The 55,882-nt window shown below is 35.2% G+C and overlaps 3 protein-coding genes across 3 annotated transcripts; 2 read left to right on the top strand and 1 right to left on the bottom strand.

Annotated features, from left to right (window-relative positions):
* Positions 1 to 6,276: 6,276 nt before the first annotated feature.
* On the top strand, positions 6,277 to 20,345 carry Smp_037230 (fimbrin, putative; the record flags this gene model as incomplete). The annotated part of the gene is made up of 3 exons (XM_018790650.1): positions 6,277 to 6,901; positions 10,265 to 10,534; positions 19,356 to 20,345. The coding sequence occupies exons 1-3, from the start codon at positions 6,620 to 6,622 to the stop codon at positions 20,343 to 20,345; spliced, it is 1,542 nt and encodes a 513-aa protein (XP_018646049.1). The 5' UTR covers positions 6,277 to 6,619.
* Positions 20,346 to 23,712: 3,367 nt separating this feature from the next.
* Smp_195040 (fimbrin, putative) lies at positions 23,713 to 24,090 on the top strand (the record flags this gene model as incomplete). Its single annotated transcript, XM_018790649.1, has 1 exon — positions 23,713 to 24,090. One exon carries the CDS (start codon positions 23,713 to 23,715, stop codon positions 24,088 to 24,090), a length of 378 nt encoding a protein of 125 aa, XP_018646048.1.
* Positions 24,091 to 28,342: 4,252 nt separating this feature from the next.
* On the bottom strand, positions 28,343 to 50,906 carry Smp_142220 (apobec-1 complementation factor, putative; the record flags this gene model as incomplete). Its single annotated transcript, XM_018790648.1, has 6 exons — positions 28,343 to 28,540; positions 29,201 to 29,412; positions 31,624 to 32,323; positions 35,440 to 35,543; positions 46,118 to 46,298; positions 50,193 to 50,906. The coding sequence occupies 6 exons, from the start codon at positions 50,904 to 50,906 to the stop codon at positions 28,343 to 28,345; spliced, it is 2,109 nt and encodes a 702-aa protein (XP_018646047.1).
* Between the last annotated feature and the right edge of the window lie 4,976 nt (positions 50,907 to 55,882).

The following is a 55,882-nucleotide window of genomic DNA, read 5'->3' as shown; positions in this document are numbered from 1 at the left end:
GGCCGTCCAGTGCTTCCAGGTTTTCCATGGTGATCTAGCTTCAATTGACTCATGGTTTCAACTTTGAAATATACTGAAATCTCCACAAATCCCCTTTCAATTATGATTGTTACTAATGATTTTGAGACATAAATAATTAAACTCTTTTAGATAAATATTAAAATTTTCATGGTTGAAATCATGAGTCAATTGGAGCTAAACCACCATGGAAAACCTAGAAGCACTAGATGGCCGTTCCGTTCTGTTGTGAGGCTCCTCAGCAGTTCACGATCCTGCCACACGAGATACCAACCCAGAACCTATCTGTCTCACTCGCGAGCGTTTAACCACTGAGCAAGCCGGCATCCAACGGTGTTAACGTCCAACTTCAACGGATCCTCGAAATTGAGCAACCATTCACCAATTGTTTTCAGTGAGTTGATATCTCTACAACAGGCCTGGTTGAACTCCACTGATCACTGCCTCTCAATAGAACTCCAGGAAGTATCTCTTGAAGTCATTCACTGGTGAGTATATGTTGGATAATATCAGAAATGGGTTTTTATGGATATTATAGTCATTTTAATAGTTGAGATTATGATTCAATTGAATCTAGACTACCATGGAAAACATGTAAGCAATGGATGGCCATTTCGTCCTATTGTGGGACTCCTCAGCATTAAATATTAAAATTATATAAATGATTTTAACATTTGTGTTACTAGTACAAATTTGATGATTTATCGTTCAATTTTGTAGTAACAAACTTTCAACTCATTTTAATTTCTATAAAGACTCATAAGGTATTGAATGATAACATAAGTGCGGGACAATCGAATGTATTTGAATACAGAATTACAGAATCTCTTATAAAAAACCGAGGACCATACAGTATGTACTTCATTTGCAAAATGTCAATCAAATGTCACAGACTTCATTGTTCTTTTGTTTCCGCACTATTCACACTCAGTTCTCATTCAGTTCTCTTATGCCTCAAGGCAATAAATTTTTTATCAATGATAAATACTACTTATATCTATCGTCATCAGTAGCACACACCACACTCATCCCTTCCTTTAAAGCAGTCGTCTTAGTGGTGAACTTGCTCACTGTGCCACTTTCTTTTTTTGTATAGTATGTGCCACGTTATCCGTCAAAATGACGGGTGTGCGGCGCGTTGACCTTCTTAGCTTCGTTGACCTGCGGGCGCCCTCACAATCCAACCCGACACCCATTAACCCCCACATTCAAATCGGATTCCACTGCTAGCCACTATCCACCTTTGCTTGTGAATTAAGGGTATATCGAATCGATACGCACAGTATACACATATGCCAATAAGAGACTGACCAGTTGCAGTCCTAAACGTCAATGGGAAGATTCAAACAAACAATACCAAGTTAATTGATTGATATTTTACAAATTAACTGTTTACTATATGGTTATCAGAATTTAGTGAGATAATTTGTAATTTGTGCTTAAATAATTCGATTGTCCCTAGTCGTGTTCTGTCTATTACACTAGTACTAACCATCAATTGTAAATCATAATCCTTTTTCTTTATACTACTTCATAATTCATATTTATCTCTGGCACGTAGGTGGGCATTCTCAAGGTTACTTCGATGTTGCTGAAAGGTTGTCTATAAATTATGGTCTCATCAACTAACATTTTGTTGAATAGACTGATTTTAAATTCTTTAAGATCATAAACAACCTACATTGAAGATGATTAAAGTAACAGAGTTGTTTTAAAAAAGTGTCGACCTTGACCTTGGATAAATATAATTTTTAGATTACTACTGAAGAAATTTAAAAAGACCAGACTAAATCTTTTAGACACCATTTAAACAAATTTGTAATGATGTGATCAGTATCATCATCATCATCAAAGTAAACAAATTTTTTGGTACATCTAATTTAAGTCAGTAATTGGTAGAATATGAGTTGAATGAACAAATATGAAAATAAAGAACACAGCTAATACACATGAAACTATATTGGTTCCGACATTTTAGTAGATATCTAAAAGAAATCAATATTCAATGATAAACCTTGATGATCAGAAGGAGGTCTTGTGAAGATTTCAGTATTTTTCATAGTTGAAATCATGAGTCAATTGAAGCTAGACCATCATAGAAAACCTGGAAGCACTGGACGGCTGTTTCGTCCTATTCTGGGACTCCTCAGCAGTGCACGTCCACGATCCCGCCTCACGAGATTCGAACCCAGGACCTACCCGTCTCCCTACAAGACATCTTGGTACCTTGAAGTTGATGCTTCTTCGATCCCTTTTCAAATGTCCTTCATAATAGTTTTTTCTTCTTTCAGTAGATCTTGTAAGGTTCGGAACCTGTTGTTGAGTTACCTCGAGTTTGTCAGTATGTCGAAAGAAGGCTCTATTGAACCTTTGTAATGTTGTTTGTCCAGATGTACAATGCTTCTTTAGCTTTAGTTTCATTTTGGCAACCACTAGGTGGTGATCTGAAGCCATATCAGCTTTTCTGCTTGTTCACATGTCTTTCGTCGACTTTTTGAAATTTTTAATGATGCAAATATGATCGATCTGATTCTCCGTAATGTGATCCGGTGAAGCCTGTCTAACTTTTTATATGTATTTGTGTGGGAATACTGTATTGCCTATAACCCTATTGGTGAAAGCAGAAGTCTACTGTAGCGGTAAATAAATCCCTGTAATCAATAGCTCTGTAAGTGTTCGACATTGAATGTTGACCGCATTAGTTTTAGTGGACTCACCTAAAGGAAGGCGCTCGGTCATGCATCCACACCAGATCACTAGCCAGTTTAGATCAGTCACTTCTCGATAAATTGATAACCTATCAAATATATCCTCGAACCTGCTCTCTTCTGACTTTTGATTTCATTGGGTGGGTGCAATTCAATTATAGGTGTTACTGCTAAAGTGTTGTTGAATTACCATGTATAAAGAATTGTTTAAGGGGTTAAGGCTATGGTAGAATGATAGATTTTCATGTGAAAACTAAGGAAAGTAACATCTAGAAAACCTTATAGAAAGAGCATGATTTTTGAAGTTTAGTTAACTTATTCCGTATGAGAAAATCAATCGATATTATTCTGATGTTGGACTTTGTCGTCAACATATACAAAGTCAGATAACGAATAAAGAAAATAAAAGACATTTCAGTACAGAAAAAAGTCTTACTCAAAAACTTCAAAAGTCGGTTTCAGATATCGTATCTCATTTATATACAACGTATATCGGCATGATCCTTGTTAGTACTGTTAGTGGTCTTTAAGTCTGCTGTTTTTTAAGTCGAAGTTTCATTAATATACTCGGAATCATGGTCATTTTTGATAATTAATTATAATTGAAATATTGAGTCAATTGAAGCTAGACCACCATGGAAAACATGGAAACACTGGACGGCCAACTCGTCCTATTATGGGACTCCCCAGTGGCAGTGCGCATTCACGATCCCGCACTCGCGAGATTTCAACTCAAGACCTACCAGTCTCGAGCCAGAGAACTTAACCGATAGACCACTGAGCCGGCATCCGACAGTGTTAATGTCTAACTTCAACCAATCCACGAAGTTTGAGCAACCGTTTACCAATTGTCTTCATTGAGTTGATATCTCTATAACAGACGTGGTTGAACTCCACTGGTCATTGCTTCCCACTAGAACTCAAGGAATCATCCCTTGAAGTCAGTCACTAGTGAGCATATGATTATAGATCAGAAGGGGTTTTGTGGAGATTTCAATATTTTTCATAATTGAAGTTATGAAATTGCGAGACTGGTAGGTCCTGAGTTTGAATCTCACGAAGAGGGACCGTGGATGCGCACTGCTGAGGAGTCCCATGATGGGACGAAACGGCCGTCCAGTGCTTCCAGGTTTTCCATGGTGGTCTAGCTTCAAATGACTCATGATTTCAACTATGCAAATACTGAAATCTCCAGAAAACCGTTTCTGAATTATTTGTAAAGTCTATTTATTGAGTCATTGATAAGTAGTCAATTAACTCTTCATAATTAAGAATGAATTGAATCTATGGTACTACTCGATGAGATTAATAATCTGTAAACTTGTGTACAGAATAAATTCACTAGAGTATTGTTTGTTTGAATCTTCCCATTGATGTTTAGGATTGCAACTGGTCAGTCTCTTATTGGCATATGTGCATTCTGTGCGTATTGCTTCGATATAGCCTTAATTCACAAGTATTATAAGCAAAGATGGATAGTGGTTAGCAGTGGAATCTAGTTTGAGGCGCGTTTCGTCCTATTTAGGACTCATCAGCTGGATGTACCTGCATCTCAGAGTTGATGAAATGAATTATGAAAATTTAAACAACACCGGTGTTGCTCACATTTATTGACAAAGGCAAAAGGATTTACTTAGCCTAAGTATTGAATTTTGATAAATGTTTAACCATATACTTTGATAGGTTTAGGTGTTTTCATTGACTGGGTATAACTTATAGCTTGTTTTGACTTGTTTCAACGTTATACTACATCCAGTAAAGATAAGAGACTTTCCAAATTGCTTATTATAGTTTTATAAACGTGTATATGGTTACAATAGTGTGAAGACTGATGTAAATGAGTCAAACGTTTTCTCTCCATAATCAGCAAGCATTTAAACCAGTACTTAATCAACCAATGTCCAGCTTGCTACTAATAACTAGCCATAGGATAAATTTCTACATTCTTTGCAGTGTATTCATAAACTCTGTAACTGGAAAAGTCAAGAATATGTTAAGAGCCTATTGAAGGTATTGATCACATACATTTACGCATGACTAAAATTTAGTATTTTTAGTACATCCAAATTGAATATGTGGTTGACTGGTACTATGTTTATCGACAAAATCCGAAAGACATTTATTTGATCTTGTATAGCGATGTCTGTATGCATTTTCAACGTGCGTTGAATTACATGTAGAGTTTTCTTCCTAGTACTCTGTCAGTCTGCTGTGTTTGCTTATTCGAAGCAAGTTTATGACGAAAGTATATTCACATCTCTGGAAGATGTGGAATCTTTCACGTGCCTGGCCTTCATCATCATCAATCAACAAGGAGGATATAATTCAGACTTAAAGGCAAGGATTGACAAAGTAAGAAACACATTCATACTGTTGGAGAACAACATATGGAACACCAAACAACTGTCAACCAATATTCGCAAAAAGCGATACAGAAAAATGATAAGGAATCCAATGTAAAGTAAATCAAACGGTGGAATAACTTATTTGTATTCAGTGAAACTGATGAAAAAAGGCTATCAGACAATTCATACATAAATAAAGGAAAACCGAGATCTTTAATTACAACACAGAGAACCTGTGAGAGATGTGGGAACGTTCACGTACTTGGCCTACAGCATTATCGATCAACAAGGAGGATCCAATGCAGACGTAAAGGCGAGGATTGACAAAGTAAGAAACACGTTCTCTCTGTTGGAGAATAACATATGTAACTCAAAACAACTGTCAACAAATATCAAAGTCACAATCTTCAATATGAACTACAAGACAGTTCTACTATATGGAGAAGAACTACTACAATCGTCATCAATAATGTATAAGTATTTACAAACACTTTTCTGCGTAAGATATTGAATGTCAGTTGATGGCATAACATCAGTAACAGTCTACTGTGTAGGATAACAAATGAGGTTGCAACTGAGGAGGACATTATGAAAAGACAGATACTTGAGAAATCATCAAACCGCATCACGTGACAATTGCTAACATGGGATCGTGAAGGTAAATGGATAAGAGAAAGACCAAAAGAGAAACTGCGTTGAGAATTGTAAGCCGACATGGTATTAATGAATAACAACTGGAAATGATTGTTCAGAACAGGGTTGCATGATCAATGCTGGTGGTTTGCCTACGCTCCTCCATGAAGGGTAACAAGTGTAAGTAGCGAAGTAATGGAACCATATTAATATTGAAACCCGATGTGTTAACTCTCATTATATCTGCATATCAAGTCAATATTATTGACACTACTTAAACTTTGTTGATTTAGCTAACTAACTTGTTTAAACAGAATCATTGCCAATCAAGTAAACTGTATTCCTGTAACTATTATATCTTAAGCATAATATAACTGAATACACATACACACACACATAGAGACCATTAGAAATGTAATAACAATATATGATTGTTAGTAATATAGATATGTAAATGTGTTAAGTAAACATTCATTACTATCATACTGATAAACAGACATACTTACTCATTTCATACTCTTATATTTAATTATGATATACCTTAGTAACTAAATAAAGGTTACAAACATAACCTTGATCATTATTATCATACTTATTTATTCACTTACTTACCTACGCCTGTTACCCCTCGTGGAGGAGCGAGCATAGGCCGCCCACTAACATTCTCCATCATATGATCTAATGAGTTTTGGTTCGTTTTTTTGGAATTAAATTTTATGTATATATAAAGTGTAGTTGACAAGTGAAATTCACAAATTATTGAATTACACATACCATACCATTCAATTCATCTCTCTCTATATATATACATTCAACCCTTTTGATTCAACCCTTCGATCCAACACTTTGATCCAACCCTTTTGGTTCAACACTTTTGATCCGACCCTTTTGATCCAACCTTTTGATATTCAAATCATGTCTATCAATCAATTAACTCAAGAACAATGGGATGATTTATTTCATAAATATAAATCATTACGTGAATCAAATAATATTGCATGGGATGATATAAAAACTGCATTAGAAGTTGTTGGTGTCTCTGTTGCTGGTCATGAAATAAGAGATTTAGTTGGACAACAAAGAAATTGGCTTAATCCAGATGAATTTCATGAATTATATAAAAAAGCAAAAGATTTAAAAGATACAACAAAAGCTATTAGCAAAGCTTTATTATTAAAACATGCTGAAGATGTGAAGGTATGTTCTGTCGGTATATTCTACATTGTTATGATCTTATATTTCACTCATGTTATTGATGAGTTACATGAAAGTTCTTTTTTAAAATAACCGTGAACCGAATGTGACAGATAAATGTCGGCTGAAAGTTCAAGGATCGAACCCACATTATCTGTTTTCATTCACTCTTGAAGAACATAGCTAAACAATATAATCTACCGGTTGACTTACTTACATGGTTGTTTTTAATATAGAAATGAGAATATATTCTAACTTAGGTTTAACGAATCCACTTAGTGATTTATATGGTAATCAAGAATTCTGATGAATAGTCGATAGTATAGACGAAGATGGTTAGTGTTTAGCAGTGGAATCTAGGACGCGCGTTTCGTCCTATTTGGGGCTCGTCAGCTGGATATACCAAGTGAATTTATTTTAGTTGACAGTGTTTCAAACAAAAACTTTATAACTAGTAATTTGTGTCAGATTTCATATAACTCGATTCATTATAAATAAACACTATCGTTATGTTGAATGAAAACTAAGTGGTTTATTGTGATAGTCAATCCATATATATCGGTATCTTTTGACATAGTGGGTGACTATGAACAACATTATTATTCTCTGCATAAAGAACTTCAACAAGTTTCAGTTTTCGTACTTCTTGGTCTATCCTGACGATAGATATTGATTGATCATCAGTGAGAAGTTATGCGTCCAGTCACTCACATTCCCAATTAAGTACTTCTTTCCGCTGAATATTGCCAGTAACTACAATGTCACTGGTTGTGTTCTTTTCAAACTTATACAGAAAAAGGTTGGATACTTTTCAGAGACGCACCTGAATAGATTATGCGATTAATAGCCATAACGATGTATTAAAAAAACAAAACAAAATTAGATGACTTGTTGAAATATCTAGATGATAGGAACATGCATTCCAGATGTTCAAGCAGGCTACCAACTCTTTTTGTTTATAACAATATGAAGCGATAAATTTGTACGAATATTCTTCAACATGTGAATGAATAATTTAACAGAAATCTACCTCAGTACAATAGAAGATGGTCGCTCAATTTCGTGGATTGGTTGAAGTTAGAAATTAACATCGGTTAAGTGTTCTGGCGCGAGACTTATAGGTTTTAGCTTGGAATCTCTCAAGGCGGGATAGTGGATGTGCACTGCTGAGGATTCCTACAATAGGACAAAACAGCCGTCCAGTGTTTCCACGTTTTCCATGACAGTTTAGCTTCAATTGACTCATAATTTCAGTGGTTACAATCGCTGATATTATTTCAAATATAAAGGGATATATATTGTTATAATTAGACATAAATCTATGGTTTAGACCAGTAGAATGTACCATAGTAGTAATTCCCTTCAATAAATATGTTAGATTTGTTAGACTACAGTATTACATAATTGAAAGTTTCTTTCAATGTTCTTGTATTTAACCAAAAGCCTAAGTGTTTTATTTTTTTTCATGTTTGTACAAGTTAATTTGTGTTCACTTCAATGAAAAATATCCATTAGAAAGTACTGATGTATATACTTATTGAATACCTTCAGTTATTACTGTAGTGAACAAGAAGACTATTGAGGATAATAGAAAATTACAGACTAGATCAGTAAAATTTGACAATCGTACAGCACACAGTTAGTTTGCCGACCATCAATCAATTGTCTCAATCTTGACCATTCCTTCTGGAAGTATCAGTCCATAGTCTCCGAATAATATTGTTCCGTTCTTTCCTTATCCATCTTCTACTGAAATACATTCAATGCCTGACCATCACCATATATTACTTATATGGATATAAGTAACCTACACCACATTATTACTTGTTAGTAGTTCTAAGTAAACCCATCAATATCAAGATTGATTAATGAACATAACCATTTATTATAATTTTGATTTCATGGTTAGCTTCTTTCATATGATGGTAAGCACAAACATTCATGTAATCTTGGCAACTTCTAAACGGTGATATTAATAATTTATAGACGAACCAATCAGATTTAAGAAAGATTTTGAATTTTGGCAATGAAATTCATTCACTCATTTGGCTTAATACCCTTTTTGGCATTATAGCTGATATCAGTTCATGATGAAAACAATAAATTTAATTTCACTTATTATTACTTGTTTAAATCTTCCCATTAATGTTTAAGACTGCAATTGGTCAGTCTCTTATTGGCATATGTGCATACTGTGCATATTGCCTAGATATAGCCTTAATTCACAAGCATTGTAAGCAAAGATGGATAGTGGCTAGCAGTGGAATCCAGTTTGACTCGCGTTTCGTCCTATTTGGGACTGGTCAGCCGGACATATCTGCATCTCAGTTTTTGTTCACTCTGGGACTAGAACCCAGTTCATCTGTAAATCTTCATCGTAATTCCTCATACTGATATATAACCCACATTCAACCGTAGTAAGTAAATAGACATTTCAAGGTTATTTTAACATTACTCAAAGGTCCATCATAAATTATAGTCTAACCTTCTAAAGTTTGTGTACAAGAGGATTCGATGAACTAGTTGGATAAGTTTATTTGAATTGTCGATACAGTTATACTTCTTCCTAAATTCAATCAATGTCATGAAGTTAACTGACTGATACTGATAACAACAATAAGGTGATAATCATATATTGGCTGAAAGATTATCATTACATTCAATGAAATCTGTATACAATCTTAACTATTTCCAATCTGAGAACCATACAGTATATATATCATTTGTAAAATGTCCATCCATTATCTTGGACTTTGTTGTTTCTTCATTCCTATATAAACACTCTCTGTTCTCATACTCAACTGTTCGATCTTCTTAACTTTTTGCCGCCAGACATCATACTTTTGATAGATGATACATACTACTTATATCTGTTGACGTCCACCATACAAGAACTGAGTCTCTTAAACTAGATAAAGTCGATCTAGCCGGAAAACATCGTTTTCAGTTTCTTTCATCAAACCAAATTAGTTCACATCACTGTACTGAAGTAATGCTTGTCATTGAGATATTAAAATATTTTGAATCATTTCAATCAGTCAGCTGAGATTACTGAATCTTTCAAAAGATCTTAAAGTGAAACTGTCATATGAATCTTGAATACATTAGACCTAGTAAACTTTAAATCTATTATTGGATATGTTAATCCAGGATAATCGACTTTAACAGAACCTTCTCCATCCAGAGTTGGATGAAGAATGCTGGTGAGTGGCCTATGCTCCTCCACGAGGGGTAACAGGCGTAAGTAAGTAAGTAAGAACCTTCAATATTATGTCCTTTATTTAGTGAATAAAGAACACAAAACTGTCTATATTGGGGTACAATCATTATTCATTGAATTCTATCTATTTATTTTTTTTGTTTTAGTCATTTACTGTTGGCAAAAATGATACTGATACTAGACATTCAGTTAGTAAAGCAGAAGAAAGAGGTTTTACACTATGGATCAATAAACGTTTAGGTCATGATGTCGAATTGCAAGATGGTATTCTACCAGTTGATCCATCAGTTGATGGTCAATTGTATCAACGTTGTAAAAATGGGATATTGTTGTGTAAACTTGTCAATGTGGCTAGTCCAAATACTATTGATGAACGAAGTATAAATAGAGGACCTAGTTTGAAGAATGTTTTTAATGTAAGTGATTGTTTTGTTGCTATTGTTGTTTTAATCGTTGTCATTATTCTACCATAATTGTACTAGTATAATTATATTTTATTTGATCATCAATATTTGTCGTATTCAATATATTCATGAGAGAAGAGTGATGCCTCTGTAGTTATCACACTTGCCAAGATCGCCTTTTTTGTATTTCGCTCAGAAGTCCTTCTTTTCAGTCTGTCGGTACTTGTTCTTTATCGTAAATCTTACTGAAGAGAATGTGGAGTATCTTGACAGTTGCTGCTACATCTGCTTTCAGTGCCTCTGTCGGAGTGTTGTCTGGCCCCGCTGCTTTGCCGCTCTTGATTTGTCTGATGGCCAAGCTGATCTCTTCAATTGTTGGTGGGTCAACATCGATTGGGAGGTCCGTGGGTGCTACTTCGATGTTGAGTGGGTTCAGTGAAGCTGGCAAATTCAAGAGTTCTTTGATGTGTTCTACCAACCTGTTTCACTGTTCTTCAATGTGGATAATTAATCTTCCTTCCTTGCTTCTCACTGTTCGTTCTGGTTTACGGTAATTTCCAGCGAGTTTCTTTGTTGTGTCATACAGTTGTCTCATGATTCCTTCTCTCGCAGCCTTTTCCGCTGTCATTGCTTAATCTTCCAAATATTTACGTTTGTCGGTTCTGATACTCCTCTTCACTTGCTTGTTTACTTCTGTGTATTCGAGCTGTACCTTGGTTTTCTCTGTTCTTGTTCGGCTAGTATTGATTCCAGCCTTCTTGTTCTTCCTTTCTTGAATCTTATCCAGTGTATCGACAGTGATCCATTCCTTAAGTTGGTGCTTCTTATGGCCCAGAACCCCTGACATGTTGAAGCGATTGCCTGCTTGATCCCATCTCAAATGTTCTCTATGGTAGTTCCCTCTTCATTGAGTAGATCATGAAAGGCCTGTAACCTATTGCTGAGGGCTATATTGAATTTCTTGAGTCTGTCAGTATCTCGAAGAAAGGCCGTATTAAACTTTTATGATATTGTCCCTCCCGTTATCCAGGGCTTCTAGAGTGATGATCTGATGCTATATCAGCTCCTTTCCTGGTTCTCACGTCCTCCGCCGTTCTTCTGAAGTTAATATTGATACAGATATTGTCGATTTGGTCCTGTGAAGTTTGATCCGGCGACGTCCATGTGGCTTTGTGTATGCGTTTTTGTGGGAATATAGTGCCACCCATTACCAGTTTGTTGAAGACATATAGGTTCGCAATTCTCTCACCGTTTTCGTTCTTTTCTCCCAGTCCATGTAGTCCCATGACGTATTCGTATCCAGTGTTGTTCATTCCAACATTGGCATTTAAATTTTACATCAGAATGGTCAGGTCCTTTGTTAGGCACCTCACTTTGATTAAGTGCAACCTGTCGTAGGATTGAACTTTAACGTCTTCATAGTATTCGCTGGTAGGTGCATAGCATTGGATGACGTCCATTGTAATGCCCTCTTTTTATGTTTTGAATGAGAATTTGATGATCCTGGTTTCATAAGATTCCCATCCTATAAGTGCATTTTGTGCTTGTTTGGATAGCATCCATGCCACTCCTTGTGCATGTGGGGCATTTTCTTCTTCATAGCCGGAGTATAGCTGAAGCTCTCCTGAAGATATTTGTTGTTGTTCAACCTGCATCCAATGTGTTTCACTGATCATAAGCACCCCCAGGTTGTATTTCCTCATTTCTGAGAAGAGGAGACTGTGGAAGACTCTACCGGTCTCCCACATTGTCCGGACGTTCCATGTAGCCATAAAAAGTGTAGCTCTGTTTGTTAGAATGGGTATTGGCCTCGTGGCTACTGAAGGAACTCAGCCTTCATCATGAGGTGTTATAACTCTTCTAAATGAGGGCATTCTAACTTCCACGGCAGAGTTTAAATAGTCCGAATTATTTCTTCTGGTCAGCAATTTTTTTAGAGAGTTAGTTTTCCAAGGGATGGGGTCACTAACTCCATGCCCAACCCACCTCTTTTATCCGGGTTTGGGACCGGCAGTAACCACAGAAGGGCTACAAGGAGAGTTGACGTAGAATAGTGGTATAACTAATTTTGAGGAGGCACTCTAGAAAAGAAATAGCATAGGCTGTAGGCTTTCTGTCCTTACTACATAAATCTGAACTTAAATAAAAGCCAAAAATTGTTACATCAAGTATCTGTACTAGTTATAACATTAAAATTCTAATAGTAATTTTGGAAGTCATTCAACTGTAAAGAAATTTATTATCAATATTAATATCCTAATAAATTTAAAGCAATTAGTCCCTTTGATAAATTTGGATAGTTAGATTTATGAGTCAATCTAAGCTAAATTACCACTGAAAACCTGAAAGCCTTGGACGGCCATAACCAATAGAGTCCATTCGGTGTTGGGTTGAGACAGTTATCAACAAATAATGGATGAAGGGTTGCGTATGATCATGGATTGACTAGAGTTAAACATTAACACCGTTGGATGTCGACCCAGTGGTCTATAGGTTAAACATTTGGACGCGAGAATGGAACTCACAGATTTTCAAAAGGATAAACAGTCTATATTGAATTGAAATGAAATAAACTGGAGAAAGGATTTACTAGCAGTGATAAATTTTTTATCTAAAGTATTCTAAACTACACCCGTTAGAATCGATTTACAGAGATAACTTCCATTGATTCCGTCATCTTCAACTGATGGGATTTTGCCTAATAGTTTAAAATGAAACATATTATTATTTACAATTCACTGTTTAACCAAAACTGATTGTTTGTATCAGTCAAGTACCATGTTGTGACCCTAAATCTTCTCAAATAAAAAGTGGTTGAAATTTGATAAAATTAGGCATTAGGTCAGAACACTCTACTAACATCGTCAGATTGTTTTCGGACTGAAACTTTCTCTATGAGTTCCCAATGAATAAACGTAGCAACCTGGGGGAAAACTGTAACATTTCATTGCAAACTTTGATATATCTGTTACTTCCAAGTAAGTGAGGTATTCTTTGGAACCGACAGTTTAGTGATCTAAGTCGTTTGATGATCACATTCCTACTTTATTGATAAAATTCAGTCAGTACTAAGGATTAAATATTTGACAGACATTCCCAAAAGTTATGAAACAAACGTCAGTGTATGGTCTATGTATTTAAACTTCTACTAAAAAACAGTATGGAAATGGCTCAGTGGTTAAGGGATCCGGTTTTCAATCACTAGCTTTCTTGTTCGAGTCCCACTTTGCTTGTTTCAATTCAGGCAGCTAGATAGAATCATTGACCCTGACACATGTAATGTAATTGAATGCTGAGTACATGAATTGGTACTAATTGAGTTTTATCATCTTTTGAAACTCGATTTGTAACATCAACCTTATGGACAATTCATGATCTACGAACAAGGGGATAAGCCTAATGAGCTGAAAAGTTTATTATATCCGATCCGGTGGTCTATAATCAGAACATATTGACATTCATATTTCATACATTTCATTAAACACTTAGATCTAGTCAAAGTTTTTTTTTTCAAACAAACTACATTCATTAAATCCATTATCATTTACATAATTCAATCAATACTGTCAAGGTCTTTCTATTCTAAATAATGAATGATCTGTTTAGTACCGTTTTGTCAGTCACAAGTATTAGTTTATTAGTGTTTTCAATCAGATATGGATACTATCGTATACATGTGGTTAATATTTATGTGCTGATATATATGCTGTAAACATTCAATGTTACAAAGTAGTCACAATATCAATACTTTACAGGATAGTTTTTGATTGAAAATATAGACTTTTGTTTATTTTAATATTAACAGTAGGGGTTTTGTGGAGATTTTAGTAATTTTATAGAGTTGAGATCATGAGTCAATTGAAGTTAGACCACCATGGGAAACCTGGAAGCACTGAATGGCGGTTTCATCCTATTGTGGAACTCTTCAGCAGTGCGCATTCACAATCCCGCATCTCGAGATTCGAGCCCAGGACCTACTAATCTCACACCAGAGCACTTAACCAATCAACCACTGAGCCGGCATTCAACGGTGATATTGTCTAACTTCAACCAATCCACGGGATCGTGGTTGTGCATTGCTGAGGAGTCCCACAATAGGATGAAAAGGCCATCCCGTGCTTCCAGATTTTCCTTGGTGGTCTAGCTTCAATTGACTCATGATCTCAACTTTATAATATTTTAATGTTAGTTAGAAATAGTCTACTGTGACCATGTTATGTGTTCCATTCATTCTTACTCAATAAGAATTGTTCAGAATCATTAGTAACGTTCATAAAGTATTGAACATACCATCAGTATTGTAGTTTGACAACTCCTTACCAGTAATACCTTCTATAATCGAATTGCGTCCACCCAATTAAAATCAGAAGTCAGAAGAGAGGAGGTTAGAAGATATATTTGATGGGTTATCAATATATCGAGAAGTGACTGATCTAATCTGGAGAATGATCGTAGGAGTTGTTTCCCACGTCGTCCTGTAATCTGATTTGGTACGGATGCATGATCGAGCGCCTTCAGCTAAACGAGTCCACTAAAACTACTTTGGTCAGCATCCAATGTCGAACACTTACACAGCTATTTATTTTGGGGAATTATTTACAGCTACAGTATCTACAGACGATTTAGAGACCAGGTAGATGCAGTAGTCATGTGATTGACTTGATATACGTGGAATGTTTGGAAATGTCAATGATTATTTAATGTCTACCTATTGGTTAATTTGGATAGTGGGGTTTTTGATTAGTTTAAGTTGTCGATGATATAATTCACTGATTGAATTCAATTACGGTATCTACCGGAGCTAGGGTGTACGGTATGAGATTTCTAATAAGTTTGAACTCACGACTTTCTAAGCGATCACGTTCAATTAATATTGTTGAATGATCTCAAAACCATGACCGAAGCCCTCTATAGATATCTTTTGATGACATGTGTAAACTAACAAACAAAAATAATAAAAACTAGGCTTCTTACTGATTGTATTCAGCTAGCAAATATCAATGTAACTAAGTATTGTGTAACGCAAGAGAAGTCTTCAACAGGTCCCGGTAACTACATTTATCTATTAATTAATTAATTAATTTATTTATTTAAACACATAAATATTGGTACAAAGGGGACATCAGATATATATGCGCCACAAAAATCTCATTCGATTTGTGTGAGGGCTATGATACTGCTCAGATGCCCAAACTGAAGCAGGTGGTGTTCTTAGGGGGCCACACCCGAAGCCTTTGACCTAAAAGTCTGATTCACAATGCAGTGGAGCATCGTAAGGAGATGCAGTCCCATAGTAGTCTGTGACCAACGATTGAGTCACACGCCATTTGTTCCCTCACGATACTGGAGCCCATGTGCACCATTGGTTTGGAATCAGGGTTTTCCAACTCCCCCAGGTGGACACGGAGAGTGTCTACCAACCCGGTTAAAGCGCCGGACATTTGGTTTTCGTCCTCTCACTTTCGTAAACAACACCTGTGGTACGAGAAGGCAAAGAGTAGGAATTCCCTGGCAGAGGCTTTATCCGCGTGGCCATGTGAGAGCATTTGGAGAGAGAAAGCGGACTCTCCCCACTCTCGGCCGTACCAGGGCATGTATTAAGAAATGTATTAAGAAATTCATTAATCAATTATTTATATCAGAAGGGGTTTTAGTGATAGTTAAGATCATGAGTCAATTGAAGCTAAACCACCATCGAAAACCTGAAAGAATTAGTTAACCGTTTCGTACCTATTATTATGAGACTCCTCACCAGTGCTCATCATCAATGAGAAATGGTTTTAATGATAGTTGAGATCATGAGTCAATTGAAGCTAGACCATCATCGAAAACTTGTAAACATAGGTCAACCGTTTCGTCCCTATTATTATAAGACTACTCATCAGTGCTCATCTCTCTGACATTCATTCATTTAATTATTCACTTACTATATATCTCATTATGAATTCTCTTCATTTGATTCAGTAATATTTTTTTCAGTGAATTCATATTCTATTTTAGTATCAAGATAACATATAACACACTGTGTTCTCTCTGTGTGTGTGTGTGTAGATATTCTTGTTTTGTATATTGTATATCTGTGACTTGTCACCAATTTATCAATTATGGATATAGTGCAATATAATTATTAATATGATTATTGATTAGTTACTTAAATGGTTACTTATACCCTATTCAATGTGAGAATATTGTTACTATGGTTAGTTCACAAGTGAAAGGAAGCATGTACAACACCAAAAAAAAAATTGCACACCACATAGTAACACTCATGTTTAATCAATAATTATAAGAATGTATATTATTATTGATAATGGAATCTTCTTTTTATAATCAATAATAAAAACGGTACCTAATATTCATAATAAGCATGAATAGTATATACATCTATATATATGTAGATGACTTGTCAACAATACAGTACACATAACTTAATTTCAAATCATGATACCATAATGTGAATTTGATAAGAGAAAATGATTATAAAATTAATATTAATAATAATAATAATAATAATAACAGTTTGTTGCCATAGCAACACATAAGTGAAGATATAAGAGTGTGTGTGTGTATGCATGAGTGTTTCGTTTTTTAAATGCCATTCAAGTAATCTCATTAAAATAAATTCGATATTATATTGGTATTTAAAGTATGTGTATATATTAGTCAGTCAGTGACAATGTAGGACCAGGTACATACGTATGTTTCGGTTCATGTTGCCATACCTTACTCATTAACACAACAAGATGAATACCGAATGCATAGAAGTAGGTAATTTGATGGTGGTAATATATAAAAGAAAGATTGAGTATAAGGATGTAGTATAGGAAGAAAAATATGAAGCACTTTTAATCTCAATGTTTAAGGGAAGATAAAGAGTGTATACACTTACACCATTGTAATCGATTGTGAGCTATGTCACCTCGAGTCTACAAACCATTGGTTACGCGATAGTCATGCGGACCACAACCATGTGTATGCGTATGTATAACTTTCTTTCTAATCCATAATAAGAGGTCAACATTAAAGAGTTTAACCAAAAAATAAATGATGTAATAGAGAAATATAAATGAAATAATCCTAAAATGATTAAAATTTCACATTACATACATAATTAAAAGTGACCATATGCGTGTAGCTAGGATGAATCTTCCGGTAACAAGCAGGTCATCAACAATATCAATATTGATGTACATCAATTAGAGCTATTGAAATAAAGATGATTTTGATTTAGAAGAGAAAGACAAGAAGGACTTGACACGCATGACATTGATCACAACCCAGTGATCAATCAATTGTGATTACATTTCAGTCCTACAGGAGGTCGGTCGCGGCCCGAGTAGCTCAGTGGTAACGTCTCTGACTGTAAAACTGAGTGTCACGGAATCGAATCCATCAGGGAGCACCAGTTCCCTCAAGATTACAGGTACACCTTGCTGATGAGTGCCAAGTAGCACGAAACCCGGGTCCAGGGTTCCCTGTTGACCACCTTCAACCACCATCTTATCTCAGTATGGTGCACACAGTGTCGAGCCACCTAGACTAGTAGCCACATCACAACTTGATCGATAGCATTCGATCAGCACTAAGAAGGACTGTACACACATGACATTGATCACCACCCAGTGATCAAACAATTGTGAAGACAAAATATTGTTATGAATTATAGATAATATTATTATCAAAGATGGATAGTGGTTAGTCTTGAAACAAAGGATGTGCATTTCATTCTATCAGGACTTAGTAGCTACGTGGATGACGCGACGCCGTTTAAAGCGAACGGTATTGGATTCAAGTTCCAGAGTGAACATTAACTATGGGATGCAGATACATCCAGCTGACGAGTCCCAAATAGGACGAAGCGCGCATCCTGCATATCATTATCAACCACCATTCATCTTTGCTTACAATACTTGTGACGTAAGCAAAATTGAGGCAATACGTACGACGTGCGCACATGCCAATAAGAGACTGATCATTCACAGCCCTAAACATCAGTCGTAACGTTCAAATAAACAATACAAAACGAGTCTAAACTTGACCATATTGCACAAGCTAATGGCTATGTAGATATTAAGATGGCGTTTCAAGCGAACGGTGTTGGGTTGGGGTCCTGGAGTGAATATCAACTGTGCGATTCAGGTACATCCAGTCAACGAGTCTCAAATAGGATGAAACGTACGTGAAACTGGATTCCACTGCTACCCACCAACTATCTTTGATGAATTCCAGTTCCAAACACCAATCGGAAGATTGAAGTAAACAATACGAAATGACTTGATATGAAATCATTTACGGTCTGAAAGATATACCTAATGTTTGATTGATTTTAACACTAGTTTATAATGTAGTTACTGTATTCTTCATTCAATCTCCATGATGTTAACTACACTCTCTGATTCACTATGTATATACATAACTTAAGCAGTGGAATCAAGTTTACATATCAGATCATTCTGACTCAATAGCACATTATACGTTATTAGTTATATAATATACCCTTATAGGCCAGGGCAATCTTGCACTGGTTTTCGGTAGAACCGAACACCATCCAGACTTTCACTCGGCAACCCAAACGGTACAGCTCAATCTCGTTTAACAGGAGAGCCAGACACTGCTCAGGCTTAACCCACCGTATAGGAGAACCAGACACTATATAGGCTTCAACGCTACAATCCGAACAGTATAGCCCAATCCTGTGGCTCAACCAATCAGGTACCAAACACCCTGGTGGACCAAGCACATTATACGGCTACATCATAAATCTCCTAAGTAAATAATCCGTATGATCACACTATCATCATTCATTCTTCTTATTTTTGTTTTTAAATATTAGGTTCATGAAAATCTTACATTAGCTGTTAATTCAGCTGCTTCCATTGGATGTTGTGTAGTAAATACTGGTCCAGAAGATATTATGCAAGGTAAACGACATATTGTACTAGGATTAATTTGGCAATTGATACGTCGTGGATTAATCGATACAATTACATTGAATAGACATAAAGAACTAATAGCTTTACTACATGATGGAGAAACTGCCGAAGATTTATCTACATTGAAACCAGAAGAATTATTAATGCGTTGGGTGAATTATCATTTACATCGTGCTGGTTGTGATAGACGTATTACAAATTTCAATTCAGATTTAGCTGATTCCGTTGTCTATGCGCATTTAATGGAACAAATAGTACCAATCGATAAACGTTGTAAATTAATGTCTGCTAGTGAAATTTTAAGTTCAACAAGTCGTCAAGAAAGAGCAATGAATGTATTGAATAATAATGAAACATTGGGTACACCATTTACCTTAGCACCAGAAGATATATATCTAGCTGGTGAAAAGAATAATGATAATCGTGATCGTTTGAATTTAGCATTTCTTGCTACATTATTCAATATGTATCCAGGTTTAGATGCACGTCGTGATGATTTCCTGGTAGAAGGTGAAACATTGGAAGAAAGAACTTATCGTAATTGGATCAATTCATTAGGTGTTAAACCATATGTAACACACTTGTACACTGATCTTAGTAATGGATTAGTTCTATTACAATTATTTGATAAAATTAAACCGGGTGCAGTGGATTGGTCATTAGTGGATCAAGATTTTGATCCTAAACGACGTTTATTTCAAGAAACAGGGAATTGTAATTTAGTTATTGATTCGGCACAATCAATGAATATACGTTTTGTTAATGTTAGTGGTAAAGATATACAAAAAAGGGATCGTAAATTAGTTTTGGGCGTTTGTTTCACATTGATGCAGGCATATATATTTAAATTACTTCATGAAGTAAGTTTTTATAATGAATGTATATGTTGATTTTACTTTTTCATTGTTTAATACTATATTGAGACGGCATTTCTTCAAAACTACTCTTACACCAAGGTAACATTACCGGTATAAGTAGTCTGAGCGAGACTATAATTTATGGACGAGCGTTTGAGCGATTTCAAGGTCACGGCGTCGATTTCAGCACCTGGTGCTCATGTACGATCGGTTCACAGAGAATTATAGAGAAGAATTGACAATTAAGCGGCTAAAACAAATGACACTACTTAGAAGTTCCTGTATTTTTAATTGCGGTTATTAAATGACTTGTAGACCTTGTACAGACTACCGTGATGTTGTCCTTTGATGTAATATATGTTGAAGGAAGACGTTTGCTAGAATAGGAACCTTTATCGCTCGGTCCAAATTGAGACTACGGCATATTATAATAATTGCCACGAGCTGTAAAATAAAAGCATCAGTAACATTGGTTGCAATAATCACAGATGTTACTGAAGCTTCGGCTGTTCAGCGGTATGAGTATTTTAAAGACATATCCATAATAAAAGTGAGAGACTTACATAACCTCAATGATTAAAAAAAACAGATCACTAGTGACTGGCTTCAAGAGATATTTCCTGGAGTTCTAGTGAGAAGCAGTGACCAGTGGAGTTCAACCAGGTCTGTTATGAGGTAGTAAATCACTGGAGACAATGATGGATGTGTCGCTCAATTTCGTGGATCGGTTGAAGTTAAACATTAAAACTGTTGGATGCCGGCGCAGTGATCTAGAGATTCAGCGTTCGCGCGCTAGACTGATAGGTCTTGAGTTCGAATTTCACGGGACAAGAGCCTGGATGCGCATTGTTGAAGAGTCCCACAATAGGACGAAATGACCTTCCAGTGCTTCCAGGTTTTCCATGGTGGTCTAACTTCAATTGACTAATGATTTCAACTATGAAAGATAAGTAATCAAAACAACATAAGAAAAATAAAATAGTTTCCAATAATCTAAAACTAATGTTTGGTCCTAGCTTTAGGCACCCTACGGGTAAGCAAGATCAAACATGATTCTTCTCCATTCAATTCATGTTCAGATACTGATTCTGTTGATAGTATAAATATAAGTCGTATGATTTTGAGATGGTGGAGAAAATTTGTAGCTTAGGTGGGTGATTTTGATGTAGTTTTGTTCTCTGAGCTGAATGGTTTGGTCGTGGAGCTTTCATCGTCCTTCTGAAGGACATCATCAGCACAAACTTCGGGTAGAAGTGAAGTGCTGATGATATTATTCAGAAGGACGATGAAAGCTTCACTACTAAACCATCCAGCTCAGAGAACAGAACTCCATCAAAATAAATATAATTCATTTAATATGTAGTGTACAATACTGTGTACATTTATAAATATTGAACTCTAATGATTAGATCTAATGTGTTTCGTATATTGTAACATATTCACTCCAAAACGTCATCGGGTGAAATCACCAGTGTATGAAGAATATTATTTGTTGTTTATCACCAACCAACTAAATGAAAGAAAATACAAAATCATAAGATTTGGTATATTGTTCAGACTAATAAATCCAAAGAAATATCTAGTTTACAAGTTTACTCATGCTTTTACAAAACAAACAAAAAAATAGATGGTAACGTTGCCAAAAAATTTGATACACAGAATTAATCTTTCTCTAACGAAGATAAAAAGAAAGAAAGAGACTGAATTATATTAACTTGGTATTGTTTACTTGAATCTTCTCACTGATATAAGCTAACAGGACTCGGTAGCTATGTGGATAACACGATGGTGTTTGAAGCGAACAGTATTGGGTTCGAGTTCTGGTATGAACATCAACTCTGGAGTGCACGTGCATTCAACTGACGAGTCTGAAAAGGGACAAAACGCGTGTCACACTGAACTCCATTACTAGCTACTATCCATCTTTGTTTAGACTGAATTATATATATTAATTTCCACACTAGTTACAGACAAGAGACCTCACTTCACATTGGAAATCCTCTCAAACTTCTGTTTAAACAACGCCATCACACACATTCAATTATCACCCTACTATCCACAGTCAAAAGGTTAATTTGAGTATTTTGTAGATACTCATAAGCGAGCTCTTATCAAGTCACAAGAGGAGGCCACGACGGAATAGGTTGTCTAGAATTTCTTGAGGAGATATAGAAGAACCCCAAATCCAGCCTCACCTAACGGTGTCTGTTCTGCTGACCTAATGTAAGGAAGGAAGATTCGGACTTTATTTGATAGCATGTATTGAAAATGAAGAAGGGACTATAAACTTAAGGAGATGAGAGTTAATCGTTAGTTTCCTAATTGATTATCAGTGTTTTTAAGAAACTTACGACGTTGACAGACGAATAATTTCAGATAAAAGACCTCTTAGCTCGAACCTGCAGCTACATTATTTGATCGATACAGTCAGTTGGGGTCATCAGGATCAGCTCAGAATATGTAATTGCCAGACCCTGAGAAAATCATCAAGAATACAAGATTTTTTTTCAATTCCTTCAGTTAAATCGAATAAGCAAGACTTATTTTTCAGGAGGGAAAGGTGATATAGAGCACCAATCGGAATTAACCTAATGAGAAGATCAACCGATGACAATCAAAAGTGATCCAAGGTTCAAGTGCACTCCATTGGGGTCAATGAGTCAATTTCCTAAAGATAGACTGGTAAATATATGAATAAGTATCTGTGTATTTCATTTGGTAGTCCAATACACTTTCTCGCTCACTCTTGTTTTCTCGCTCAAATAGTCAATTAGGGGATTAGTGCCTAGTATACCATGTATCAGTATCAGATTTTGGGAAATCGCACGTCACAACAATATGACCATTTAAAACTAATCTTATCCTATATTTTTATAATCCACATTATCATTTTGATGAGAAGGCACAAAAAGTCTGTTAATTAATTGATGTTTTTTTCATGGTTGAAATCATGAGTCAATTGAAGCTAGACTACTATCGAAAACCTGGAAGCACTGGACGGCCGTTTCGTCCTATTATGGGAATCCTCAGCAGTGCGCATTCATGATCCCGCACTCGCGAGATTCGAATCCAGGATCTACTAGTCTCGTACCAGATCACTTAACCGATAGACCACTGAGCAGGCATCCAACGGTGTTAATGTCTAACTTCAACCAATCCACGATGTTCGAGCAACCGTTCATCAATTGTCTTCAGTGAGTTGATATCCCTACAACAGAATTGATTGAACTCCATAGTAGTTTAGCTTCAATTGACTCATGATTTCAAGTATGAAAATATTGAAATCTCTACAAAACCCTTTTTCTGATCTATCATTTATATTTACTTATTTTAGGTCACTCCAGGTGAAAGTCATATCCCACGTGATGATAAAGATATTCTAACATGGGTAAATGAACAAATGATGGAAGCAAGAGCTAAACCACTTAGTAGCTTTAGAGATCCAGCTCTAGCTACTGGTATACCCATTTTACAATTACTTGAACATATTAAACCAAATTCAACTAATAAAGATATATGGTTAGGTAATAATATTGATGATGCATCTATACGTCAATATGCTATATCATGTTGTCATAAAGCTGGTGCTAGAGTATTCACTTTACCAGAACATTTAGAAGATTTAAATGGTAAAATGATTTTAACCTTATTTGCATCATTACAATTATTATATTATAATCTTAAACAAAAAGCTGAAAATAAACATAAACGTATTAAAAATAATGAATTAAAATGGTTAAAATTAAATGATGATCAAAAAACTAATGGAGCCGAATAAAAAAAGAAAAAAAAGGGGGATCGTTTTTTTGTTGCCAAGGCTTCAATGAATCAAATTGTTTCTATATATATATATACAAAAAAAAAATTTTGTTGCCACCTTAACTATCTTAAAATAACAAAAAACAAAAAAAACGGAACTTAATTAGTTACAGATGGTATATTCCTTTCAGTCTAAGAAATCTTTTTTTTTGTTGCCAACAATTGAATGAATCAAATTGTTTATATAGATACATACAAAAAAAATTTTTGTTTCCATCTTCATTTATCTTTTAAAAAAAACAAAAAAAAAGAAAAAAAAGAGAACTCAATTAGTTACGTACTCTCTTGTTTTTTTTTGTTTTTTTGTTGTTGCTAAGAGAATTTCTTTGATCTAAAATATCTAATTGTTTTATATATGGATGTGTGATTAAGTATTAAAGGAATTCAAGTGCCAAATAATATTTCATTTGTTCTATTATGTTATCATTTATTGACATGTTACCCTTTCTTTTTTAAATTTTTAAAGTTTTTTCAAAAGTTAAACTTCATTTGAATTGTATTGCCATAGTAATTAATGAAATAAATTATATATTTTCATTAAATGAATTGTGATAATCATTGTAAGCAAAGATTGATAATGGAATAGTAGTGGAACTCGTCAGCTGGATGTGCCTGCATCACAGAGTTGTTGATGTTCACTCTGTGACTCGAACCCAGTATTGTTCACTTCAAACGCCATCGCTTTATCCATTCAGCTACTGAGTCCTGATAACCACTTGCTTGTGCAATGAGGTGAAGTTTAAATTCACTTACTTGTTACTTGTTTGAATCTTCCCATTGATGCTTGAGATAATTCTTAATGTATTTTTGGATATATTTCTATTAGTGATCTATGAGACTTATATCAGTCGATATCAGTAGCATATTTAGTAGCCCTTAAATTAGATCGGACGATGTTATCGACGGACTGATTAATTTATTGGCGCTTATATCTGACTCCATTTTGATCGTTTCTTATTGCTATTGAGGCATACTTATCGCCAATTACTTACATACGCCTGTTACCCTTCATGAATGAACATAGTTTACACACCAGCATTCACCATCTAACTCTGTCCCCAGAAATCCTTTCCAGTTGTTTACAGTTAACATTCATTCTTTTCATATCTGCTTCTATTTCCCGGCTCAATGCGTTCATTGGTCTTCCTCCTTTCCGACTCCCTTCCGGATTCCAAGTTAGGGATTGCCTCGTGATACAGTTTGACTATTTCCGTAATGTATGTCCTATCCACTTTCAACGTCTTTTCCTAATTTCGTCTTCAAATGGAAGCTGGTTCGTCCTCTCCCATAAAACGCTATTGCTGATGGTATCCGGCCAATGAATGTTAAGTATTTTGCTTAGACAACTATTTATAAATACTTGAACCTTCTTGACGATGGATGTAGTAGTTCTCCACGTTTCAGTTCCGTACAGTAGGACTGTCTTGACATTCGTATTGAAGATTCTCACTTTGAAGTTATTTGACAATTGCTTTGAGTTCCATAAGTTCTTCAGTTGTAGAAGTGCAGTCCATGTTTTTCCAATATTCGCATATACATCTGCATCCGATCCTCCTTGTTTATCAACGATGCTTCTCAGGTATGTGAATGTTTCCACATTATCCAGAGTTTCTCCATCAAGTGTGACTGGATCGGTGTTCTCCGTGTTGTATTTGAGGATCTTGCTTTTTCCTTTGTGTATGTTGAGGCATATTGATTCAGAGGCTACTGCTACATTAGTTATCTTCGTCTGTATTTGTTCGTGTTACTTGTCGACAATCCTTGTATATAATCATCGACTTAATCCACATTGGTGAATAACGGAATTAAATAAGCCGAATACGAGAATTTATTTTGAATATGTATATTTCATGCACTCATCATTGATTTGAACAACGAATTAAGGAGACGAAGCAAAGAGGGAAGACCAAAGCAGATTGAAGAAGGCAAGTGAGCCGACTCCATTTAGTCAAGCGTTAATCGATATTTATAGGCAGACGAAAATATGTTACATACATATGATGAACAGAATAAAAAATAAACTTACATACGATCATATAAAAACAGTTAAGGTTGATAAGCGAATAATTAACAAGGTCAAAATGTAGCTTCAGAAGGATGGATAAATCGGTCTGTTCAGAAGCTAGAATAAGTTATGTGGGTTTAAAATAGTACCGACACTACACACACATCGCATTAGTCTTAATTATTATTATTCTACATTAGAAAAAGGATCCTATCAATATGGATCACTCATCTGAACATGTTAGAGCATCAGATTTACGTGGAAATAACACATGGCTGGTTAGATTTATGACTGGAATATTTAAATTTTAAGTTTAAACAGGACGATTACTGCCAGTACCTCTGCATAAACTTCTGGTTCACAAGAATGAATGATATTTATCAAACTAGTTCTTTGATTAATCTAGATACTTTTCAATATAATGAATACAATGACTTCATCGATATCACCTATTTTTAGATCGTTCTGCTTACATGCTAATTTATAATATAAATGCTGGAATTACTTCCGTAATTCTTCTGATAGCTTCATAGAATGATCTCAGTTTGTGTAGGTAAAATGTGAATGTGTTTAGTTGTTCTATATATATGTGAACTTTATACGCTCTTTTAAAGATATAGATTGATTAAAAGTAGGAATATTGTATGTGATGCATTTCATTGTTATGACAAGCAAGTGGCTATCAGGACTCAGTAGCTGAGTGGATAACGCGATTGCGTTTAAAAGGAAAGGCACTGGATTCAAGTATCAGAGTGAACATCAACTCTAAGATGCAAGTACATCCAGCTGACGAGTCCCGAATAGGACGAAACGCACATCAAACTGGATTCCACTGCTAGTCACTATACATCTTTGCTTATAATAACTGAGACATTTTTCTCAATAAATATGAGTACTACGTTTTATACAGACAGAAGTACTCTTCAAATCGTTTCTTTGCAATTATTCATTAGATAACAATAATCAGAATGTAATCGATATTATCTACTTTGATGATTCAAAAACTAGAATTGATTTGCCAAAAATTGGATGAAATCTTTAAAAAATAACTGTTAAAGTCAATGGTCTTGCTTATTTAAACCAATTACTTTCAATCAATTTATGATCAGTGTTTATAGTTTCCAAGTATTTAGATGTACACGATTTATTTCTCTCCTCTTAGATTTCTGATGACCTCGTAGGTCCTGGATTCCAATTCCGCGAGGTGGGATCGTGGATGCGCACTGTTGAGGAATTCCATAATAAGACGAAACGACCTACCAGTGATTCCAGGTTTTTCATAGTTTTTCTGTAGTTGAATCCATGAGGCGATGTTAGCTAGGACGAAACAGCCATTCAATGCTTTCAAATTTTCCATTATGGTTTAGCTTACACTGACTCATAGAACCAACTATTACGATTCAATTTGATTGCAGAATATAACCTATTTTATATCATTTGTTCAATAAAATCTTAATATCTATAACTTAAAAATGAAAATTTATAGATAAATAGAATGCAATAGAATATAATATTGTAAAGAGAGATGGATAGTGGCTAGCAGTGGAAACCAATACACACGCGTTTCCTTCTTATTCGGACTCATCAGCTGGATGTATCCGTATCTCAGAGTTGATGTTCACTCTAAGGACTCGAACCTAGTACCTTTCGCTTCAAACGCCATAGCATTATCCACTTAGCTATTAAGTCCTGATATCCAGTTGTTTGTGCAATGGGATGAAGTTTAGGACTGTAGTCTTAAACATCAATGGGAATATTCAATCAAATAATACCAAATCAAAATATAATAATCATTTATTGTATATAACCATCAATTTTATAAAACAAACAATGAACTAAATGATAATTGAACTAACCGCTTCATCATAACCAAGAAAAAAAAACAAAAAAAAACAAAAATACAGAAAAAAAACACACATAGTAACAGCAAAACAAGAAAAAAAAGTTTAAAAAATTTTTTTTAATTCTTAGTTGATGATTAAATTCCATTTTTTTTAATGATTCTGTAAAGATAAATGAATTTCATTCATTATTCCCATATACATGAATGAGATAAAGATTAAATTTATTGAATCATTGTACCAATATTTGCAATTGGATGGATACATGAATAGTTACTATGCAATTTTGATAACAACCAAAAAAAAAATCAAATCAATAATCTTAGATACCAATGAGGATATAATTGATAACTTGACTAAATTGATTACTGATGAGATAAAGATGAATGAATATTTTCAAATTTATTGAAACATTGTACAATGAAGCGCCGAAATTTGAATTTGATTGATACATGAATAGTTACTATGCAGTGTGAAAAGATTGTTTCTTTTTTTGTTCCATTTATTTCATTGATTATATAATCAAACTGTACAACAGTCTCTTTTTTATGTTTTAAAATAAGCTTTTAAAGGAATAGAATTATGGATAAAAATTATACTACTTATTAATTAGATATAAGTTTATATATACCATTATTAATTAGTAACTAGGGGAAAACAAAAAAACAAAAAGAAAAAAAACAAAACAAAACAGAATTTCTACTAGTTACTATGCCATTTCGATATGTATGTCAACAACAGAAAAGCTAAATAAATAGTCATAGATACCAATTAGAATATTATCGGTAACTTGACTAAATGGATCTTATGTATACTGACTTTTAATTCAATGAAATAGACTGAATTAATTCTGGATAAGTTCCTGATGTTTTTAGTTTTAATAAAGATGATATTGAAGATGATGATGATGATGATGACGACGACGACGACGATGAAAATGAAGTCGGTGATGATAATGATAATGATAATTCTGAATTAGGAAACTCATTATGCATCATTTCAAAGCCATTCAATGAATGATTTAAACTAGTTGTATCATTTAAGTCATATGTCATCATCAATTCAAATGTATTTTGTAATTGATTATTTATACTTTTATTATCATTATTATTATTACCATCTGTAGTCGAAGTATTAGTAGGAGTAGTAGTACTACTACTAGTAGTAGTAGTATTAGTAGTATCATGATTCACAATGTGATTCGTTTTCATAGACCCTCTTACATAATGATTAAGATCAAATGATGAAGTAAATTGCACTAATTTTCTTTCATTCATTTTAAATGGATTATGATTCAAAATTATTTCATTCGAATCATTGACATTTAATAATTTACTATTTGGATAATTGAATTTATCATAATTCAATTCGATTTTATTGAATAATGAATCATTTAACATTGAAGAATTCATATTCATATCATTATTGTTATTGTCTAAAAATATCAAAATTTTAAAAGAAAAATGAAATATCAGAAAGAGTTTTGTGGATATTATGAGTCAATGGATGCTAGACCACCTTGGAAAATCTGGAAGCACTGGACGGTCGTTTCATCCGATTGTGAGACTCCTTAGCAGTGGGCATTCACGATTCTGCCTCACGAGATTCCAAACCATGACCTATCAGTCTCGCGCTCGAGTGCTTAACCTCTAAACCACTGAGCCGCCTGACATACAACGGTGTTAATGTTCAACTTCAACTGATCTACTACATCACACTAGAACTCCAGGAAATACCTCTTGAAGTCGGTCACTAGTGAGCATATGATTCATATCAGAAGGGGTTTTATTGGGTTATATAGTAAGTTTAATAGTTGAGATAATGAGTCAACGGCCGTCCATTGCTTCCAGGATTTCCATCATGGTTTAGCTTCAATTGACTCATGATCTCAACTACTAAAATAACTATAATATCCACAAAAACCCCTTCTGATTATAATAATTTGCTCAATAGTGACTGACTTCAAGAGATATATCCTGGAATTCTAGTGAGAAGCATCGACCAGTGGAGATCAACCAGATCTGTTGTGAGATATCAAATCACTGAAGACATTGGTGAATGGTTGCTCAATTTCGTGAATTGGTTGAAATTAGACATTAACACCATTGGATGCCGGCTTGCTCAGTGGTCTGGAGGTTAAGCGCTCGCAGGTGAGACTGGTAGGTCCTGTGTCGGTAAGGTCCAAACAGTTATGGAGCTAACAAAAAAGTAACCCACAAAGAGGTCGTGTGTGATCGACTTTAGTCAGTTGTCCCTTGGGCAGTGCGGTCACGCTTTCAGGTCATTCAGACCACTTCTAACCCACTTTCCTTTTCAGGTACCTCTAGAAGAACCCTCCCACCGTGTGAACAACCGGGAAGTGATAACTGCCCTCATACCTCTAACAGCACTCAAGACCACTGTATTCACTCAAGACTGAATTCAATAATTAATTAGACAATAAAGTAGGTTGAATGTTAAGCAAGTTAATCATGTACTTCAGAGATTGTTATTATTGTTAAACCAATAATAATTATAATAGTGCAAAAATATGTGGATCAAAATAACAAACAAAACTCAAACCTTTAGGTAAGGTGACATCTAGACTTTATAGCCTACAAAAATTACACAAAACTGATCTACAAATTCATTCAGCCTTACACTTGAACTGTAAAATGTTTAATTCAATATCTCAAGACACTACACAAAGATTTCCTATAGCATAGTCTAAAAGATAGTTTTGAATATGTTCATGGAATTCGCGATTTGAAGGTGAACAGGAAATTCACAATGTCTATCTGTGTATCCATTTTATTTACGAATGTACCTCTTATACAAATAGTTGATTTCAAATAGTTGATTACATATGTTTCTAGTTACATAATCGAGGAACGGCAATTAGCACACCACCTCCTCTGTAAAGGAATCATATCCAGATATACTATAAATAGATATTATTTCTCATAAAGAACTTTACAGGTGCTGCGTCGTTGTTATTATGGGATCCCCAATCCCAACTGATTTCTTTCTGGCAAAATTAGAAAACAGACCGCTAGAAGATGTATTAGGGAAACTAGAATTTTATGGTCATTATATGGATGATACATTTATAGTTACAAAAACCAATAGAAAAGTTCAAAGCCTACTAAAACCATTTAATAGAGTTTATCAAGCAATCAATTTCACAATAATTAGAAGGGGTTTTGTGGAGATTTTAGTATTTTCATAGTTGAAAGCGTGAATCAATTAAAGCCAGATCACCATGGAAAACCAGGAAGCACTGTATAACGGCCATTATGTCCTATTGTGGGACTCCTAAGCAGTGAGCATCCACGACGCAGAACCATTACATAACATTAACAACCCATTTTTTGTTTGTTTCGTTTTTATTTAGGCAGACTCATTTTTTTACAACTCTTTTGAACCCTCAAAAGTTATGCAATAACTCTTTGTAACATTCGTGATCGTTCTCGGGTATTGATAAAATGGTTGATTAGGCCGATCTCCACCACCCTCATTACTGCTCACATTAGTACATGGGATGGTTGCCATGATCTAGGAGGCATGATGAGGACTTGTAAGTCGAATTTTGCCAGAAAACGATTTCCAAATCATTTTTTGGGTAAAATATTGATCACTTTAACTGTAATACGAAGAAAATACTTACTTAACAATTTGTCATGAATTGCATTCTGATCCTGTTGTAAGGATGATTGAAAGTTGTGAGTTTTACGGTAGGATGTTAGTATATTTGATGAAACTAGTTCAGTATTATAGTTTACATTGTTGATATTGTGGCTAATCGTTTTGTTTAAGTATGAATCTCTTTTAGATTCACAACTATGATTTTTATCATACATTAAATCTGAATGAACTGGATCAAGATCATGAATGGTATCTATGAAATTATTAGATTTAAAGGATACTGTAGGATCATGATGATTATTTCGATGATGAACTGGATCAAGATCATGAATGGTATCTATGAAATTATTAGAAGATTTAAAGGATACTATAGGATCATGATGATTATTTTGATGATGAATTGGATCAAGATCATGAATGATATTTGTGAAATTATTGGGAGATTTAAAGGATACTATAGGATCATGATGATTATTTTGATGATGAATGGGATCAAGATCATGAATGATATTTGTGAAATTATTGGGAGATTTAAAGGATACTGTAGGATCATGATGATTATTTTGATGATGAATGGGATCAAGATCATGAATGTCAAGATCATCATGATTATTTTTGTGATTTCTAGTGATATTACTTAAATCTGTACCAATTGTTAATGGAGTTATTAAATGATTTCTATTGTTGGTATATGAATTATTGTAATGAAAATCTTCTGTAAACTGATTGAAAGGTATCGATGAAGGGTATGATTTATTCTGATTTGTGTAGTTGAAAGATGTAGTTGAATGAATATTATTATTATTATTACCATTATTATTATTATTATTATGATTACTGTCACTTATGAAATGATAATTAACTAACCAAATGATTGCTAATTCACTAACTGACTGTAATGATTTTTCTATAGTGATGGATGGGTACTTGGAAGTGAATTGACGATTTAGAAGTGGTAAAAAGATCTTTGAAAAAAAACAAATAAAAAAAATGAACTATGGTGGTTTAGCTTCAATTGACTCATGATCACAACTGTTAAAATACTGAAATCTCCACAAAACTTCTTGTAATCTATAATCATATGCTCACTAGGGACTGACTTCAAGATATATGTCCTGGAGTTCTAGTGAGAAGCAGTGACCAGTAAAGTTAAACCAGGCCTGTTGTGAGATAACAACTCACTGAAGACAATTAGTAAACGGTTGCTCAAACTTCGTGGATTGGTTGAAGTTAGACATTAACACCGTTAGATCACGGCTCAGTGGTCTATCGGTTAAGAGCTCTGGTGCGAGATTGATAGATCCAGGGTTCGAATCTCGTTAGGCGGGATCGTGGATGCGCATTACTGAGGAGAACCACAGTAGGTCAAAACGGCCGTCCAGGTTTTCCATGGTGGTTTAGCTTCAAATGACTCATGATTTCAGCTGTGAGAACCAAAATGTCCTTATAGGTTTGTGTCAAGGTTAAAATTTAAGTACATAAATAAATAAAATGGAAAAGGTATATTTTAAATAATCTCAGTGATTAAAATTTAATGTAAACGGTTCGTTCAGCAAATTTATTGAAGCTTCTTCAAGGAAATTATCAAAATCTATTGCATTTTATTTAAACGGCGGTCCAATTTCTGCCTAAGGGTTCATTTAAATTCTTAGGATATGTCTATAGAGAACCAAGGAGCTTCATTATAAACAGAGATGGATAGTATCTGTCGGTGGAACATAGAACGCGCATTTTGTCCTATCTGGGACTTGTTAGCTAGATGTGCTCACATCCCAGAGGTGATGTTCATTTCAAAACTCAAATCCAGTACATTTAACTGACGATTTCCAAATAGGACGAAACGTGCATTAAACCGGATTCCACTACTAAACATCATCCATCTTTATTTATAATGCTTATGGATTAAGGCGATATTTCGGTAATGAGCACAAGATGCACATATACCAAAATTATTAATTATATTCATTTCTGAAATCAGAATCAACATTCGTTTCATCATATAGTATTGCTTCAAGATCCTAAACGAAGAATGAATGACTGCACTTTCACCAAATCTACTACCGTCTGATTGATTTATTATGAATTAGGGTGTTATCCATTGTTTTTTTTGTTTTGTTTTGTCTTATCTCTCGATTTGTCTGGTTCATCTTCGTAAATTTTTATATATAAATGCCTAGACAAGTCAACGTATAGCTTGATTCTTGTTCAAAATGCTGCCTATTAAAATATAACAGAGCTCTGATAAACGCTATCTATTCACTACACTATTTGAATTGAACAACATAACTAAGGCTATGAAAAATCGATCATATTCTTTTTTTGTTTTAACTTTATTGCATTCCAATGATTGATAACTGCCTAAACAAATATCGAAAACTGCAGGAATTATTTTCACACAGTACTTCACAGTAACTAAAACATTGAACCCAAGACCTTCAAGTCTCGCGGATACTACGATTTCAAAATATCGTATACTTGAAATTCAATGGTACTTACATTTTAAACGTATATGACTATCATTTATGTTAAAAAGCTTGTAGTGAACGAGAACACAAGTGGGAACAATCGAATGTTATATAGTTAAGATCATGAGTCAATTGAAGCTAGAACACTAATGAAAACCTGGGAGCACTAGACGGCCGTTTCGTCCTACTGTGGGTCTCCTCAGCAGTGCACATTCACGATCCCGACTCACGAGATTCGAACCCAGGACCTACCAGCCTCGCACCAGAACACTTAACCGATATACTACTGAACCAACCGGCATCCAACGGTGTTAATGTCTAACCTCAACCAATCCACCAAATTGCGCGACCAACTTCCATTGTACTGAGGTAGATATCTATCTCTACATGACATGGATTATCTCCACTGACTACGACTCATGATCTTAACTATATAAAATTACTAAAATCTCCACAAAAAGCCCCTTGGGATAGCAATCGTATGTATTTGAATACAAAATTACAGAACATCTTCGTAATAACTGAGAACCAAACAGAAAATACTTTATTTGCAAAATGTAAATCAATTGTCTCAGACTTTATTGTTCTTTTGTTTTTACATCAATCATTCACTGTTCTCATTTTCTTTTCTTCAATCTTTTTAACTTACTATCAACAGGTGATAGATAGTACTTTTATCTGTCAACATTAGTAGCATATATCACACGTTAACCTCAAAGAAATGAATGGTATTACTATATCTCTAATCTTAATTTTTATTAAAATGTTTTAACATCATCTAACTTAGAAAACTATCAAATAAATATTGTATTTATTTATTTAAACACATAAATATTGGTGCAAGGGGACACCAGGTATATATGCGCCACACAAAAGAATGTCAGTTCATTTGTGTGAGGGCTATGATATTGCTTGGGTGCCCAAACCGAAGCAGGTGGTTTTCTTAGGGGGGCCACACCTGGAGCCTTTGACCTAAAGATCTGATCCACAAGGCAGTGGAACATCGTAAAGAGATGCAGTCTCATGGTAGCCAGTGACCAACGATTGATTCAGACGCCATTTGTTCTCTCAGGATACTGGAGCCCATGTACACCAGTGGTTTGGAGTGAGGATTTTCCAAATACCCCAGGTAGACTTTACGTGTCCACCAACCCGAGTAAAGCGCTGGACATTCACTTTTCGTCCTCTCAATTTCGTAAGCAACACCTGTGGTGCGAGAAGGCAGTGAGTAGGACTTCTCGGGCAGAGGCTATATATTCGCGTGGCCATATGAGAGCATTTGGAGAGGGAGAGTGGACTCTCCCCAATCTTGGCCGTACCAGAGCAATAAATAGAACTAACAAATTAGGTTATATATGTTAACTAGAACTTACTTGTCCGATGTATAAATTCATTTTCTTCCCATAGATTTGATTCATATAACTTTGTGTCAGGATCGTGAAATTCGGTGAACCAAGTCCATTTTTGACACAAATATCTATTAATAACTTGATAAACATATTTGAAATAAATAAACATTTTTTATTCATTATTATCATTATTTGATAAAGAATAATGGTTGAAAGATCAAATAAAAATCGTTATCAAAACAAGCAGGGACCAGTGGAGTTTAACCAGGTCTGTTGTGAGATAACAACTCACTGAATACAACATTGAATGTATCGGCCAATTTCGTGGATTGGTTGAAGTCAGGAATTAACACCGTTGGATGCCGGCAAGTTCAGTGGTCCAGAGGCTAAGCGCTTGCACGCGAGACTGATAGCTTCTGGGGTCGAATCTTGCGAGATGGGATCATGGATGAGTACTGATGAAGAGCCACACAATAGGACGAAACGGTCCAATGCTTCCAGGTTTTTAATACTGGTCTAGCTTCAATTGACTCATGATATCAACTATTGAAAACAATTCATGACAATATGTCCAAGAGACATGTAAAGTACTTAATTTCCAACAATGAAAATATTAAGGGGAAATATTTCTGTATAATAACTTCAGAATGTATTGATTCAATTTAATAGAAAGACAATTGTCATTCTGAGTAGCGATTTATGAAAAAAAATCTAAACAAAACTACTATAGTGTTGGTTGTTATGTTAAGCCCATATACCTTATTCTAGATTCCGGACAGGCCGATTTATCCATCCTTCTCAAGCTACATTTTGACCTTGTTAATTATTCGCTTATCAACCTTGACCGTTTTTATGTGAGCGTATGTGTGTGCACACTTTTTTATTGATCATTTAAGCTGGCCTTCGGTTATCCTACAGTTACCCACCATTCCCAGACATTCTGGATGGAACATTGAAGTAGGTCCCACAACTCTAGCTGAAGTTCAAATGGCTATGGCTAATCTAAAACAAGGAAGAGCAGCTGGTTCAGATGGATTGGCTCCAGAGGTCTTTAAATATGGTGGTTCAATTTTAGCGATTAGGTTGACTAATATTTTAGCTAAGATCTGTGAGTTGGACGTAATCCGATAGTCACATGGACCTCAACCAAGTAGCCTGCATCTTCTAACATGGCTCAGACTAGAAGTTAGTGACTTCAAGCACTGATGCCACGTTTTGGTTCGGCCGTTTTTAACTCTCTTCCAACCATCACCAATACTAGTCGGCATAGCGCGCCGTGGTAATCTGATCCCAGCAGATGCGAGCATTATTTCTAAGACATCTGTGGTCAAATACCAGTAACTTACGAGTATCTTTTATTGTTGATGGCCACGTTTCGCAGCCTTAAATTAGAACAGAGCGAACAGCTGCGCAGTATACTCGTCCCTTAATTGATAGACGGGTATCTCGTCTTCGCCATAGGTGATGTAAGTTGGCAAAAGCCAAACGCACTTTTTGAATCTGTGCAGAGATTTCGCCAGACAGCTCTAACAACACTCAAGATCACTGTATTCATAAAATATTCCGTAAATTTATTTCTTCGGATACAACTACGTAAATGAATCCTCTAAATGGATTATATAGTGACAGTACTTAGCTGTGTTATCATACATTAATGGTATGAATTTAAAGATGTTTAAATGATAAATTCACTTAATAATTGTCATTTCAATATTGTTCTTCATGGGCATAGTAAATCATCAATCTGAACAAACGAGTAGATTGAAATTCTTTTCTGAATACTTACTCACTTACGTCTGTTACTCACTTACGTCTGTTACCCCTCATGGAGGAGCATAGGCCCTTCACCAACATTCTTCATACAACCATGTCTTAGGCAGACCTTTCAATTTACCTTTTTTATGTCTGATTCCGATTCTCAACAAAGTGTCTTATTTGTTCTTCCATTTCCCTTCAGCATCCCATGTTAGCGATTGCCTCATGATGCAGTTTGATGATTTCTTAAGTATCTGTCATTATCCACTTATAACATCTTTTCATAATTTCCTCCTCAGTTGCAATCTGGTTTGTTATCTTACACAGTAGACTGTTACTGATGTTATCCGATCAACGGACATTCAATATCTTACGCAGACAATTGTTTATAAATACTTGTACATTATTGATGATGGTTGTAGTAGTTCTCCACGTGTTTCAGCTTCATATAGTAGAACTGTCTTGATGTTCGTATTGAAGATTGTGACTTTGACATTGGTTGACCGTTGTTTTGAGTTATATATGTTGTTCTCCAATAATATGAACGTGTTTCTTACTTTGTCAATCCTAACCTTTACGTCTGCATTGGATCCTCCTTCTTGATCGATGATGATGTGGGCCAGGTACGTGAATGTTTCCACATCTCTCACAGGTTCTCTATGTTGTAATTAAGGATCTTAGTTTTCTCCTTGTGCATGTTGAGGTCTATTGATGGAGATGCTGCTGCTATACTTTTTGTCTTGATCTGCATTTGTTGGTGTGTATGGGATAGAAGAGCCAGGTCATCTGGGAAATCCAAATCGTCTATTTGCATTCAGTCTATCTATTGTTTCTTGTGCTTCCCGTGAGATGTCGAGGTCTTTGTCATTCAGTCAACCACCAGACAAAATAAAAAGTGTAAGAGTAAGCCTTGTCTGACACCGGTCCTCATTTGGAATTCGTTTGTCAGCTGTCCTCCATGAATGACGTTGAATTGTAATCCGTCGTATAAATTGCATATAATGTTGACGATTTTCTCAGATACACAATAGTGTTGAAAAAGTTTCCATTAATTTCTTCCATCCAAATCGTCAAATATTTTCTCATAATCAGTATGATATCGGTCTTATATTTTCTGGTTTAATATTATTTCTGGTCATTATATTTGTAACTGAACGGAAACGTAAAAGAGGAAGGTCAAAGAATACACTGAGTCGAGAATTGGAAGCAGAAATCAAAAGGATGAATAACAGCTGGAATGAACTGGAAAAGATTGCCCTGAATAGAATTGTATGAAAAATGCTTGTGAATGGCCTATGCTCTTGCATGAGGAATAACAGGCATTAGGAAGTAAGTAACAAAGACTAAATGTCATTCAGTTTGGTTAATTTTAACTTTCGTTCAGTATGATGATTATATTCTTTGCATTAGTCTGTGTGAACTTCATGTGTATTTTACAGTAAATCTGAACAGAACTTTGCATCTTTAAAAATCAGAAGAGGTTTTGTGGAGATTTCAGTAGTTTTCAAACTTGAAATCATGAGTCAATTGAAGATAGACCACCATGGCGCGAGACTGGTAGGTCATGGGTTCGAATCTCTCGAGGCGGGATGCTCACTGTTGAAAAGTCCCACAATAGGACAAAACGGCCGTCCAGTGCTTTCAGGTTTTCCATGGTGGTCTAGCTTCAATTGACTCATGATTTCAACTTTGAAAAATATTTTTAAAAATCTTTACATTTAAAGTATATAACTTACTTTGTTAGCATTTGTTATCTGTTGACCGTCTCTACTGGACTGATCAATATTCAATCGCTTATCACTTTCCGAATTTAAAACGAATAATCTCTCATTTAAGTTCTTTTGATTTGATTGTAATAAAGGTTGTAATAAAGTACTTGTCTCAGAAGAACTAAAAGTAGATAGGTGTAAATAAGAAACAATGAGAGAGTATCGTGTGTCGTTCACAAGATATTACATATCATGAGTAAGCGATAGCTAGGCAAACATTTGAAATCAAGGGATATTATATAGCTATTCCATCTTATTGTCAGTACACAACAGTTTACATCCTAAGCTCCATCAAGGATCCAACATAGCATTGTCGTGTCCCACAGAAATGAGGATCCTATTACTCTATTGAATAGGATTTCAATAATTCGGATTCCTAACACTGTAAGCAAATTGAGATGTAATGCGATCATGATTCATTGCTATCAAAGATACAAACTTTGTAACAGAAATTAACATATTGAAAAGACGATGGCTTCTTGTAGTGACATGTGAATTGGCCATTTTGATTTTATTTGTTTTAGCGACCATTTACGTGCACTTTCATACAACCTAATTTTCAGATCATGATTTCTTATCCCTTTTGTATGTGTGGTCACACACACACGTTGAAACTAGTAAACACAGTGGTATGTGACGCAATCGTCTTCTAGGTTTTTGGTGAAGCAAAGACCTTGTTTTCTCCTTCATAATAACTTTTTTTAAATATTACGTTTTGTTAACAACCGATTTACGTCTTTGTTTCAATACGAGGCTATTTAACTTACCTCTGAAATGTAGATTGATTTTGACTGACTTCTTTTATGCCAAAGATGTTTAGCTTTTAAGGGCTATCCATGACTTCGTCACTAATGGCATCATTTGTACAAATACGACCAATCTGGTTAAAAATAGACTCTTTATCAAAACACAAATGTATTGAACTGAGCAGTAACTATGATGATTAAGGTACCCACTTGTCCCGGTTGACTTTCTAACATTGAATCGTTTGACTGAGCTATCTTCTCTTACAATTATATATTTATCTGAGAAAAGAAGTTGATTGTTCTCCTTCTCTTCACATGAAAACTGATGTGATTTTGATGTGTGTTTAGTTTATAGGATAGAAAATGAATACCCTCTTTTCTTTCAGTGATAACTAAAATGTCATCTACATTTCTCTGATAAAAGGACATGTTTTCGAATAGGTCTTCAGCTAGATTTTCAACATGTGCCGTAAACACGTCACCTAATAATAACCTTAACGAACTGGTCATAGCAACAACGTCGATCTAGAGAAAATATTCACCTTTGAATGTGAACTGAACTACGATTGTATATACTAGTAGAAAATCTTTAAGAATTTCTAAAGGAATGAGGATTTGTGAAGATATTAATAATTTTATCAATTGAATTCATAAGTCAATCACAGCTAGACCAATATTGAAAATCTGGAAGCACTAGACAGCCGTTACGTCTTATCATGGGACTCCTTAAAAGTGCTCATTAGCAATCCTGCACACGGCACTTCAATCCAGGACCTTTGGTTTTGTTTGCGAACGTTTAACATGCTAATGTCTAACTTCAATCGACTAATGATCATGTACAACCTTTAGTCCATTGTCTAAGGTAAATAACTTTCTCGACTTCACACAGATTAGACTTCACTGATTTCACTGGCCATCCAGTACTTTCAAGTTTTCAATGATGGTACAATTTAAGATTGACTTGCAAATTAAATATTGAAAACTATTGTGAATTACCTATTTTCTTTTTGTGAATTCAACATGGATGAATGAAACAATTGCTGTTTTGATTGTTTATATCTTGAATTTTGAATGTTATTCTTTTCAATATTCATTGTTGAAATGGATTGACATAATTCATTTAAACGTATTCGATTCAATATTGATGATGATGATGATTGATTGATTGATTTATTGATTAAAATATTTTTTGTATTATCAGTATTATTATTGTTAGAATGTTTCATTGTTGATGGTATATTCATTGGGTTACCAATTGACATAATAGATGAAGAGGATATACTTGATGATGATGATGATGACGATGATGATGATGATGATGATGGCGATGACGATGAAGAAGTAGTATATTTGAATGATAATGAATTATGACCAATAGTATACTTAAGCATTGCATTCAATTGGCTTTGATATCCATACATAGTTGTTTGTGTGAAAAAACTTGAAGTATTATGTAAATGATATGAATTTGATGATATGATTGATTGATTGATTATTGAAGAGAAAGGATAAGAGTTAAGATGATGTAATTGCTGTAAAGGTGTACTATTTGATATTGAATTAGAATAGATTATTCCTGATGAAGTTGACGATATGGTGAATGTATTCGATGAACCGACTAACGATAAAGATGATGATGATGATGATGATGATATGGCTTGTTGTTGAGTAGTTAAAGGTAAACATGAACCATTGAAATAATTAGTATAGTTTGGATTGATTGTTAAAACTGATTGAGAATTATGATTTGTTCTTAAATGATCATATTTATCAACAGGTTTTGCCCAAGTCACTTCAATTTGTGCTCCATCAAATATCGTGCCTATCAATAAAATAACTTAAACTAGTCAATATGTTTATTAATAAAGATAATATTAGTAGTATATTGGTGTAGTCTATTTATATCCATATAAGTAGTATATGGTCATAGTCAGATATAGAAAGTATTTTGGCAGAAAACTGATAAAGAAAGAGATGAAATGAAGCACAATTGGTAGAAAAATGTACGAACAATGAAATCAGAGAAGACGAACTGATATTTGCAGAAGGAACAGTGAAGATTAAGACAATTGATTGTTATTTTGCAAATTAACTGTTGACTACTGTATGATTATCAGAATTTAGTCGATCGTCCCCAACTGTGTTCTGTTCACTACAGTATAAGTATGGAAACATGTAATAAAAGACCCTATAAATGTAGCATCCATTTATCACCTGAAGAATAAATAAATTCATGCAATTTAATAGTTGAGTTCATGAGTCAGTTAAAATTAGACCATCATGGAAAACCTGAAAGCAATGGACGGCTGTTTCGTTCCAGTGTAGAACTCCTCAGCAGTCTAGCTTAAGTTGATTCATGAACTCAACTATTAAATCCATTAAAGTATCTTTCTCATAAGATGGATATGACTAAAATTAATTTCAAACTATTCAACCACAATATTGTCATAATTCATCTGCTGTAGATCACCCATTTAAGAATCAGATTTTCACTTCAGTGTTATGTAGTTATAGATATTCAGCTGTAAGCCAAACTTGACTGATATTTTTTAGCGATAGGGACTCTTTAGGAGGTCGTGACTGCACACTTAAGTGATATGATTGCAACGTGAAAGGATATATATATATATATATTAATAGGTATTAACATATGTCATATTTTCATAATTGCTAATGCTGATTTAATTCTATTGACAACTTTGCAGCATAGTCATCATTACAAAGTCCACGAAAAGTGAATCTTCACTGCAACTCGATTAACAGAAATCAAATCAAAATTAAAAACTAGGCTAACATGACGTTCTTTACTTTTCAGCCATCAATCGATGTGAATACTTTGATCTTAAAGGGAATCGGTCACAACCTGAGTGCTTGGATAGTAAAGCCTCCGACTAAGATATTGGATAATGTGTGTTCAGAATCCTACGTTACTCATCAGTTCTCAGTTATTTACATCATGATAATTATTATTAGATAACAAACAATGGTTCCTACGAATTAGAAGTATTATCTAAAGTGAGTATTATAGCATCACAAATTAAAGTCACATGGCTCAAATGTATCAAGTGACTTTCGATGGCTTTCTCAACTCACCTAATAACTGTGATAGTGATCATTATTCTTTAGTTCATCAGTTACTTACTTACTTACTTACGTCTGTTACTCTCAATGGAGCATAGGGCGCCGACCGGCATTCTCCAAACCACACTGTCGTGTGCCTTCCTTTCTAGTTCTATCCAATTTATTGATAGCTTTTTTTTCAAAATTATCATAACAATTGTAAGAAACTATTTCATTGATTATTTCTAGGATACTCAAAGTATTTAGAATAAACTAGATATTTGAATGAAATGTCAATAAAATAGAAAATATCTTACCTAGTAACTACCTAGTAACTATACATTTCTATCAAAAATGTAGTATTTTTGAATCAATGACCCCAATACAGTTTTATATAAACAAATAATAATAAGCAATCAGTCATATAAATCATATATACAAACAAATTATTCCCAAATATAAGCCACAAAAAGAAACGAGTTTGCAGGAGAAGCCTATATCACGGAAATTATTTAGCTTAGATTTGAGTATTTTTGAATTATGAATAATGGACGAGTCCCAAATAAGACGAAACGCGCGTCAAACTGGATTCCACTGCTAGTCACTATCCATCTTTACTTATAATACTTGTAAATTAAGGCAATATCAAGGCAATACGCGTAGTATGCACATAAGCCAATAAGAGACTGACCATTTGCAATCCTAAAGATCAATGGGTAGATTCAAACAAACAATACTAAGTGAATTCAAACTTCACCCCATTGCACAAACAACTGGCTGTCGGGACTCAGTAGCTGAGTGGATAATGCTATGGCGTTTGAAGCGAAAGATACTGGGTTCGTGTCCTAGAGTAAACATCAACTCTGAGATGCAGGTACATCCAGCTGACGAGTCCCAAACACGACGAAACACGCGTCAAACTAGATTCCACTGCTAGCCATCATCCATCTTTGCTTATAATGGTAGAATTATCAATATGTGCTTTTTATTCAGTATAGAATGCATCAACTGGATGTACTCGCATCTCAGTGTTGACAGTGACATTGGCACCTGAATCCACTAAGTTCAAGTGCAGATATATCATTTCATTATATGATTGCTTCAAGTACCTGTCTAACGGTTATTCAAAATTTAGTAATAGAATAATGAAAAAAAGTTTAACAAATTAGCTTTCGTTGTTGAAGACCAGACTGTGTTATACCATATCATAAATGTAGACTGATAATATAGTAAGAATTATGCTACTGTGGTGTGGGTTACTTATAATCACACAAGTTGTATATGATGATGGTTGGGCATTCAATGCATTTCAGTAGAAAGTCGATAAGGAAGGAACTGAAACGAAAGGCAATTGGTATGAAAATACATGAACAATAATGTTCGGAGACTATGAACGGATTTTGATGTGGGTTTGTTCTCTGAGCTGGATGGTGGACGGATATTTGCAGAAGAAATGGTTAAGATTGAGACATAGGATTCACAGTTTGCAAATAACTGTTCACTGAATGATTGTCAGATTCTACTGAGATATTCTGTAATTTCCTTGTCAAATACAATCGATTGATCCACTCGTGTTTTTCATACACTACACTATGATATACAGTGCTAGTTGGAACCAATCGATTATAAATGCAGTATACTGACAATAAATTCATCGGGTATATGTTATTAAGAAGAGGTATAATTATAGAATAAATGATTAGAAAAAACAGAATTTTAGCCTTCATATACTTGACAGTCTCATGGTGAATACATTATGCTTTCTTCCAATATGTTTTTTTTGTTTAAATTCTCACACTACTTGCTTCAGTCGTAAGTAGTACCACTTTTTCCTGAAAGTAGATTAATCTAGGGTTCAAAGATGAATTAATTTTTATTGATTATGATGGAAATGAGAGTCATTATTTGCAGAATTCAACTGTTAACAAAATCATGAACAATGTCATTTGTTGAGAATATCTTTACATCAGTTCATGTATGTTCTGTAGTTACTTATTTGATGGATTCTAAATTGTATTTTGCTTTGAATGCTTGTAGATAATTCTTAAGTTGTATAAAATTTTTAACGATTGGCAATTGTTTTTGAAAGACAGGAAACTCTGTGTTAATGATCTCCAATTTTACTGGTATTCACCATTATTCAGACATTATTATATGTTCGTCATTTAATTATTTACACTGTTTTGACTACTTATTTATTTCAGTAGTATAAATGTATAAAGACAAAGGTTCAATCTTTTGTACATTGTATAGTCTCATCAACTCGCATATTAACTCAATTTGATACATAAACCTAATTGAATCAGAATAAAATACACTAGTGATCGCAGTAAATTGAAACTTCATTAATTTTTTTAAAGTATGGGCTTATGATCTTGTTCAAAATAAAAGAGACTTGAAAATCAATCAATCTACTTAGCTGGCTCAATTTAATGATTAGCATATCAGGTGGATACAAATATTCTTCATTATCTATCTCTATAATCATATATAACGGAATTCGAAACCTTACTCAAATGAGTGAAATGAGATATAACATTCATCCACTGGTTATTTTAAAAATGGCTAGTCTATCCTACTATAATGAGCATTATAATAGTGTGTTATCATTGTGTAAATTGCTGGAACCTGATATCACAGGCTTACTTTATTTCGATAACCATTGTGATGAAAAAGGGAGAAATTGTTAGATGTTGGATGAAAGTACATGATTCTTCAGTGGTGATCATCAACTGCTCTACTAGGGGTAGAGTTCAGGAACATGTGCAGTTGACTAAATTTTATGTCAACCAAATGAAATAATGTTAATCGTTTAAAAATGAGGTGAAGCCACATTTATTGTTATCTATCACTTATATGTTGTAAGGATCTAATCGTGGTGAAGAAGAATAACAAGTCAATGATGCTGTTTAGTATCTGCTAACCTTTTATAATCGTCTAACTAAAGTCACTTTGTCTCATGAAGCTTCAAATTCTCTGTTTGTTAGTTTAAAATTTCTTAACGAATGTTATTCACAGTAGGTTCGTTCGTTGTTATGATCTTATTAGCATTCTAGAAAAATCATCATCAACACAAACTATAGATAGCGGTGAGTCATTTGAATTTCTCTTAAGATCAACTCAAAGAGGAGGATAAATGGTCAGTGAGGAGATAATTACGGAACAACAGTCAACCATAAATAATCAAAACAATGGACGACAGAACTAGCTACTAGTCATGTGTAGTAAAATCCATAGCTGTATTCTATCTGATGTTTGTGCAGGTGATGTTGTCTGGAAGGATACTTCAAGCTCTACAATTCATTCATTCAACTCAAGCAATGAAATTCATTTTTATGAGATATAAATCTCTTTCACTTTTTCACAACTTACCATCTAATTGTTTTAATGCTGTGATAGCATCTATACGATTATGAAAGTGAACGAAGGCATAATCACGAATTTTTTTGACACGTTCAACAGCATCCATTGAATGAATTGCTTGATTGAAATGATCTTTTACTGCATTTTCTGTTGTATGTAACATTAAATTTCTTACGTACAATATACGGACCTATAAAAAGTGAAATTATTTTATGTATTACTTTAATCAATGCTATAAGTAGTATGAGTTCAATCATAAAATGTAATTAGGTTTTATTATGAGAACTCTTAATGTATACAAAATGGAGTTAACAATTATACAGAATTGCATTTACATATATACAGTTGAAAGTTTGTAAAAGTGGTGCCTCAACAAAACTCCACCTGTAGTTCTTCTAAAGTTATTGTCTGTCTCAAGCCCGGGTAAAGGAGGAGGGTTCGGTATGAGGTCGGCAACCACATCCCGTAGAAAAAAATTTTGCTAAAAATACGCCAACCAGAATAATCAAATTAAACCACTTAAACTGTGCCCTTGGAGTTAAAAGAAGAATTATGACGCCTCATTATGAAAGCCCAGATTCTCCAGAAGTCATGAGACAGACGCCCAGAGCAACAATCTTTATACGTACATGAAACGTTCGGACAATGTAAGAGACTGTGAAGACCAGTCGAATAGCATCAGAAATGAAGAGTTACAAACTGGCAGTACTTGAAATCAGCGAAAATCATTGAACCCAAGCTGGACAGTAAAGCTTAGATACGGGGGAAATGCTACTGTACTTCGGTTGTGAAGAGGAAAATGCTCTACACACTCAAGAAGTTGCTTTAATGCTGTCCAGAGAAGCACGAAATGCTCTTATAGGATGAGAATCTCATGGATACAAAATCATCTAAGCATCATTCAAAATAAAGAGGGAGGGGATCACAATGAATGTTCTTAAATGTTATGCGCCCACCAATGATAACAACGACGACATTAAAAGTTCAGTTCTACTCGAGGTTTCAATCAGTCGTAGGGAAGTGCCCACCATCCTGATGGGAGATCTAAACGTTAAAGATGGGTAGAATACTTCGAGGAACTGCTGAATAGACCAGCCCTATTGAATTAACCGGGCGTCTTTCTATAGATGTCACTCCACCAACTATCGAAGAATTCAAGATGGCCACCAGACAAATCAAAAGGGGGAAGGCGGCAGGACCTGACAATATACCAGCTGAAGCACTGAAGTCAGACATTGAAGTAACTGCAAACATGCTTCACCTTCTATTCAAGAAGATTTGTTAGGAAGAACAAGTGTCGACGGACTGGAAATAAGAACACCTTATCAGGATACCAAAGAAAAGGAATCTCAGCAAATATGAAGAATACAGAAACATCACGCTGTCGTCAGTACCAAGGAACGTTTTCAACAGAGTGTTACTGAACCGGATAAAAGACGCAGTAGACGCCCAACTTCGAGATCAACAAACTGGATTCCGTAATGGTCGGTTGTGCACAGACCGAATTGCGACACTACGGGTCATCGTGGAATAGTCAGTCGAGTAAAACTCGACACTATACACCAACTTCATTGACTATGAAAAAGCGTTTGACAGTGTGGACCAGAGAACATTATAGAAACTTCTTCGACACTATGGAGTTCCTGAAAAGATCGTCAACATTGTCCAGAACTCATACGATGGACTACAGTGCAAAGTGGTGCATAGAGGAGAGCTGACAGATGCATTCCCAGTAAACTCCGGTGTCAGACAAGGCTGTCTACTCTCCCACTTCCTCTTTCTTCTGGTGATTAACTAGATTGTGAAGACTTCGACATTTGAGGGGAAGCACGAAATACAATGGATATCTCAGGATCAATTAGATGATTTGGACTTGGCAGATAACCTAGCCGTCCTATCACATACACACGAACAAATACAGACGAAGACAACTAATGTAGCAGTAGATTCTGAATCAATAGGCCTCAACATACACATAGGCCAAGGCAAGATTCTCTAATACAAAACGGAGAACACCAATCCAGTCACAATTGATGGAGAAACTCTGGAAGAGGTGGAAACATTCACATACCTGGGAAGCATCATTGATAAACAAGGAGGATCTGATGCCGACGTAATACTGAGGATTGGCAAAGCAAGGGTAGCATTTCTACAATTGAATAACATTTGGAACTCAAATCAACTGTCATCTAATTTCAAAGTCAGAATCTTCAATACGAACGTCAAGACAGTCCTATTGTACGTAGCTGAAACATGGAGAACTACTAAATGCCCTGGTACGGCCGAGAGTGGGGAGAGTCCGCTGTCCCTCTCCAAATGCTCTCACATGGCCACGCGTATACAGCCTCTGCCAGGGAAGTCCTACTCACTGACTTCTCACACCAAGGGTGTTGTTTACGAAATTGAGAGGACGAAAGCGAATGTCCGGCGCTTTAACCGGGTTGGTGGACCCTCCGTGTCCACCTAGGGGAGTTGAAAAACCCTGATTCCAAACCAATCGTGCACATGTGCTCCAGTATCCTGATGGAACGAATGGCGTATGAACCAACTGTTGGTCACCGGCTACCATAAGAATGCATCTCTTTACGATGCTCCACTGCCTTGTGGATCAGACCTTTAATTCAAAGGCTCCGGGTGTGGCCCCTTAAGAACACCACCTGCTTCAGTTTGGGCACCTGAGCAGTATCACAGCGCTCACACAAATCAAATGAGATTTGTATGGCGCATATATATCTGGTGCTTCTTTGTACCAATATTTATGTGTATAAATAAAATATAAAATCTGCGCAAAATACTCAACATTCATTGGCCGGATACCATCAGCAACAGCCTTCTGTGCGAGAGGACAAACCAGCTTCCGTTTGAAGAAGAAATTAATAAAAGGAGTTGTAAGTGGATAGGACACACATTACGAAAATAATCAAACTGCATCATGAGGCAAGTGCTAACTTGGAATCAGGAAGGGAAGCGTAAAGGATGAAGGCCAAAGAACACATTACGCGGGAAATAGGAGCAGATATGAAAAGGATGAATGTTAACTTGAAAGAACTGGAAAGGAATGGCGAGGACAGGTTTGAATGGAGAATTCTAGTGAGCAGCCTATGCTTCTCCATCAGGGGTAACAGGCGTAAGTAAGTAAGTAAGTAAGTAACTCTCAATAAGTTTTAAAAAAGCTGTTTCTGTTTGATATTATAAACTGTTTCTGTTGTACTTTCTGCTGTAGAGACTAATGTATTCAAAGAAAACGTTTCGCATTATTTGGTGTACCTATATCAGCTTAATTTGTAATGAGTTGGATTTGCGTTGCCGACGAGAGACGACTTTGCTGGAAAGTAAATCGTATCATTATGTATGTTATTTTGTAAGTTCTTTTAAATTCAAGACATTCTTTTGCAACATTATTTCTTATCGTCAAAATAATCTTATGCTACTTTTACCGCTTGATTTATTTATGGAACATGTAGTGTGATATCTACCTAAAGGATGCTGTGGTATAAAAAGTGGGTAGTAAATATTTAGTTGGCACTCGTCAGCAAGATGTACCTGTAATCTTGAGAGAACTGGTGCTCCCTGACGGATTCGATCCCGTGTGACTCGGCTTTACAGTCAGAGACATTACCACTGAGCTTCTCGGGCGGCGACCGACCTCCTGTAGGACTGAGATGTAATCACAATTTATTGATCACTGGATGGTGATCAATGTCATGCGTGTCAAGTCCTTCTTAGTGCTGTGAGCTACTCAGTGGTACCATCTCCGACTGTGAAGCTGAGTCACACGGGATCGAATCCGTCAGGGAGCACCAGTTCCCTCGAAATTACAGGTACACCTTTCTGACGAGAGCCAAGTAGCACGAAACCCGGGTTCAACGTTTTCCTGTTGACCACCTCCAACCACCATCTAATCTCAACATAGTGCACGCAGAGTCGAGCCACCTAGACTAGTGGCCACATTGCAACTTGATCGATAGCATTTGATCAGAACTAAGAAGGACTTGACATGCATGACATTGATCATCACCCAGTGATCAATCAATTATGATCAATAAGCTAATTACATTTAAGTTACTATGAGGGCGAAACTCACCTTTGACATAATATTTTCATCAACTTGACGTTCTGGTTCTGCCCAATCTACAGCAATTTGATGTCCCCATAAATGAATTCGTCCAGGAATTAATTTACGTCTAGCCATAGCAGCTGTTTTATGATTTTCATATTCAACAAATGCAAATCCTCTATTCTTTGTTTTATCAACTAGACTTGGATAAACAATTACATCTTTTACACCATCAGTCACCTTTGACATTTCTAACATGATTTCATCTTTTGTTTTAGATTTCGGGATACCACCGATGAATAAACGACAATTATCAATACTGTAACAGACCCCTAACAGTTTACCTTTACGTATTTCATAACCATTCAATTGATCGACAGCTTGTTTAGTATCATTACGATTAGTATATAAACAAAATCCGTAACCACGATTTAATCCATTAAAATCCATCATTAATCGGAACATATAAATTTTACCGGCTAATTCAAATATGGGGATGAGTTCATCTTCAAAACAATCACGTGGTATTTTACCAATAAATACTTCACAACCTTTTGGTGGTTTAGGTCCATACCAATTTGGTGGTGGACCATAACAACGTTGACCATTTTCTTGTAATATTGGATATGATGTTCTTTCTGTTAATTTGACTAGAGCTTCTTCATGTGACATGAATATCTTACTGTTTCGACAAGGATCTTCATTCATTGATTGAATAGATGATATACTGTTTGTTAACATTTCAATGATTGCCTATGATCATGATCATCATAGTTTAGGTATTGTTAAGTAGTTAGACATTCCATTCAACAAGGAGGAATTCGTTCATTTTATAATCATGATTGTAATCAGAGTTTTATGATAATAACGACTGTCTAATTAGAGGTTGTTGGGAATTCAACATGAAAATGTATCCATCTTATCAATTGATCATGATTCATTTCATCTAAGATCATACTACTGAAATAGTAAAGGAAACATGAAATAGATGAAAATTTAATATTAACAGTAATCAGAAGGAGTTTTGTGGAGATTTCAGTATTTTCATAGTTGAAATCATGAGTTAGAGAAAACCTAGAAGCACTGGACGGCCGTTTCGTCCTATTGCGAAACTCCTCAGCAGTGCGCATCCACAATCTCGCCTCACGAGATTCGAACCCAGAATCTAACAGTCTCGCGCCAGAGCGCTTGACTGATAGAAAAATGAGCCGGCAAGCAGTGACCAATGGAGTTCAACCACGTCTGTTGTGAGATATCAAATCATTGAAGACAGTTGATGAACGGTTGCTCTTAACAGTAAGTCAATATCAGATATAATGAAAATTCCTAATTTTCACATTTTGATAAAGAATAAAAGAAATAAATCAAGCGATCAAACTTCTCTACACTTAGTTATTCCTCATGGCCCTTCACTAATATATATAATTCTATATCGATATGGTTTGTCACAATGAAATGTTACTTATGAAGTAGTTACCTTACGTAATAATTATATAATGTTTTATATATAGTTGAGATCATATGTCAAGTGAAGCTAGACCGCCATCGAAAACCTGGAAGCACTGGACGGCTGTTTCGTCCTATTTTAGGACTCCTCAACAGTGCGCATCCACTATCCCGCCTCGCGAAATTCGAACCCAGGACCTATTCTCGCTCACGTGATGAACTCAGGTCATTATTTGAATTAAATAAAGTTTTTTACGTTATCCACCATATTCTATCAAATTCGCCACATACCTAACGAGTTCGTCTCTTGTACATTCATGAAGCCATTAGAATCCATGTTCACAAACCAAACCTTTGCATCCAAAAGAGGTTTGTGCAACCACTCTTGCTACTTTGATCATCAGCATAGAAGTGAGTTTGTACCAGAACATTGATGAAACGCTTGAAGGGTATAATAAAAACTCAAGTAACAAAAGTTAAAAGTACTGAATAATAGCGAAACTTGTCATCTTATGTCTTCAACGGTTGCTCACAATTATTGTTCCTGTTTCAACAAGGTTATCTACACTTTCTTTAATTTACTGTCTTACCCTGAGCATTCCATATTTCAAAGATAACCATAACCAAACAGTAGTAAACTTCTGACGAACTACGATTTTGAAAATTAGGTTTTACAAATTTCGTGACTGAAAAGTATGGAATTCTTTGCAGTATACTAGATCTTTAAAATCGTGCCTACTTCACAAATGTTGAAGCTTATGAAAAGTTTAACGAGTTTCTTGAATTCTTTTCAAGACTTCACCACCAAAGAAACGATGATGATTGATGAGATTTACAGTATAACTGAAGTGATTAACAGATCGAAATAATAAATTTACAATGGTCAGATCAAAGGGTAATCAGGACTCGTACTAAAAAAGCTCACATGGAAAACTTGAAAGCACTGGACGGCTCAGTGGTCTATTGGTTAAGTGCTATGGCGTGAGACTGGTAGGTCCTGAGTTTGAATCTCGCAAGGCAGGTTCGTGGATGAGCATTGCTGAGGAGTCCCATAATAGGACGAAACGGCCGTTCAATGCTTCCAGGTTTTCCATGGTGGTCTAGCTTCAATCGACTCATGATCTCAACTATGAAAATACTGGAATCTCCACAAAACCCCTTCTGATGAGCATTTGAATTGGAATGAAGTATGAACAGATATGAAATAGAGTGTTTCTCTTATGAATTATCATTGTTTTCTTTTGTCTATGTTCGAAAGAATCTCTACTGTACATGTAAAATTTGTAAGATAAAACAAACGGCACAGAGAAACACTCGTCAAAAGGATACTTGGATTATCTAAGTTGTACATTCTAAAACTATAGTAAACGAAAGAAACATGTGCTGAAATACTCTGGAGAAATGATGATAGAATAATGGAAAATAAGTGTTTACAGTTATGAATCATTGTGTGTAATTTATGTGAATATTACTGATGTAAGATCAAATTGTCGATAAGTTTTGATAAGGTAGGTATGAAAAACTAAGTAATCATGCAATCCATAGAACTAGTTTCAATATAAAAGACTTCATTTCATGACGATCATCTCAACTGTGACTTATATTGGTTTTAGAGTGGACTCAATAAAGGTACTACTGAGAACAAAGGTAATAGACAGTCATATCATTTCGCTATGGGGTTCACCATCACCAGTGGTGTTAGTTAGTTGCCGAGGTTAATTGATTGTTGACTGAAGTTGCAAATGTGTATCACCATATGGATTCGAATGGTTATGAACCTTTTGCGAGATATAAAGGTCATGGGTACTGCCTTTGGATGGCGGCTGGGTACGCACTGATGGGAAGTCTTATAATAGAATGATACGGTGGTCTTGTGTTATCTGATTTTCATCAGTACCTCTACTGAGATCATTCCATAACTGATGCCGATTACAAGTTCATATGAATATACACGATACTGATAGTCATTAATGATATGTGATACGTGTACTTTTCCGAGTTGTACTTTAATCTACAGAATACTTTCTATTCAGATAATAAGTCATCATCATATAATTGACCCTGTTTGAAAGAGATTTGTTTAATTCTGTTTTTGTTTAAATTAACAACCGTTTCTATTTTGCTTATTTAATTAAGGACAATAACAAGCCTAAACATGATTGTTGGTATAGTTTAATTATTAGATTACTGATTTATATTTCAACATTAAACAAGAAATATTATCTCATTTACACATTTTTCACTGTATATTGATGATAAAGGTTCATATTTTCATGTTGAAAGCATGAGTCAGTTGAAGTTAGACCACCAAGGGAAACGTGGAAGCACTGGACGGCCGTTTCGTGTTATTGTGCGACTCCTCAGCAGTGCGCATCCACGACCTCGCCTCCCGAGATTCAAACCCAGGACCTACCAGTCTCGTGCCAGATTATTTAACCGATAGACCACTGAATCGGCATCCGATGGTGTTTATGTCTAACTCCCGGTAATTCCTAGAGTTCTAGTAAGAAGCAGTGACCAGTGGAGTTCAAACTACGTCTGTTGTGAGATCGGAACTCACTGAAGACAATTGGTGAACAGTTGCTCAACTTCGTGGATTGGTTGAAGTTAGACATTAAGACCATCCGATGCCGGCTCAGTGGTCAATCGGTTAAGTGGTTTATATATTATGTATAGTGATTCATTATAAGACGTTTTAAAAAAAATGCATTTCGTCCCGTTCTGGCTCTGATCACCTAGATTTACCTAAACTTTATAAAGTCATAGTTGTTTTATTTGTGACACTCAATGCCAGTTACTATGTTATTATTAAATGATTTAAACAAGAAAAACCAGTGTCAGAAGGAGTTCATATTCGTCAGTTCACGATAGATACAACATTCAGTTGAGAAAATGAAGCATGAATGAATACCTATTGTATTTATAGTGAACAATTTGAATTAGACATTAAATAGGAATAATATGTTTGTAAAATCTCAGCGAATGAATTTGTAGTAAATCCAACGTTTCGCCTGGCAATTTTGAATTAGAACAGATAAAAACATTATCAGAAGGGGTTTGGTGAAGATTTTAGTACTTTTATAGAGTTAAGATCATGAGTCAATTAAAGCTAGACCACCATGGAAAACCTCAAAGCACTGGACGGCCGTTTCTTCCTATTATGGGACTCCTCAACAGTGCGCATCCACGATCCCGCCTCCCAAGGTTCGAACTCAGGACTTACCAGTCTCGCGCCAGAGCATTTAACCGATAGATCACTGGGCCGGCCAGAATCCAACAGTGTTAATGTCTAACTTCAAACGTTCCACGAAATTGAGCAACAGTTCACCAATTGTCTTCAGTGAGTTGATATCTCACAACAGAACAGGTTGAACTCCACTGGTTACTGCTTCTCACTAGAACTCCAGGAAATACCTCATGGAACCTATCACTAGTGACCACAGAACACACTGCTGAGGAGTCCCACAATAGGGTGAAACGGCCGTCCAGTGCTTCCAGGTTTTCCATGGTGGTCTAGCTTCAAATGACTCATGATCTCAACTCTATAAGATAAAAGCATGGTTATAATGGAAATAAAAAATCCAATATTTTTTTCTATATTTTGGGAACAAATTTTACTGAGTGATAGTTTTATTACCATATGACACCGTTGGATAACTGGCTCCATGGTTTAGAGGTTAAACGTTTGTTCGAATGACTGAATTTTCTGGGTTTGAATCCGGTTTACGGGATCATGGATGTGTATTGTTGAGGAGTCTCATAGTGAGACGGTACGGCTATCCAGTGCTTCTAAATTTGCTATTGTGGTCTAGTATAGATTGACTCGTGATTTCGAATTTGTAAATACCTATTTGACTCAAGTATTTAGAAATAGTCCAGCCAAGTTAATTTTCATGAATAGAAACTAAAGATCTGAATTGACTTAATTTTTTTATTATGAAAAACTATGTTTTTAGATTATTTTAATATTTTTAGGCTGAAATCAATCGGATTTTTCAAACCCTATACCTGTGTTCGGATAACACAACTGAAAGACTAGACTTATCGAAGAAAAAACAACCATTTATTACAATTCAGGTAAAATCCCCTTCATTTATGACACAATACCCATAAATGAATTCATGACACTATTTAAGGTTAATCCTTTTTACAAATTTAACTTCTTAACATACTGATATCAGAGATCAGTAAATCAATTTATAGTTGAAAGGACGAGTCAATTGAAGCTAGACCACCATGGAAAACCTAGAAGCACTGGACGGCCATTCATC

This window comes from Schistosoma mansoni (genome assembly GCF_000237925.1).
Source record: "Schistosoma mansoni, WGS project CABG00000000 data, supercontig 0041, strain Puerto Rico, whole genome shotgun sequence".
In the NCBI taxonomy this organism is placed as follows: Eukaryota; Metazoa; Platyhelminthes; class Trematoda; order Strigeidida; family Schistosomatidae; genus Schistosoma; species Schistosoma mansoni.
Note: the sequence above shows the minus strand (reverse complement) of the source record. Positions and strands in the feature narration are given on the sequence as shown.